Genomic DNA, 72,089 nt, shown 5'->3' with positions numbered 1-72,089 from the left:
GAACATACAACTCATGAAAGATATTTTCAGTGTTGTCAAAATGTGCACCTGTTCTATTGATGTCTCCATTGGTCTCAGCTTAAATCTATAAAAACAAATTCTGAGATGAGGTAATGAAACCTGTGTGTGTGTGTGTGACTTGTAAACTGTCCCTGAAGGCAATCTCCAAATAAGAATGTGATTTTTGAAATAGCATTCTCCTCAGAATCAGTGGATGGTCCCCAAGGTGGCTGAAAACAAGGCAGCTTTCCCTGGTATGGGTATGTTTGATTGTCCATGTCCTTTAAAGTCCAACATATACTGGTTAAATGATAAATGTCATAATTTGTTCATGCTGGCTCATGACATTCATTTCCATGTCCTGATTAGCTTTTTGTCCCTTTATATTAAACTAGAGGCCTGGTGCATGAAATTCGTGCGGGGAGGGGGGGGCTGTCCCTCAGCCTGGCCTGTACCCTCTCCAATCCGGGACATCCCTGCAATCCGGAACTGCTGGCTCCTAACCGCTCACCTCCCTGCCTGCCGGATCGCCCCTAACCACCTCTGCCTGCCTGCCTGATTGCCCCTAACTGCTCCCCTGCTGGCCTGATCGCCCCTAACCACCTCTGCCTCCGCCCTAGCACCTGGGACCCAGACTTTCCTCCTCCAGCTGGCTGCAGGCACCTGGGATCCAGGCTTCCCTCCCTCTGTCCGGCCACAGGCACCTGGGACCTGGGCCGGCCTCAGGCACTTGGGATCCGGGACGGCTTCTCCCAGGCCCAGCTTTGTCAGGAAGGATGTCAGGAAGGATGTCCGGAAGGTCATCCGGAAGACATCCGGTCTAATTAGCATATTACCCTTTTATTAGTATAGATGACAAATTATTATATTATTTAGGAAAAAATACAAAAATTATTGCATAGTTTAGCTATGCTGTAAGTATTGCTGGGGAAACTTTTCCACATGAGTTGTAATCAGGGTCTTCGGTGTCCAAAATGATCACTCATCCTGAGCCCTTTGGTATTACTATGCCCCTCTCAGGAAAGCTTTTTCCATCTTCATACTATCGTTGACTCAGAATATAGGATTTCCTAATTTTTTCTGGATCTTTAGGCTGCACACTCAACATATATATCACTTAAATATGGAATTACTAAAACCTTCATATTCCACTCTTGCCTGTACGTGAAAAGGGGCTGTGTAGAGTACATCTACCACCACAACCACTCCTGAAATCTCTGTCATTTGGCTGCTTATGTTAATAACATATGGATTACTTCCTTCATGGTATATTCTTCACTACTCCACAAAGTTGTAAACCCTGACCCAGAGACCTATAGCATTCAACTTTGGAACATGTACATCAGTAGAAGTTTTGTTGTTACCCTTTAGTTAACTTAGAAGTGGTTTAGAAACTTACTATTCCACTAGGTATGCCATTCCAGCTGTCATGTTCCTAGCCCACTTAGAAACCCAGAGAGCTTTTCCACTCTTTTGTCTTTATTTACAGATAATGTGATCTGTCTCTTTATTTCTCATTCTCTTACTTTCTTTTAGAAAACAGTTTATATTTTCAAATTCAGCTTATATTTATAGAATACTAAAAGAGCCGAATAAAATACAGATATTAGACCTATTCATTGAATTAGACTTTAATGTACTTATATCATGGAAGGGAAATGATCTTATTAAATCTGTATTAAAAGAAAGACTGTATTAGTATGACCCATTACAGACTAAATTTTGTTATATAGAAGAGGAGAAAACTACCCCAATTTTTATGGTTTTAGATATTACTTAAACCAAATTGGTCATTTACTGAGATTGGTGACTTTTTCCTATTATATGGGGATTTTATTTTATTCATTTTTTTAGGAGGGGGGCATTCTTGTAGGACCAAACCCTTACGCTGTGGAACCTGATCCTGTCTTTAGGTAGATAGTGTCAAAATTGAGTTGAATTATAGGACACGGAGCTGGTGTCTGGAGCATTGCTTGGATGTGTGGGGCCATCCCCTCCACAGAAACCCAGAAGATACATTCTCTGGTTTTAACAAGTATACCATATAATGACATATATCTACCATTGCCATATCATATAGAATAGTTTTAACAAATAGTTTTTTTAATCTTCAAATTATTAGTTAAGGAATTACAAATGTGTCATCATCCCCCGCATTAACCCTCATCCTCCCCGCCCCCCCCCCCCCAGTCATGCTCTCATCCCCCTGTTGTCCATGTCCATTGGTTTGGATTATATGCATGCATAGAAGTCCTTTGGTTGATCTCTTTCCCTTACCCCCACCCTCACCTACTTTCCCTCTGGGGATTAATAGTCTGATTGCTATTTCTCTGTCTTTGAATCTGACCCTGTTCATCAGTCTATGTTGTTCTCTATATTCCACAAATGAATGAGATCATGTGGTATTTATCTTTCTCTGACTGGCTTATTTCACTTAGCATAATGCTCTCCAGTTCCATCCAAGCTGTTGGAAAAGGCAAGAGTCCCTTCTTTTTTACCGCAGCATAGTATTCCATTGTGTAGATGTACCACAGTTTTTCAATCCACTCATCTGGGATTTTCCACAGTGATGGTGTTATATTATTCTTGATTCTTTATATATTTTGGTTCAAAGTTTTCAGTCTCAAGAGACTCTTTCACCCTTCTACATTTGAGATATTAGACACAAATAACACATACACATACACATGCAGACACATACACACAGTCACTCTGAAGTAAAGGTGTCTGGGACATGATAGGTTTGAATGACTAATTTTATACCATGGACTTGATTGCCTGAGATAAAGCTATACTTAAAAATAAAGCTATAAACAGACCTTTGGGCCTCAGAGGGAGGGCAGAGGAGGGTGGGAGGGGAGATAGATCAACCAAAGGACTTGTATGCATGCATATGGGCCTGACAGATGAATGCAGAGAGTAAGGGGGTAAAGGCCTGTGATGGGGGGTGGGAGTGGGCGTGGAGAGTTCAATGGGGGAAAAAGGAGACATGTGCAATACTTTCAACAATAAAAAAATTAAAAAAAAATAAAGCTATAGCCTGGCTGGTGTAGTACAGTAGTTGAGCATCGACCCATGAACTAAGAGTACCTCAGTTGGATTTCTGGTCAGGACACATGCCTGGCTTGTGGGCTTGTTCCCGTTAGGAATATGCAGGAAGCAGCCGATGGATGTTTCTCTCTCATCACTGTTTCTATCTCTCTATCCCCCTCCCTTCCTCTCTCTCTAAAATCAATAAAAACATATTTAAAAATAAAAATAAAAAACTATGAATATTTAAAAAATTAAGCCATAACTATTATGTCTGTACATAAACATTAAATGTTAGTGAAGTTATATATTCTTATAAAACAGGGTTAAAAAGAATTATACCTGAGGTGCATTTTACATTTTTCTTCATTAAATCCTAATTCCGAATTTATAACATGCACTCTTTTTTCAGGCTTTGATTTAAAATATCATATTATAAATCACACATCTTGTATTAATATGGAGACCAAACCGATTCTAGAATATCTGCCTTGCTCCAGGAATCTGTAATTTCATTAAAAATCCAGGCCTCTGTCTGTTGGGCAACTCTAACCTAATAGCAAGTGGGATAGGAGGAATTTGGTCTTCGGAGTCAATCTGCAGATTAAAATTTAGCTCTGTCACTCACTAACTACATGAGCTTTAGTTTCTCATCTGTAAATTGAGAAAAATATTACTTAGTAACAGGAGGGGACTGTTATAAATGGTGTGGTTAGTGAAGACCTGTATGATTAGGTGACATTTGAGCAAAGACCTAAATAGAGTGAGTATGTGAGTAGTGCAGATAACTAGAGCAAGTGTGTTCCAGGCAGAAGCAAGAGCAAGTGAGATGGCACTAAAGCAGGAATGTGCTTGGTGTAGAAAAGGTACAGTAAAAGGCCATTGTGATTGAGTACTGTGTGCAAAAGGAAAAGTACTAGGCGGTGATGAGGTCAGAGCAGTAACAGAGGTCCACCTTGTTTATGTCCATTGCAATGACTTTGTGTTTTCCTCTGAGATGGGAGGAAGCCATTGGGGAGTTTGGGGCAGATGAGGGAAGTGGTCCGAACTTAAGTTTCATCAGAAACACTTTGGTTCTTGTGTTAAGGATTGGTTATGGGGAATGGAAGTAGGGAGTCCATTTGCAAAGCTATTGTAATAGTCCAGGCAATAGATGGTAATTGGGTGCATTAGGTAGATGTGGAATTAGCATTTTGTAAGCAAGATACATTTTGCTGATGGAATGGATGAGTGTGATAAAAAGATGATAAGAATCTAAGTTATGATGTTATAACACATACCATGAATCAAATGATGGTTATTATCATCATGGTATTAAACTTATATTTGAAATCTGCCATTATATTTCCCCAATCATTGATTTCCTTGACAGTTTTTCCTTTGGAAAAACTTGTAGTCACTACCCTTTGTTCCTAGCAGTCTGCCCTCCTACTCACCTTACTTCATCCTTCTTCTTACCCCCAAAAAATTTAAAAAAATGGTTTTTTTCTCTTTTTTAATTTTTTTATATTGCTTAAAGTATTACAAAGGGTATTACATATGTGTCCTTTTCTTCCCCCTGCCCTTGACAGTCCCCTAGCATCCCCTATCCCCCAGTGTCTTATGTCCATTGGTTATGCTTATATGCATGCATACAAGTCCTTTGGTTGATCTCTTATCACCTCCCTCCTGCCCCCCAACCCTCCCTGGCTTTCCTGCTGCAGTTTGACAATCTGTTTGAGGCATCTCTGCCTCTGTATCTATTATTGTTCAAAAGTTTATAATGGTCTCTATTATCCATGAATGAATGAGATTTTTCCTTCATTGACTGGCTTATTTCACTTAGCATAATGCTCTCCAGTTCCATCCATGCCGTTGCAAATGGTAAGAGTTCCTTCCTTTTTAGAGCAGCATAGTATTCCATCGTGTAGATGTACCACAGTTTTCTAATCCATTCATCTACTGATGGGCACTTAGGCTGTTTCCAGATCTTAGCTATGGTGAATTGTGCTGCTATGAACATAGGGGTGCATATATCCTTTCTGATTGGTGTTTCTGGTTTCCTGGGATATATTCCTAGAAGTGGGATCACAGGGTCAAATGGGAGTTCCATTTTCAGTTTTTTGAGGAAACTCCATACTGTCTTCCATAGTGGCTGCACCAGTCTGCATTCCCACCAGCAGTGCACAAGTGTTCCTTTTTCTCCACATCCTCTCCAGCACTTGTCGTTTGTTGATTTGTTGATGATAGCCAGTCTGACAGGTGTGAGATGGTACCTCATTGTTGTTTTGATTTGCATCTCTCAGATGATTAGTGACTTTGAGCATGTTTTCATATGTCTCTTGGCTTTCTGAATGTCCTCTTTTGAAAGGTGTCTATTTAGGTCCTTTGCCCGTTTTTTGATTGGATTGTTTATCTTCCTTTTGTTAAGTTGTATGAGTTCCCTATAAATTTTGGAGATTAGGCCCTTATCAGATATGACATTGGCAAATATGTTTTCCCACACAGTGGGTTTTCTCGTTGTTTTGTTGATGGTTTCTTTTGCTGTGCAGAAGCTTTTTATTTTGATGTAGTCCCATTTGTTCATTTTCTCTTTCGTTTCAAGTGCCCTAGGAGCTGTATCAGTGAAGAAATTGCTTCGGCATATGTCTGAGATTTTGTTGCCTTTGGATTCCTCTAGAATTTTTATGGTTTCCTGTAAATGGTGTTGGGAAAATTCGACAGATACATGCAAGAAAATGAAACTAGACCACCAACTTACACCATACACAAAAATAAACTCAAAATGGATAAAAGACTTTTTTCTCTTTTACAATTTTCATAAAAATGAAACTTTAAAAATACACATTTCATCATGGACTTTCTCAGCATTGAGTGTTTAAGAGACTTCAGCATTTTTTTTTATCATAGGTATATGGTTAGTTTGTGATAATTGTGATGAATTTTGCTCTGTTGTCCCTGTGAAATTTATAGCATAATAGGTAAATTACTAATGATGAATCTTGTTTGATTCAGGATAGTGTCAGTCTGGTACAGAGGCTCTTATCCTTCCTAGTGCCTTGTACAGTTGAACAGTTTTCTAATGCATGTTTAATGTGAATGTCTCTGCCAGCAAAAAATGCTGCTTGCCTGGATTCTCAGTAAATGTCATGGAGTGGAGTAAATTTCTTTATTCTTTTTTTTTTGCATGACTGAGATTCATCATACTAATATTTGTGGGATAACTGATAGGTATTTTTAAACTTAGCTTTTGAAAAATCTTAATTTTTCACTGATATTTATCTTTGCTTCATTACATTCTAAGTATCTTGATCTTGCTGCCTTGTTTTATAAGAAGAGCAAATGCCAAAGATTTATAAAAATAGCATGTTGTTGATAATACTTTGAGGTTTCTACCCTTTATTTAATTAGGAGTAGGGTCACTGGAATAATAGTTATATCCACTGTTTTTAGTTGGTGGTCAGTTATAAGGCATTCATTGTCACTGTTACCTTTCTTGAATAATGTAGTTAATTAATAAGTAACTCATTGCCACTATTTCCATCCAAGGGAATGTACACTATCAGAAGACTACTTACTTTGAATTCTTTTAAGTAACAGTGCTATCACATTCTTCTACTAATGAAAGAACTGGTGAGCCATAGCATTTTGCAACTCTTGTTGTAATATTTTATACTTTGCATCACATAATTGTGCATATCTGTCCTACTGAACTATCTGTTCATTGAAATTAGAATTCGTATCAGGTCCATCTTTTAAAAAACTATTCACCTGAGGATATTTTCTTATTGATCTCTAGAGAGAGAAGTAGGGTGGAGGGAGGGAGGGAGGGAGAGAGAGAGAATACTTTGTTTATTGCTTTATTCCTATCACATTAAAAACTCATAACTTAATGTTTGATATTCTATTTATCTGTGTCACCATATTTTAGTTACATGATACAACATTATTAATTCAACTAATATTTATTGGGTACTCACTTGTGTCAAGCTGTTTTCTAGATGTTGAGGATGTAGCAGTGAATAAGTCAGCAAAGGTCTCTATTATAATGCAATTTACATTTTACTGAGGGACACAGAATATAAACAGATAAACACGTGTGGCTGTAATGTCAGGTAATGATAAGTGCTATAAAAAAAGACATAAGAGAATGCGAGGGAATTGGTGCTATTGCAATACTTTTGAGTAAAGACTTTGAGGAAGTAAGGGAGAAAGTCATTGCAGATATCTGGGAAAGAGTGTTACACATTGAATGAAGAGCAAATTTAAGGGCTCCAAGAAGACTATTTGATTTGTGTATTTGAATATGAATAAGCAGTTCAGTGTACCTGGAATACAATGAGCAAAAGGGACAGTGAGAGGACTAAGGTGAATAGGCAGCAAAGAACTAGAATGTAAAGTTGTAAAGGCCACTGTAAGTACTTTGGCTTTTACTCTGAATGACTTTGATAACCAGTAGAAAATGTTTAGCAGAGGAATCACCTGTTCTAATTTATGTTTTATTTTTTTATTTAAATGGTTTTTTTCTACTTTTATTTTTTAATTACAGTTTACATTTACATAGAGTTTAAAATTGTAGTTAACACAATATTATTTTGTGTTAGTTTCAGATGTACAACATAGTGGTTAGACTTTCATATAACTTACAATGTAATCCCCTCCTAAGTCTACTACCCACCTGGCACCACACATAGCTATTACAATACTATTGACTATATTCCTTATGCTGTACTTTATATCCTATGACTATTTTGTAACTGTCAATTTGTACTTATTAATCCATTCACATTTTTCACCCAGTCCACCAAACCCCCTCCCACTGGGAAACTATCAGTTTCTTCTCTTATACATGAATTTGTTTTTCTTTTGATTGATTACTTTGTGTTTTAGATTCCACATTTAAGGGAAATAATCATATGTTATTTGTCTTTGTCTGACTTATTTCACTTAGCATGATACCCTCAGGTCCATCTGTGTTGTTGCAAATGGTAAAATTTCATTTTTTTAAATGGCTGAGTCATATTATATTGTACACTTCTTTTTTTTTTAATTAAATCTTTATTGTTCAGATTATTACATTTGTTCCTCTTTTTTTTCCCCCCATAACTCCCCTCCTCCCAGTTCCCGCCCCACCCTCCGCCCTCACTCCCCACCCACTGTCCTCATCTATAGGTGCACGATTTTTGTCCAGTCTCTTCCCGCATCTCCCACACCCCTTTCCCCCCCAGGAATAGTCAGTCCATTCCCTTTCTATGTCCCTGATTCTATTATAATCACCAGTTCATTCTGTTCATCAGATTATTTATTCACTTGATTCTTAGATTCACTTGTTGATAGATGCATATTTGTTGTTCATAATTTGTATCTTTACCTTTTTCTTCCTCTTCCTCTTCTTAAAGGATACCTTTCAGCATTTCATATAATCCTGGTTTGGTGGTGATGAACTCCTTTAGCTTTTCCTTATCTGTGAAGCTCTTTATCTGACCTTCAATTCTGAATGATAGCTTTGCTGGATAAAGTAATCTTGGTTGTAGGTTCTTGGTATTCATCACTTTGAATATTTCTTGCCACTCCCTTCTGGCCTGCAAAGTTTCTGTTGAGAAATCAGCTGACAGTCGTATGGGTATTCCCTTGTAGGTAACTGAGTTTCTTTCTCTTGCTGTTTTTAAGATTCTCTCTTTATCTTTTGCTCTTGGCATTTTAATGATGATGTGTCTTGGTGTGGTCCTCTTTGGATTCTTTTTGTTTGGGGTTCTCCGCGCTTCTTGGACCTGTAAGTCCATTTCTTTCACCAGGTGGGGGAAGTTTTCTGTCATTATTTCTTCAAATAGGTTTTCAATATCTTGCTCTCTCTCATCTTCTGGCACCCCTATAATTCTGATGTTGGTACGCTTGAAGCTGTCCCAGCGGCTCCTTACACTATCCTCGCATTTTTGGATTCTTTTTTCATTTTGCTTTTCCGGTTGGGTGTTTTTTGCTTCCTCGCATTTCAAATCATTGACTTGATTCTTGCGCTCCTCTGGTCTGCTGTCGGGAGTCTGTATAATATTCGTTATTTTAGTCCGTGTATGCTTAATTTCTAGTTGGTTCCCCAATATAAGATCGAGGGTCTCATTAGTTTTCTTGTAGATCTCATTAAGTTTATCTGCGGCTTCTAAACAGTTCTTGAGAGACCTTAAAAGTATGGTTCTGAACTCTATATCTTCCATTGACAATTTTGTCCTGTTTCTTTGTCTCCGCATTTTGTTATGCTTCCTTGGTGCACCCCCTAGTGGTCTTTGTTTGCAGTCTTATAGTTAAATCTTGATTGTTGTAGCTAATTCCAGGGAGGGTTTGACCTCCAGGCCAAGTGGCTATGAGAATCAGCTGTGTCAGCAGTGAGAGAACTTCTGTCCTCTAGGGAGGTGCTAATCTAGCCTTTGCCTGAGGCTATCCGGCAAATGCCTCTGTGCAGGGCTTGGGCGGGGCGGGTCACACAGGATCAACAGGGTGGGCGGGAGAGAGCAGTTATGGCGGCTCTCAGTCCTGTCCCCAGGGGCTCTGCCTCTCTGAGTCCCAGCACCCGCTGCAAAGCTCAGAGAGAAAGCTGCACTCGCTCTGACCGAAGCCAGACAGTCCCGCTTCTCCCGTTTGAGTCTGGGTCCCTAAAGACTCGCCCGGATCTGGAGCTCAGAGTCTGCGACTCCCTCCCGATTGAAAACGCCAACCGCGCCCTCCGCCGCCAGCCCACTCCGCGCACTCCGAACCTCAGAATTTGACTTCAGCACTGCGCCTCCTCTGAGTGTCCGTATGCGTTTCTCTTTCCTCCTAGTTGTAGGACTTCCACTCAGCCAGCGTTCCTGTGGTTCTGGGTGATGTCCCTTCCGTTTTTTGGTTTCACTTTTGAAGTAGTTGTTCAAAGCAGCAAACTCCGGCGTTAACCTATGCCGCCATCTTGGTTCTCTCTGTACACTTCTTTATCAAATTATCTCTTGACAGACACAAAGGATTCAATATCTTGGCTATTTTATATGAAACTAGTGGCCTGGTGCACAGATGCGTGCACATTAAAGGGAAAATAATTGGAAGAAATATTTTAATATTACTATTTGCCCTTTCTCCCTCAGTGCCTGGGAGCTGGGCGGCAGCCCTGCCTCCCTGCTGCTGCCACTGGTCACCATCTGTGGTCTGCAGGGTGATCGGGGCCCCATCTGGCTTCTTCAGTGCCTGGGAGCTGGGCAGTGGCCCTGCCCCCTGCCACCATAGCTGGTTGCTGTCTGTGCGGCAATCAGTGGGGTGATCAGGCTCTGCTTGCACCCACCTTGGCCTGACACTGTCCACTCACCTGCTCCACCATCCCGCCGCAGTCCAGCACTCATTGGGGCCCATTGGGACTGGCAGCACCTCCGCTGCCACCCACTGCTAGTGCTGTATTGCCAAAGCCCGTCATGTTCAGCGCCACCCCCTGGTGGTCAGCGCATGTCATAGCAAGCAGTCAAACTGCTGGTCAAACTCTCAGTTGAGGGGACAATTTGTGTATTAGGCTTTTATTATATAGGACTAGAGGCCCAGTGCATGCATTCATGCATGGGTGGGTCTCGCAGGCCCGGCCTCAATCAGGGCAGGTTGGGGCCAGGCCTGTTGGGAGGAGGAGAACAGTGGGAGATTGGCTGGCCAGCCTGCCCCTTTTGTGCCCAATCAGGGCTGGGCTGGCTGGGGGAAGGGGCCATGGGTGATTGGTTGGCGGGCCCTGCTCCTGATTGGGGCGGGGTGGACCAATTGGTGGTGGGGCTGGCCATGGGGAGGGGCTGTGGGCCGGCTGGTCCTGCCCCTGAATGGGGTGAGGGGGCAATTGGGAGTCAGTGGTGTAGGGAGGGGCCATCTGAGGTTGCCTGGCCAGCCCCATCCCTGATTGGTATAGGGAGGGCAATGGGGAGCAAAGCTGGGTGGGGGAGGGGCTGTGGGCTGATTGGGGTGGTGGGGGCTGATTAGGGGTGGGTCCAGCCATGGAGAGGGGCTGTGGGCTGGCCCCAGCCCCGAATGGGTTGGGGAGTGTCGATTGAGGGCCAGTGGCCAGGGGGAGGGCTGGCCCTGCCCCTGATTGGAGTGTGGGGGCTAAGTGGGGGCAGAGTTGGCTGGGGGAAGGGGCCATGGGCGGATCAGGGTGGTGGGGGCCCATTGGGAGTGGGGCTGGCCAGGGGCAGGGGCTGCAAGAGGTTGGCCAGCCAGCCCTGTCCCCTCTTAGGGTGGGGGGCAATCAGGGGAGGGGTTGGCTGGGGGGGAGGGTAGGGGGTGTTGGTCGCCGGCCCCACCCCCCAATCAGGTGGTTTGCTGGCTGCAGTCAGTGTCATAGTGACTGGTCATTCTGGCCATTACGGTCACTGGCTTTTTACATATATAGATGTTCTTTGTCTCTTATTATAGACTTTGTTTTAAAATCTATTTGTCTGATAAGAGTATAAGTACTACCCCAGTTTTTTTAATTTCTATTTTCATTAAATATCTTTTTCCATTCCTTTACTTTCAGCCTGGGTGTTTTTTGATCTGAAGTGGGTTTCTTGTAGATGGCATAATGTCTGAGTCTTATTTACTTAACCATTCAGCCAACCTATGTCTTTTTATTGGAGCATTTAATCCATTTAGATTTAAAGTAATTATTGATAGGTATGTAGTTATTGCCATATTTTTTATATTATGTTCTTCTTAAACAAATCCCTTTAACATTTCTTGTAACACTGGCTTGGTGGTGATGACCTCCTTTAGCTTTTTTTTTTTTTTTTTTTTGTCTGAGATGCTCTTTATTTCTCCTTCCATTCTACATGATAATCTTGCTGGATAATCTTGTTTGTAGGTCTTTGCTTTTCATCACTTTGAATATTTCATGCCAATACCTCTCTGGCCTTCAAAATTTCTGTTGAGAAATCAACAGTCTATGGGAGCTTCCTTGTAGGTAACTAACCGCTTTTCTCTTGCTGCTTTTAATATTCTCTCATTGTCTTTAACCATGTCTTGGTATGATCCTCTTTGGATTCATCTTGTTTGGGACTCTCTGCACTTCCTGGATTTGTGTGCCTGTTTCCTTCACCAGATTAGGGAAGTTTTCCATCATTATTTCTTCAAGTAGATTCACAATCCTTTGCTCTCTCTCTTCTCTTTCTGGTACCCCTATAATGCACATGCTGTTATGCTAGAAATTGTCCCAGAGGTCTCTGAAACAATCCTCATTTTCTAAATTTCTTTTTCCTTTTGGTGTTCTGAGTGGGTGTTTTCTGCTACCTTTTCTTACAAATTGCTGATTGAATTATCTGCTTTATCTAATCTGATGTCAATCTAATCCTAATATATTCTTCATTTCACTTATTATACTCTTCATTTATGACTGTTTCTTTTTCATAGTTTCTATCTTTTTGTATAAATTCTCACTGATTTCATCTACTCTTCCCATAAGTTTATTGAACATCCTTATAACCAGTATTTTTAACTCTGTATCTGGTAGATTGCTTGCCTCCACTTTGTTTAGTCCTTTTTCTATAGTTTTATCCTGTTCTTTCATTTGGGACATGTATCTTTGTTTCCTCATTTTGGCTGCCTCCCTGTGTGTGTTTCTATATGTTAGGTAGGTCTGCTACATCTCCAAGTCTCAGTAGCATGACCTTATGCAGTAAATGTCTTGTGGGGCTCAGTGGTACAGTTTTACTGTTCAAGTGCTCCAGGTGCTCCAGGAGTGACACTTGTGTGGGCTGTGTATGATCTTTGTTGTAGTTGAGCCTTGATTGCTGTTGGCATGTCAGTGGGTGGGATTGACCCTTAGTCTGACTCGCTGTGAGGACTGGCTGTGACTACAGTGGATGAGCTATAGTGTGGGAGCTGAACCCACACAATGAAATTCCCTATAGTGAGGATCTGGTGCCTGTGAAGTTCACCCTTTGAGTTGATAATTAGTGTAGCTAATTGGGTAGTGTTCTAGTGTGGTGAGAAGCTGGCTACCAGGTGTGTTGGTTCTGCAGCCTCTTAGGAGGGGTTTGGGAGCTTGGGAGCTGTCCCAGGTCAACCACTGCCCGTGTCTGGTAGGAGCTACAAAATGATCTGTGGTTGGTGGCTGCCTGTGCTGGACATAGAGGCACTGGAGAGAGGCTGTGCTGCAAACAGAGCAGGACTGCCAACATTACCAGGGTCCACTTGGTAATGCTGGGGTTTGTGGCACTTTGAGAGATTTTATGAACAAAGCCAGAATGTGCCAAGACATAAACAGATGGAAGAACATACCATGTTCTTGGATTGGTAGAATCAACATCATTAAAATGTCCATACTGCCCAAAGCAATCTATAAATTCAACGCACTTCTCATTAAAATACCAATGGCATATTTCACAGACCTAGAACGTACTCTCCAAAAATTCATCTGGAATAAAAAATGACCCCGAATAGCCGCAGCGATCCTGAGAAAGAACAAAGTAGGTGGGATCTCAATACCAGATATCAAGCTGTATTACAAAGCCATTGTTCTCAAAACTGCCTGGTACTGGCACAAGAACAGACATATAGATCAATCGAATAGAATAGAGAGCCCAGAAATCAGCCCCAACCAATACGCTCAATTAATATTTGACAAAGGAGGCAAGAATATGCAATGGAGTCAAGATAGTTTCTTCAATAAATGGTGTTGGGAAAATTGGACAGATACATGTAAGAAAATGAAACTAGACCACCAACTTACACCATACACAAAAATAAACTCAAAATGGATAAAGGACTTAAATATACCACGGGAAACCATACAAATACTAGAAGAATCCAAAGGCAACAAAATCTCAGACATATGCCGAAGCAATTTCTTCACTGATACAGCTCCTAGGGCATTGGAAACCAAAGAGAAAATAAACAAATGGGACTACATCAAAATAAAAAGCTTCTGCACAGCAAAAGAAACCATCAAAAAAACAACAAGAAAACCCACTGTGTGGGAAAACATATTTGCCAATGTCATATCTGATAAGGGCCTAATCTCCAAAATTTATAGGGAACTCATACAACTTAACAAAAGGAAGATAAGCAATCCAATAAAAAAACGGGCAAAGGACCTAAATAGACACCTTTCAAAAGAGGATATTCAGAAAGCCAAGAGACATATGAAAACATGCTCAAAGTCACTAATCATCTGAGAGATGCAAATCAAAACAACAATGAGGTACCATCTCACACCTGTCAGACTGGCTATCATCAACAAATCAACAAACGACAAGTGCTGGAGAGGATGTGGAGAAAAAGGAACACTTGTGCACTGCTGGTGGGAATGCAGACTGGTGCAGCCACTATGGAAGACAGTATGGAGTTTCCTCAAAAAACTGAAAATGGAACTCCCATTTGACCCTGTGATCCCACTTCTAGGAATATATCCCAGGAAACCAGAAACACCAATCAGAAAGGATATATTCACCCCTATGTCCATAGCAGCACAATTCACCATAGCTAAGATCTGGAAACAGCCTAAGTGCCCATCAGTAGATGAATGGATTAGAAAACTGTGGTACATCTACACGATGGAATACTATGCTGCTCTAAAAAGGAAGGAACTCTTACCATTTGCAACGGCATGGATGGAACTGGAGAGCATTATGCTAAGTGAAATAAGCCAGTCAATGAAGGAAAAATACCACATGATGTCACTCATTTCTGGATAATGAAGACCATTATAAACTTATGAGCAAAAATAGATACAGAGGCAGAGCTGCCTGGAACAGACTGTCAAACTACAGCAGGAAGGCCGGGGAGGGTGGGAGGGCAGGAGGGGGGCGGGTAAGAGATCAACCAAAGGACTTGTATGCATGCATATAAGCATAACCAATGGACATAAGACACTGGGGGGTAAGGGAGGCCAGGGGATTGTCAAGGGCGGGGGAAAAAAAGGAGACATATGTAATACTCTTGGTAATACTTTAAGCAATAAAAAAAATAAAAATAAAACAAAAAAAATAAAAAAAAAAGTGCCATGGTTAGGATAAAAATCTGATTAGTGTGGTTTCAAGGGAAAGTGAGAAGTGAAAAAATGAGAGACCACAAGTATAGTTCCTTTCAAGGATTTTTGTTCTAAAGTGGACCAGAGAAATAGAGCTGGAGAAGAGGATGTAGTATCACGGAAGGTTTTGGATTTTTGGATTTTGTGTTGTTTTTGAGGTAACAGATATTATTATAGCATCTCTGATATAGCATTTGCATACCATGGGAAAGACCTAATAGAGAGAAATAGTGTGATGATGTGGGGGTGAGGGAAATTTTCTATAATGATATCCTTGAAAAGTCAAGAGAGGATGAGAGGCAGTCCACTAAACTTAAGTAAATCTTATTCATTGACATGGGAGAAAAAGTAGGTCTCTGGTCACAGGAACAGATACATTGATACATTTTCTCTGGGCACAGGAAGAGATAAATTGATACATTTAGTGGCAGGGCGATATTAGCATTGCCTTCCCCCTTTGTTTTTCATTGAAATAAGAAATGAGATCCCCAGCTGAATCTGCAGAGGGTGAGTGGTTGGAGGTTTGAAAAGGGAGGAAAAGGCAAGAAATAATTAGTTTGGAGAGTCAGAGAGTGAATTGTAGGCAAGAAATTGTAGGCAAGAAGATTAGGAGAGTGAATTGTCTAAGAAAATGTAAAATAATTTCTAGACACAGCTAAGTGCTTATTTACAAATGATACGCAGCATGTTTGTGGGTTTTTCTCTGTAAACATTCACTTGCTTTGGTGAAGGTACAGAGGAGATGAAGAGCTGTAATTAACCAGAGTTGGGATTTTTGCAGGTAAATATGTCAGAGAGAAAGAGCACATGGGAGGGATTATAGTGATTGACTATGAAATCTGAGCTGAGTAGGGAGGGATGTGACAACTTGAAGGAGATAATGCGCAGTGAAAATGTGATAGGAATGGACTCGCGTTTTTCAGTTGATGGCATAGTTGTTGGAGAGGTGTGGTACTTGCATGAGTGCACTAGAAAGGTAAGAGGGGATAGTCACAGAGAGGGGTAATGTGAATTGGGACTTTAAGAAGTACAATAGGTATGACTATAAAATGGCTGAGGTGGGCAGATGATAAGCTTACTGAAGGTAAGGAGATAGAGAAAGTGAACAGTAGTAGCACATATAACAAAATTTATTGTCTCTCTTTCCTTCTTAAGGATGAAATTGTGGGTAAAAAATTCCTAAACCTTCTGCCTGACGAAGAGAAAAGAGATGTCTTCCAAAAGATTTGTCTTAAATTTCCTGTGTCAAACACAGGTATAGATTTTTTCTCAAATGGTAAATTCTTAGATTTTAAGAAACAGGTAACACTCTAGAGTAGTAAAAATAAAGACATTTGGAACCAATATAGCTGCTGATTATATATTAGTTTGACTTAATATAATTTTACAAACTATATTTCTAGTGTTAAAAATCTCTTCTACATTAAATATTGTCCTTTATTATTAACCCCAATTATTCAGTTTCTGTATATAATTGCATTCGTGTTATAGAAATAATGTTCTAGCTGGTAACCCACTCTACAGATACAACATAGATAGTTATGAAAGTGCTGATGTTCATGGAAAGAAAATATTTTTTTAAAAATCTAGTCTAAGACAGTAGTAATATGAAATAATCCCAAAGAACATGGTAAAGTATAAATGTAGCCTTGTTTTGTATTTTTTCTAAGTTGGGAGACGTACCGAGTTTTGCTGTCATTTGAAAAGAGGAGATCTTCACGATGATGATAAAATTATTTATGAATATGCAAAATTCTTCCTGTGTCTAAAAGATGTTACTGATGGTAAGCAGTTCAGTTTTTAATTTTATCTAGATAAAGTTCATGAGTTATGCAGCCCTTTGTTGCTAACATAAATGTCCTTCTGCTGTCAGTACTCAAACTCTGATAGCCATATGATCACAGGCTTTGGTTACAGACATGAATTAGACTTAAAAAATTAATAGTGAAGTTTACAAGGTGGGGGTCATATGGCAAAATGGTGGACTGAGATGTTAAGGATGGTTCTTTCCTTATACAAAAACAGGAAATGATTGTTTAAAAAATAACAAAAGAAGTTTAATGCATAGCCACACTTAAAAGAAAGGGAAGTCTATACATGCCAGAAATTAATGGATGAAGTACAGAACCACAGTGATAAGAGGTAGCTGATTATGTAGTTGCTTAGGTGATTTTTAAATAATACATAGGCTCCATTGTTTGGGGTCAGAAGTTTTTACACTCATTCAAGGACCTACACATAAAACCTAGAGACTTAATAAGTAAGTTAATTCTTTCTGTTGGCCTAGAGCAGTGATGGCGAACCTATGACAAGCGTGTCAGAGGTGACACACGAACTCATTTTTTGGTTGATTTTTCTTTGTTAAATGGCATTTAAATATATAAAATAAATATCAAAAATATAAGTCTTTGTTTTACTATGGTTGCAAATATCAAAAAATTTCTATATGTGACACAGCACCAAAGTTAGGGTTTTTCAAAATGCTGACACGCCGAGCTCAAAAGGTTCGCCATCACTGGCCTAGAGGAAGAGTAAGGTTGCCATTTCTCAGAATTTGAATGGGAAAAAAAAGTGTCATTTATAGGAAATCAAAACCCAGATCTGTGTCCTATGAATATGGGGTCCTAATTTATAGTTTTTAAGTTTAACTTCTAACAGGAGTTAGAAGCTGAGAAATTAACATAGACATGGATTTGGGGCCGTTAAAACACCTAGGGCTTGAATCAGAGATAAATAGTTCAACAAATATGTGAAAAGATGCTTGAACTCACTAGTAAGCAAAGAATTAAATATTTAAAAATATTTTTTTATTTTATTGATTTCAGAGATGAAGGGAGAGGAAGAAAGAGATAGAAACATCAATGATGAGAGAGAATACTCAATCAGCACCTCCTGCATGCCCCCTACTGGGGATCGAGTCCTCTACATGGGCATGTGTCCTGATTGGGCAATCAAACTGTGACAACCTGGTTGAAAGGTAGATGCTCAACCACTGAGCCAAACCAGCAGGGCAAAGAATGAAAAATTTAAAAACCAATGAGAGCCTTAGCTGGTTTGGCTCAGTGGATAGAGCATCAGCCTGCGGACTGAAGTGTTCTGGGTTCAATTCTGGTCAAGGGCACATGCCCGGATTGCGGTCTTGATCCCCAGTAAGGGGTGTGCAGGAGGCAGCTGATCAATGATTCTCTCTCATTATTGGTGTTTCTATATCTCTCTCCCCTCTCCCTTCTTCTCTGAAATCAATATAAATATATTTTAAAAATATTAAAAAACAAAAGCAAACTAAAAACAATGAGAGAGTTCTATACACCTATCAGAATAACAATTAGAAATGTGAATGTTTCCAAACATTGATGAGAATGTGAGTACTGAAAAAACTAATATACTTGACAGAAATGTAAGCTCATAAGCCATCTTGAAAAGCAGAGTGAATTTGTTATGTTGATTATCCTAAGACTTAGCAATCACATCATTGGGTTTAAATAATTCAGAGACAAACTTTCAGAGAGATCTGTGTCTAAGGGTACATGTACTATGTATGCCATAGTATAGTTTGTGGTAGGAGAGAGTTGGAAACAGCCTCAGTGGGCATCATTAGGGAAATGGACAAGTAAAATTTTAGAAATATACAACAAGGAAAACTTTGTAATAGTTTAAAGCAATGAACTCAAGATATACATACTACAACATAGATCTTAAAACCGTATTGTTGAATGAAAAAAGTAAGAAATAGAATGAGATCTATAGCCCAATGCCACTTTTGAAAATTGTAAACATATATAAATAAAACCAAACTGCATATTTTACAAGGATGTATATTAAAGATGGCAGATGACAGTGGGTATTTGAGTGGGGGAGAGGCAGCGAGGAAAAATAAAAAGGGCAGAGACTTTATCTGTGTTCATAACATGCCATGAAATAAGAGTATAATTAACTCAGTTTTTGCCACTGAGGTCTTAACATAATAAACAAATAAAATGAATGAATGAATGAGTAAACAAAAATTAGCTCACACAATGTTTGTCTGATATGTTTTTGTGTGTCTTGGAAACTAAAATTCAGATACCTTTCTTTAAAAGGAAACTTGCTTGACTACATATGCACACAAATTACATGTGCACACTTAATACTCAAGTAGTCTTTATAAAAGAAGGGAGCGAAATTTATTTTGGAAACTAAAACATCATGGAAAGGGTAAGAACACAGGACTGAGAATTGCCCTGAACTTACAATAATTATTTCTCAGTAATGACTTCTTCATGTTTTAGTGGACACCATGGTGGGGAAGGTGACTGGAATGGAAGGAAGATAGGAAAAATCCATTGCTCAGAATTCTGAAAGTTGTTGATGGCCTAGCAAACACACACTAATGTGGCAGATGTCCATCTTTTTGTGTAACTTGCCTGTCTTTCTATTAGATTGTCACATGTGTCTCTATGTCTCCCTTAGAGCCTTTGGAGTTTTTGACTCGCTTCTTCCCCAGCCCAAAGTACGTTGAAGCATCTACTACTGAGCTTCCTTTGGAGGATCGCTTTTATATGGTGGGGACTGTTTGCGTCATCAAGACTCAGGCCCTGTGGGTGAGTATGTTGTATATTTCCCTCCCCCATTGTGGCAATGTGAGCTTCCTTTGAAGGGCCACATCTCCTTTGGTGCTTCAGCCACTGGACAAGATTGCTAAAGCACCTGATGTATGCAGAGGGTTATGGTAGGATATGTGAATGAGGAAAGATCAGCACCTGCATTTCAGAAGATAAAAACCTGAGTGGAGATATGAGCACATCTGAAAGAGTTATTTACAAGTGGTTTTGATATAATATAAAAAGGTATAAGAGACTGGTAGCTGGGCCATAGTAAGAGAAGGTACCATTTTGGCAGGTGAATAAAGGAAGGCTTCTGTTACAGGTGAGATTTGAGGCAGCCCTCTCACTGTTCACTTATTAGTCTCCTAATATAGCACTCACAGATTTTCTCTCTGAAAAATAGTTATTAGAATTAATCTGACAGGTTTAGACTCAATGAATTTATCAACTAAGTAACATTTAATAAGCACCTACTATGTGCCAGGTGCTGGGAAAACATTAGGGGAAATAGTAGAAAAGTGTCATGGTGATGATAAAACTGACACTATGCTAATGGCTGATGGGGGCAGGAAGTTTAGAGTGGTCAGGGAACCCTCCGAGAAGTTGTGTTTTGAAAGAGACCTGCAATGATGATAAGGTGCCAACACAGAGAAGACACAGTAGCTATAAGCAACTGAGGTAGTAACTGCCTTAGAGAGTTTAAGGGAGCAATGATCATTATGTGACTACAATAAGGTGAAAAGGGAAGTAGTAGTAGAAAATAAGGCACAATAAGTAGGCAGGCGGGAGATAATGTAGAACTTTGAGAACCATGATAATGAGTTTGGGTTTTATTCCAAGTGCAGTGGAAAGCAGAAGGATGACATGATCTGATTTTTTAAAATGTTTTAAATTTTCAATTACAGATGACATTTAATGTTATATTAGTTTGAGGTATATAGCATAGTTGGTAGACATTAATATAACTAATGAAGTGACGTGCCATAAGTCTTGCACCCACCTGACACCATGCATAGTTATCACAACATTATTGACTATATTTCCTAAGCTGTACTTTACATATTCATGACTATTTTGTAGCTGCCAATTGTGCTTCTTAATCCCTTTACCCTTTTCACCCAGTCCCCTAACCCCCCCTCATCTGTCAACTATCAGATTGTTTTACCTATCTATGAGTTTACTTATCTTTTATTTGTTCATTTATTTTGTTTTTTAGATACCACATTGAAGTGAAATCATTTGTCTTTCTGTCTGACTTATTTCATTAAGCACATTACCCTAGGTCCATCTATGTTGTCATAAATAGTAAGATTTCATTCTTTTTTATGGTTGAGTAATATTCCACCAAATATATGTACCATCTCTTCTTTATCCATTCATCTTTTAATTGGAGTATTTAATTCATTTGAATTTAATTTTAAATATTCATAGTTATGAAGTTATTGCCATTTTATTAATTGGTTTTTTGTTTATTTTTATAATTCTTCTCTGTCCCTTTCCTATTCTTTTGTTCTGTTGTTTATTAATGATTTTCTGTAGTGTTGTGTTTGGACTCCTTTCTCTTTATTTCTTGTATATCTCTTGTAAATTTTTGTTTTTTACCATGTGCTTTATATATACCAAATTATGTGTATAGTAGTCTGTTTTAAGTTGATAGTTGCTTAAGTCTGAACACTTTCTAAAATCATTACCATTTTTATTCATCCCTAACATGTCTATATTTTTTCATTATTTTTTACTTGTGTGTGTTTGTATCCCTTAATTTACCATTGTAATTACACATGATCTTTCAACTTTTTCCTTTTATCCTTTGTACAAGCTTTAGTGTTTGTTGATCCACTGTTTATATTGTTTACCTTTCTTAGTGAGAATATATTCTTTGTAATATTTTCTTCAGATTTTTTATTGTCTTCTTTTTAAATAAGTCCCTCTAACATTTATTGTAATACTTGTTTGGGGGTGATGAACTCTTTCAGCTTTTTCTTGTCTGGAAAGCCCTTTATCTATCCATTGATTCTCAATGATAGCCTGGCTGGGTAGAGTATTCTTGGTTGTAGGTCTTTGATTTTCATCAATTTGGACATTTTATGCCAGTCCCTTCTGACTTGTAAAGTTTTGTCGAGAAGTCATCTGATAGTCTTACAGGAGCTCTCTTGTAGGTAACTAACTACTTTCCAATTACTACTCTTAAGATTCTCTCTTTTGTCTTTAACTTGAACTTCAATTTTAATTTATCTTGGTGTAGGTCTCTCTGGGTTCATCTTATTTATGACTCTATGCTTCCTGGACTTGTGTGTCTTTTTTCTTCACCAAGTTGGGGAATTTTTCATTATTTCTTCAAATCTTGTTTGATCCCTTATTCTCCTTTCTCTGATATCCCTATTATGCAAATGTTGTTACACTTGATGTCCCAGAGAGTCCGTGAATTATCTCATATTTTTATTTTTTTCTTTATGCTGTTTATATAGTTTTATTTTTAAAATATATATTTTTTATTGTTTTCAGAGAGGAAGGGAGCGGGAGAGAGAGATAGAAACATCAGTGATGAGAGAATCATTGATTGGCTTCCTCCTGCATGCCCCCTACTGGAGATGGACCCCATAACCAAGATGTGCCCTTGACTGGGATCAAACCCAGGACCCTTCAGTCTGCAGGCCAACACTCTATCCACTGAATCAAATCGGCCAGGGCTCTTTATGTTGGGTATTTTCTGCTAACTTGTCTTCCAAATTACTGATTTGATCCTCTGCTTCATCTAATCTGCTGTCAATTCCATCTAATCTTCATTTCAGTATTATACACTTCATTTCTGTTTGGTTCAGGCATGCCACATGAAATGAGGCGGGCAGTGTCTCAGAGAATCAACAGGGTGGTGCTAGAACTGTGTTAGCCAGGTTAAAGGAGACTCAGATTTGGTGCTCACTTTGGCCTGCAGCCTGTGTGTATGGGAGAGCTCAACAAAGGAACAATGGCATTTGCAGGCACACTTTAGTCCTGGAGAGATGCCCCTCCAGCCCTAGCCCTGATGCCAGACGATTTGGCTCCTACCCAGATGCCACTGATGATTTTTGAGCTGTTATTTCTTCTCTGGAGCTTAGGGTGAGTGTGAGTGAGTGAGTCTGTGTCCTTAGGACCTTTTAAAAGGATGCCTGGGTCTATAGCAGCCTTTTGTTTCATTCAGACTGAGTCCTGGCTGATTTTCACAGCCAGATGTTGTGGGGTCTCTTCTTCCTGGCACTGGTGTTTTCTGAGCTGGGGAGTCCAGTGTTGGGCTGGGAACCTCACTCCTCAAGGGGGATCTCCACAGCTGAGGTATTCCTCCTGATTTTTAACCACCACATGTGGGTGTGGGACCACCCTTTTCACATGTCTGCCTCTCCTGATAGTCTTTTTTATTTTTTTAATTGATTTCATAGAGAAAAGGAAAAGGAGAGAGAGATAGAAACAACAATAATGAGAGGGAATCATTGATCAGCTGCCTCCTGCACACCCCACACTGGGGATTGAGCCCACAACCCAGGTATGTGTCCTGACTGGTAATCAAACCGTGACTTCCTGATTCGTAGGTCAATACTCAATCACTGAGCCATGCTGGAAGGGCCTAATAGTCTTTATTTTTTTTATTATTTTTTTTATTGTTTCCCCTTTATTGAATAAGATATTACAAATGTGTCCTTATCCCCCCAATGTCCCCTTATCCCCCCAATCCTGCCCTCACCCTCACCCCCTGTTGTTCACATCCATCACTTATGCTTATATGCATGCATCCAAGTCCTTTGGTTGATCTTTACCCCTCACCCCCACTCTCCCCTGCTTTCCCTCTGAGTTTTGAGCATCTGATCGATGCTTCTCTGTCTCTACATCTATTTTTGTTCATCGGTTTACGTTGTTCATTATAATCCACAAATGAGTGAGAGCATGTGATATTTATCTTTCTCTGACTGACTTATTTCACTTAGCATAATACTCTCCAGCTCCATCCATGTTGTTGCAAATGGTAGGAGTTCCTTCCTTTTTATAGCTGCATAGTATTCCACTGTGTAGATGTGCCAAAGTTTTTTAATCCATTCATCTGCTGATGGACACTTAGCCTGTTTCCAAATCTTAGCTATTGTAAATTGTGCTGCTATGAACATAGGGATGCATATATCTTTTCTGATTGGTGTTTCTGGTTTCTTGGGATATATTCCTAGAAGTAGGATCACTGGGTCAAATGGAAGTTCCATTTTTAGTTTTTTGAGGAAACTCCATACTGTTCTCCACAGTGGCTGCACCAGTCCTAATAGTCTTTAAGTGGCTTCTTCTTTATATTCGTAGTTATAGGAATTCTGTTCATCTAGTCTTCAGGTGATTCTTAAAGGTAGTTGTTCTATAATTTAATTGTAATTTTGATGTGGTCTTGAGATGAGACAAGCACAGCCTTTACGTACTTCACAATTTTGACCAGTAGTCTTTGACATGATCCGATTTTATTTTTAAAAGATCAGGCTGACTTCTGGGTTGGAAATGGAGTATAGGGGAAGAAGAATGGAAGTCATAAGAGTGATACAAAATATGATAAGGCTTGGATTAGGATTGTAGTATGGAGATATAAATACAAAAAATTGGAGGTAGAGCCTAAATTCCTTGCTGATGGATTGGAAATGTGTGGGATAAAAGAGGGAAACTCAAGAAAAATGCTATCTTTTAGGTCTGAGCAGCTCAAATGTCACTAACCAACTTGAGCAAACCTAGGACAGTGTGGGTTGGTGAGTGTGTGTGTGAGCACAGGTGGAGGGCTAAATCAAGAGCTCTGTTTAGGCCATGTTAATATTGTGATGACATTGTAACATACATCTGATTACCTTACAAGAGAGTCCTCTGCCAGACCACTTGTTTTCAAATCATTTCCTTACCAGGTGGCTTCAAATCCTTTTTAGTACTGACTGGGTTCAAATCCCCCAGAACCTTTTTAAAGTCATTTACAGCTTTTAGGCTCATTTTTTTCTATAAATAGTGATAATAGTACCTCCTTTTAGGATTGTTGCAAAGAGAAATTAAAACAGCTCCTCATGTATGGTAAGCACTTAGTAAATGTGAGAGCTATTACATTTATCATGATCATCATTATTATCATCATAATTATTGTTATTAGGATCCAAAGAGTGCAAAAGACTTGCTTTACTTTTTCTGTCTGATTTAAAATGTGTGCTTTAGCTGATCACATTTCAGAAATGGTGAAGGACCCCTTTACCTTCATTCTTAGAGCAGTAATATATGTCACCATTTTTCCAAATTTAAGATGGTGAGAAAAGTGGTAGAGACAAAACAAGCAAAGGAAGTGGCTTGGTCTGATTGCCCCATTCATCATTTCTCTCTGGCAGTTCTCTGGAAACTGAGCTCTCACATATGAATACAGTCACCCCCAGATATTACTTCTTCTTCTGAGAAGAAGCAAAATCTCATTTGGCACACCACCCTCATCCTAGTCTCCCTCATGTAACAAGGGTCTCTGTTTGTGACCTACTGCAGTTCTTCTCTGGGTTTCTAGGGTATTTGTTCCATATTAGTGGTCATTTTGGAGAACAGAGGGCTTTTTGGAGGAAGGTTTTTTTCATAGTGTGGCTGTGTGGAAGTGATAATAGCAGTAAACTCAGACTTTAACTTTGAAATGGATCTCCTTTGACCCTGGATCTACTAGTTGTGCGTCTTAGGCCAAAGCATTATTTCTCTGTAACTTTCAGTTTCCCATCTATAAGATCCAGTGCCTTTCTACATTGCTAAGCAGATTAATTGTGACATTGAATATGAGGTTGCTTTTGAATTTACTACATGCTATACAAATGTGTCAGGTATTTTTATTCTATAAGTACATTTTAAGTATCTAAAATGTCTTTTTTTTTTCTGTAGGATCGTTTAACTATAGAGAATACCGGTCAAGACACTCAGAAAGTAGAACCCTCAGATGAGGAAAATTCAATGACGTAAGTAATGGAGACCTGGAACACACTTATATTAAACCAAACTAAAACAAGAGAAATAACATCATCAAATATTTTTCATCAAAATTAAAACAAACCATTCAATACAGAAGAGCAATCTACTAATCTGAATATTTTCCCAGGTAATAGAATTAATATTTTCCCAACTGAATATAAATACAAATGATTGGATTGTTATTTTTTATTTTTTGTGACATTCAATGTTATATTAATTTCAGGTTTACAGCCTAGTGGTTAGATAATCATATACTTTACAAAGCGATTCCCCCAATATTTCAAGTACCCACTTGGCACCATACATAGTTATTCCAATAATATTTACTATATTCCTTATGCACACTTTATATCCCTGTGACTATTTTGTAACTGTGAATTTGTACTTATTAATTCCTTCACCTTTTTCACCCAGCCCCATAAACCCCCTCCCTTTGGAAGCCATTAGTTTATCCTCTGTATCCATGAGTCTGTTTTGTTTGTTCCTTTATTTTGTTTTATAGATTCTACATATCAGTGAGATCATATAATATTTGTCTTTCTCTGTCTGACTTATGTTACTTAGCATAATACCCTTTAGGTATATCCACGTTGGTTCCAATGGTAAGATTTCATTTTTTTATAGCCAAGTAATATTTCTTGTATATATGTACCACTGCTTTTTTGTCCACTCATCTATTGATGGGCACTTGGGTTGTTTCCATAGCTTGGCTATTTTATTTTATTATTTATTTATTTAATATTTTTATTGATTTTAGAGAGAGAAGAAGGGAGAGTGATAGAGAGATAGATACATCGATGACGAGAGAGAAACATCCATCAGCTGCCTCATGCACACCCCCTACTGGGGATTGAGCTGGCAACCTGGGCATGTGCCCTGACTTGGAATCAAACCTGGTGACCTTTTGGTTCATAGGTCAATGCCTAACCACTGAGCAACACCGGCTGGGCATGGCTTGACTATTTTAAATAACACTGTGATGAACATAGGGATGCATGTATTCTTTTTGAATTAGTGATTTAGGTTTCTTTAGATAAATACCCAGAAATGAAATTGCTGGTCATAAAGCAGTTCTATTTGTAATTGTTTGGTGAACCTTTCATAGTTGCTGCATCAATCTTCATTTCTAGTAACAGTGCACGAGGGTTCCTTTTTCTCTACATTCTCACCGATACTTGTTTGTTGATTTATTGGTGACAACCATTCTGACAAGTGTGAGGCAATATCTCATTTTGGTTTTAATTTGCATTTCTCTGATGATTAGTGTGACATTGACCGTCTTTTCATATTTCTGCTGATTATCTGTATGTCCTCTTTGAAAAGTGTCTATTCAGGTCCTCTGCCCATTTTTTAAAATTTATTTATTTAGTAGTTAGTTAATCCTCACTTGAGGATATTTTTCCACTGCTTTTTAGAGAAAGTTGATGGGATGGAGGAAGGGAGGAGGAGGAGAAGGAGAGAAAGAGAGAGAAAGAGAGAGAGAGAGAGAGAGAGAGAGAGAGAGAGAGAGAGAGAGAGAGAAACAACAATCAACAATGTGAGAGAGACATTTACTGGTGCCTCCTGCATGCACCCTGACCAGAGGTGGGGAGCGAACCCATAACCCAGGTATGTGTCCTTGACTGGGAATTGAACCCAAGATGCTTTGGTGCAAGGGCTGATGCTCTAATCACTGAGCTACACCAGTCAGGGCCTCTGCCCATTTTAAAATTGGATTGTATGCTTTATTTGATGTTGAGTTGTATGAGTACTTTATAAATTTTGGATATTAACCCCTTATCACATGCATTATTGCCAAATATCTTCTCCCATTCAGTGGGTTGTCTTTTAGTTTTGTTGATGGTTTCCTTTGCTGTGCAGAAACTTTTGCCCTGGCTTGCATGCTCAGTGGTTAGCACATTGGTTTGATAACTGAAGGGTCCCTGAGTTCAATTCTGTTCAAGGGCACGTACCTGGGTTTCGGTTCCTTGCCCTGGTTTGGGTGGGTGCGGGAAGCAACTCATTGATGTGGCTTCCTCACATCTGCCTCTCTCTCTCTTCTCTCTTCCTTCCCTCTCCCTTCCACTCTCTCTAATGTCACTGGAGGATTTTTCTGGAGAAATAACAAAAACCAAAAAATCCCAAACTTTTAGTTTGATATAATCCTTTTATTTTTAATTTTGTTTTCCTTGCCTGGTTAATACATCAGAAAAAAATATATTTCTAAGCGAAATCTCAGAGATTTTACTACCTATCTTCTAGGAGTTTTATGGTTCCAAGTTTTATATTTAAGTCTTTAATCTATTTTGTGTTTATTGTTGTATATGGTGTAAGAAGGTGGTTTAGTTTCACTTTTTTGCTTATTTGTCCAGTTTTCCCAATACCGTTTGTTGACTAGACTGTCTTTACCCCATTGTGTATTTTTGCCTCATATATAATTGTTCATATTAGTGTGGGTTTATTTCTAGGCTCTATTCTGTTCCATTGATCTATGTGTCTTTTTATATTCCAGTATCATATTGGTTTTTTAAAAACTATTTTTATTTATTTCAGAGAGGAAGGGAGAGGGAGAGAGAGATAGAAACATCAATGATGAGAGAGAATCATTGATCGGCTGCCTCCCACCCGCTGCACACCAAGACGGATCCTGAAACCCAGGCATGATCCCTGACCTGGAATTGAACCATGACCTCCTGGTTCATAGATTGACGCTCAACTACTGAGCCTCGCTTGCTGAGTAGTATCATACTGTTTTGATTTGATTATGATAGCCTTGTAGTATAATTTGATATCAGGTAGTGTGATATCTCCAACTTTATTTTTCTTAAGTTTTCTGTGGCTATTTGGGGTCTTTTATAGTTCCATATAAATTTTTGGATTATTCTAGTTCTGTGACATACGTCTTTTGTATTTTGATAAGAATTGCATTGAATCTATAGATTGCTTTGGGTTGTATGGACATTTTAACTATGTTAGTTCTTCCTGTCCTTGAGTACAGTATATCCTTCCATTTATTTGTACCTTCTCTTTCTTTCTTTGGTATCTTATACTTTTTTTGAGTATGGGTCTTTTACCTCCTTAGTCAAATTAATTCCTAGGTATTTTATTTTTCTTGATGCAATTGTAAATGGGATAGTTTTCTTAGTTTCTCTTACTGATCATTTTTAGTGTATAAAAATGCAACAGATTTCTGAATATTTATTTTTGTATCCTGCTACTTTACTGAATTCATTTATGAGTTCCAGAGGTGTTTTGTTTTATTTTGTTTTTATTAATCCTCACCCAAGGATATTTTTCCATTGATTTTTAGGGAGAGTGGAGAGAGAGAGGAAAGACAGAGAGAAACATTGATGTGAGAGAAACACATCAATTGGTTGCCTCCTGCACAAGCCCGGCCAGGGCCCAGGCCAGAGAGGAGCCTGCAACTAAGGTACATGCCCTTGACCAGAATCGAACCCGGGACCCATTGATCCACAGACCAATGCTCTATCCACTAAGCCAAACCGGCCAGGGCAGACAGAGAAAGAATAAGACAGAAGGATGGATAGCAGTCTCAGAATTCTGCCTTTTATATTTTATTCTTACTTTCTGGTGCTGTATGATGTTTCAGCTTCATTTTGTACTTTCTCTGCCCCAGCCATGAAATTATTTGATTCTCTAAGCCTTAATCAAAGGAACCCTGGCTTCTTTAAGTGGAGATATTTAGAAACTAAGATTTGGGCACTACTTGTGCTCATTGTTACTGGTTTGTTATTGCTTCTAGGTGTTTTCAGAACTAGGAAACAAATACACATGCATGGACATGGGCATAAAGATCTATATCTATATTTATTTCCATATCTACTCATTTATATGTATATGTACCTTTGTGTATTTATGTATATAAAATAATATAAAGCATAAGTTCATATTGAGACCTCCTACTCTAAACCAGCGCCATAGGGTTCATTCTAGTCTTCCCATTTCCACTTTTGCAACACTCATCAATAATCAGACCCATTGTCTTCAATATATTTACTCATTTGTTCAAATCTAGAATGCACAGAGAGTAGTTTTAAGGTTGCTAATTCAAGATCATGGTGTAAAGCAAGCTTCTTCAAGTGAGTTCATATTGTTTATATATTAAGGTAAATTTTACATATAATGAAATGTACAGATCTTAAGTGTATCATTCCGTGTGAGCTTTGATGAATGCACGAACCCATGCAACCCACATTCCTATTAAGACATATAATATTTTCAAAGGCAACAAAATCTCAGACATATGCCGAAGCAATTTCTTCACTGATACAGCTCCTAGGGCACTTGAAACGAAAGAGAAAATGAACAAATGGGACTACATCAAAATAAAAAGCTTCTGCACAGCAAAAGAAACCATCAACAAAACAACGAGAAAACCCACTGTGTAGGAAAACATATTTGCCAATGTCATATCTGATAAGGGCCTAATCTCCAAAATTTATAGGGAACTCATACAACTTAACAAAAAGAAGATAAACAATCCAATCAAAAAATGGGCAAAGGATCTAAATAGACACCTTTCAAAAGAGGACATTCAGAAAGCCAAGAGACATATGAAAACATGCTCAAAGTCACTAATCATCCGAGAGATGCAAATCAAAACAACAATGAGGTACCATCTCACACCTGTCAGACTGGCTATCATCAACAAATCAACAAACGACAAGTGCTGGAGAGGATGTGGAGAAAAAGGAACACTTGTGCACTGCTGGTGGGAATGCAGACTGGTGCAGCCACTATGGAAGACAGTATGGAGTTTCCTTAAAAAACTGAAAATGGAACTCCCATTTGACCCTGTGATCCCACTTCTAGGAATATATCCCAAGAAACCAGAAACACCAATCAGAAAGGATATATGCACCCCTATGTTCATAGCAGCACAATTCACCATAGCTAAGATCTGGAAACAGCCTAAGTGCCCATCAGTAGATGAATGGATTAGAAAACTGTGGTACATCTACACGATGGAATACTATGCTGCTCTAAAAAGGAAGGAACTCTTACCATTTGCAACGTCATGGATGGAACTGGAGAGCATTATGCTAAGTGAAATAAGCCAGTCAATGAAGGAAAAATACCACATGATCTCACTCATTCATGGATAATAGAGACCATTATAAACTTTTGAACAATAATAGATACAGAGGCAGAGCTGCCTCAAACAGATTGTCAAACTGCAGCAGGACGGCCGGGGAGGGTTGGGGGACAGGAGGTAGGGGGGTAAGAGATCAACTAAAGGACTTGTATGCATGCATATAAGCATAACCAGTGGACATAAGACATTGGGGGATAGGGGAGGCTAGGGGACTGTCTAGGGCGGGGGGATAAAATGGACACATATGTAATACCCTTTGTAATACTTTAAGCAATAAAAAAAAAAATAAAAAAAAATAAAAAAAAAGACATATAATATTTTCAACATATTGGAAAGTATTTTGTGCCCCCTTTCCTGTTATCCTCCCACCTAGAGGCAACCTCTGTTCTGATAGTTTTCAGTATAGATTAAATTTTCCTTTACTAGAATGCCATAAAAGTAGAACCATGTAATATATACTCCGTTGAGTCTGCCCTCTTTAATTCAGCATAATGTTTCTGAGATTCATCACATCATATGTATCAGTTGTTCATTCCTTTTTTGTTGTTGAGGAGCATTCTACTCTAGATATACCACAATTTGTTAGGCTTTCTTTGTTGTTGTTAATCTCTTCCCACCCACCCCCACCTCCCTACTGAGATCTGACAGTCTGTTTCATGCTTCTTTTAATGGACATTTCTTACTAGTTTTTGGTTACTGCAAATAGAGCTGTAATATTCTTTTACAAGTCTTTTTATGGACACATACTTTCATTTTTTAATTATACATTAAAATTGACTTATTTTCTCGAGACATACATATGTACGATTTTTTTTTTTTAATCCTAACCCTGGGGATGTATTTATTGATTTTAGAGAGAGAGAGAAAAGGAGAGAGAGAGAAAAAACATTGATGTGAGAGAAACATCAATCGATTGCCTCTCACACATGCCAGGACTGGGGATTGAACCTGAAACCCTTTGGGTGTACAGCATAACACTCTCTCTAAGTAACTGAGCCACCTGGTTGAGGCCATCTCTGTGTGTTTAAAAAAATTCAGAGAATAAGGAAGAGGGATAGAGAGATAGAAACATCGATGATGAGAGAGCATCATTTTTCAGCTGCCTCCTGTACACCCCCTGCTGGGGATAGAGCCCGAAATCCAGTCATATGCCCTGACCAGTAATCAAACCATGACCTCCTGGGCTCTGTGGTTTTTAACACATGCATAGATTTGTGTAACCATGACCATAGTCAAGATAAAGAAAAGTTCCATCACCCATCCCCCAAAAAACTTCCTTCTGCTGTTCCTTTAGAGTCACCCCTATTACTATCAACCACTAATTTTATTTTTCATTTCTATAGTTTTATATTTTTGAGAATATCGTATCATTAGAATCCTACAGTATATAATCTTTAGAGATTAGCTTCTTTCCGTCAACATTAGTCTTTTGAGGTTAACTTGAGTTGTTGTATGCATCAATAATTTTTTATTGCCTAGTTGCATTTCATTGTATGGATGTTCCACGGTTTATTTATTTACCTATTGAGGGCTAGATATCAGGGTTTTTTCTGGGTTTTGGCAGGTTTTAATAAAACTTCTGTATAAACATTTGTGTACAAGTTTTTGGTGGACATAAGATTTCTTTTCACTTCTCTAGAGTATTGAATTATGGTTGCAATTTGCGTTCCCCTAATGACTAAAAATATTGAGCATATCTTCATCATTAAAATATGCAAATGTTTTTCCTATTTTGAAAATAATGCTGTTTGTTTTCTTATTATTGAGTTTTGAGAATTCTTTGAATATCTGGATATAAGTCTTTTGTCAGAGTACTTTCTCTGTTTTTTAGCTTCTTTTTTCATTCTCTTAGCAGTGTCTTTTGTAGAACAAAAGTTTTTAATTTTGAAAAAAGGATAATTTTACCATTTTTTTTCTTTGATGGATTATGCTTTTGGTGCCATGTCTAAGAACTCATTGCCAAACTGAAAGTCACATAGATTTTTCTTCTATTTTTTTCTAAATTTTTTATAGTTCTGGGTTTACATTTGTATCCGTGGCCCATTTGAACTCATACTTATATAAAATGTGATGTTGAAGTTCATATTTTTTGACACATGAAACCATTTGTTGAAATATAATCATGCCCTTCTCCTGCTCAAAAGCTTTCAGTGGTTTCCACTTGCTTTTAGAATAAAATCCAAAATCCTTTTGTATGATCTGTAAAGCACACTGCTCTCATACCTACCTATTCCTCAAACCTCCCTTTTGTGCCACACTCCCTTTTATCTATTCTCTTCTGTGAATTTTCAAAACTGTTTTCCAACACGGAAGCATTGCACGTGCTTAGGTTTTGAACTTGAAATACTCTTCTACTAGTGTTGTCACATGGTTGGCTTATAACACTCCCCTAGGTCCATTTTTGGTTTTCTTCCTATGACACCTTGCCCTTTTCCCCTTCATCATACTTTTTACAATTTGTAAATGTAAGTTATCTTTTTTATTTTTTTAAATTTCTTTATTGATTAAGGTATTACATATGTGTCCTTATCACCCCATTGCCTCCCCAACCCCCCTACTCATGCCTTCACCCCCCTGGTGTCTGTGTCCATTGGTTAGGCTTATATGCATGCATACAAGTTCTTTGGTTGATCTCTCCCCCTTACCCCCACCCTCCCCTACCTTCCCTCTGAGGTTTGACAGTCTGATCAATGCTTCTCTGTCTCTGGATTTAAGTTATCTTTGGACTCTTTGTTCATTTTTTGGATTCTCCACAAAACTGTAAACTTTATGAGGCTGTGTTCTCTGTCCAGCACTGTGCCTACCCTAATAAAACTTACTGCCTAATGTGATGTGCACAAGAAACCATAATGAAGTCACCATTCTGTAAATTCCATCTAAGCTCTTTTACTGTATCTTTGTTCCTGTTTTCTGCACTAAGATGTCCTTTCCACCTGTATTGTGTATGCTCAAATCCTCCTTGCCATCCAGAAACCAGTTTATTCCTTCTCTTTGCAGAAGTTCTTCCTGCCACGTGGCTTGAAAGAGCTCTCTCTTCACTGTCTCCTTTCCTATTGACACTGTTCACTTTTCCTAGAGATCACAGAGACAGACTTGGCACTTCTAGATAACCCAAAGCTCTAAGAGGGAAATACCCAAATTGCATTCAGCTTGCGTCCCCCTCAGTACAGAGAGTAGCTCATGTTATTCAATTAACTCATTTTAGCCATGTGTCCACCTTGCCACTCTAAACTAAGGGGGCTGATTTGCAGAATGAAAAATAAAAATAAACTAAATTTAAAGTCATATATCATATTTACACAGCCAACATTTAGGCTATCAGTGTTTTAATGTTCAGCAAAGAAACATAAAAAGTTGTTTTTTCTTTTAACATATACTAGGACTAGACTGATTTCTGTTGTTTCATTTCCCCAGTTGGCTCAGAAATTGTCCAATGAAAGTGACAGTAAAAGCACATAGAATGTCATCTTCAAGAAATGGTTGAGAGAGTGGATTATAAATTAGGAAGATTGAGATGCTAAATAAAGCATGGGCTGTTTGGCAAAACCTTACCATGAATATATGTTCCCAGGCCAGGCCCTGTAAACCACTGGCTGTATTTAAAAGAAATTGGTCCCGCTCTCTTTTGCAATGTGAAAATGTTATATGTGTTTCCTTCCTTTGAAGTGCCATGTTGTTGAACAATGATGAACTTCATAAAAAATTTTCAGACCTTTCACACTGGAGGAAATATTTGATAATAGAGGTAGATATGAAAATAATAATGTATGCAAATAAATATGGTACCAGATAAGTTATAAAAACGCATCTGAATTGGCAGTTCTAGGTCTACAAAGACTTCTCTTGGAGCAGGAAATGCATCCCCATACATAGAACATCTTATCCTCTGCTAGAAAGCTTGGCTTACAAAGCTTTCTAGTTAGTGGGAACAGAGTGAACTCTTTTTATACCTTACCACACAGTGTTGGTCTTAGTATAGTTTCTTGTCTGATTTATGAATCTCTCCTGGAATGAATTTTCCACAAATATATGATGGGGAACTGTGTAGCCTTGATATTCATTCTGCCTATGAATGTCTTTAGTGTTAGCGGCTGGCATCCAGGCTAGGATCCAGGTAGGTATGTTCCAGTGACTCACCAACCAACACTATATGCTGCCTTCTTTACTTTTGAAAAAGGGGGAGACCACAGAACACTAATCAGATTCAAAAGGTGATTTTTTTGTGTTTAATATTTCTGTACTGTTCAGAAGAGGACAATAATAGCAATATCCTTTTCAACTTGATAAAACCTTGAAGACATTTTTTTGGTTATTGATGGCCTGCCATATTTTCATATCAAAGGGGTTTTGTTTACTTGTTGTTTGTCTACTTTGTTTTTATTCTTTGATATCAGGGCACTGCTTATCATAGTTACTTGCCCTTCAAGACACAGGACATCAGACTAGGATTTTTACCATGTTGATAATTTGTATGTACTTTCTAAGTTTTATGAATATTAGACATTTCATATTTTTCCTAGTGAGGAAATACCACTGAGTAATGTTAGATGTTTTCGTTTTTTGATGTGTTTATGGAAAATTGGTGTGACCAAAAAAAGCATATTAGAGTAGTTCAAACAGGCCCTTTAGAGACAGGGATGTTTTCTATGAAATGGATTGAGTAAGCCTTTGGTGGATATTTTCCCATTTGGACTCTGTCTTTTGTAAAACACCGAAATATATGAGGATTGGAGCATTTGAGTTTCATTCCTTTTTAATTGCGTATTAGTAATGGTTGGATGCAAGTCTGTTAACACATAACTAATACAGGGATTGAGTTTCTTAGCTATGGGATTAAAGTAATAACCAATCAGGTAATTTTTTAAAGGGATCCCCTATTTTAAATAGTTGAAGCTCAATGTTTTTTAAATTTTCATATTAAAATTCTAAAATTATCTGAACTATTCTGTATGATACAGTTTAGTTATATATAAGCTTAGATGTATAAGCTTCAGATATATCAGTTATATATCAACTATATATCAGCCCACACAAAGAATATGATTTTAAGTGCCAGAAGAATCTATTTCCCTTCACCTTTAAAAAAATAGTCATGGGGATGTAAAGTACAGCATAGGAAATATAGTCAGTAATATTGTAATACCTATGTACAATGCCAGGTTGGTACTAGACTTATCAGGAGTATCACTTCATATGTTATATAATTGTCTAACCACTATGCTGTACACCTAAAAGTAACATAATATTGACTGTCAACTGTAATGGAAAGAAAATCTATGTCTATGGCTTAAACAGAAGAAGGGAAGATGCCATTGGTATATTTGGCTTACAGACCCTAAGTCATCCTCTTATGGACATCAGTCCTTTTGGCCAGGGAGCAGTAGTGCTCAGAGTAGGGAATCTGTGAGCAAAGAGCCAAGTATTTCCCAAGTCATTTTATTTCATTTCCTGCCCACCTCACGGCCCTTGTGTGCACATGCACACACATACGCATGCCTCAAACATTTCACTGTATCCTTTTGGCCCTGGAGTAATGGGTCAGAAAATGTATACTCTTTCTGCCAGAATTTGCACTTAAAATTGGCCAAGACCTTCACAATAGGATAGTCAGTGGTATAAATTCCTCTATTGGAGAAGACTGGTAGATTCAAATACCATACTCCTCTCATTCAGAATATCTGAATGAAATATCATACTGTGTCCCTCCCATCAAAAAAAGAAAAAAAAACCTTTTGAGACTAAAAATGATCCTTTAAGACAAAAATATTTCTGGAAATAGTCACTCAGTTTCCATATTCATGTGCTAAATATTTTTTAAGGTGAGGGCTGTGGTCTATTATTAACAGGAAAATATGATCTTGAACAATTTCAGGTTCATTAAGATCTTTCCCAGATGAAAATAGACTGGGCTTCTTGGGTGGGATTCTGAGTTTTCCATTGACTTTTATAGTCACTGGGAGAAAACAAATATTTTATCTGCTTGTATTTTTTTTCAAATGTTGATATGTATCTTTATTCATAGTCTTTCATTTGAGAAAGGTGATTCTGAATTCAGGTAAATTCACTAAAAACAAATTATTGAGAAGCTTTCTGCCAAATGATCAATTTGTCCAGTGGCCAAATTGCCAAAAATCAATTTATCCAAGACAAATCCATTGAAATGATGAATTTATAACATTTACCCAAATTTATTAATTCATCAAAAGTCATGTCTTGCCCTAGCCGATTTGGCTCAGTGAATAGAGTGTTGGCCTGCAGACTGAAGGGTCCTGGATATGATTCCAGTCAAGGGCACATACCTCAGTTGCAGGCTCCTCCATGGGTCAGGCCCTGATCAGGGTGCATGCAGTAGTCAACCAATCGATGTGTTTCTCTCACATCGATATTTCTCTCTGTCTTTCCCTCTCTCTCTTCCACTCTCTGCAAAAATTAATGGAAAAATAAAAATCATGTCTTAAGAAATACTCTTCTTGAATATACATAATCATTATTATGAAAGGGACCAGGTAGTAAACATTTTAGACATTATAGGCTACATAAGGTCTCTATAACATATTATTTGTTTGACAACCTTTTAAAAAATTAAAAATTTTTACTTCATATCATAAACAGGCTGCTGCTAATTTTGGCTCACAGGCTGTATTTTGGACCTCTTATATATTCATATAATTTTTATCTTTTCATATGAATATAGTATTCTTAATTGTATATAAGGACTAATTCTTAAATATAGTCAATGAATATATCCTTGCTATCAGCATTTTAAGGAATGTTTAATTTGTTAAAAGTTAAACATCACAGAATGGTTTAATATTCTTTTTTTGTATTTTTTCTTTAGTGATTAAGGTATTACATATGTATCCTTACTGCCCCATTGCTCCCCCACCCCACACTCATGCCCTCACCCCCCTGTTGTCTGTGTCCATTGGTTAGACTTATATTCATGCATACAGGTCCTTTGGTTGATCTCTCCCCCTTGCCCTCACCCTCCACTATCTTCCCTCTGAGGTTTGATGGTCTGATCAATGCTTCTCTGTCTCTGGATCTGTCTTTGTTCATCAGTTTATGTTGTTCCTTATATTCCATTAATGAGGGAGATCATGTGATATTTATCTTTCTCTGAATGGCTTATTTTAGTTAGCATACTGCTCTCCAGTTCCATCCATGCTGTTGCAAATGGTAAGAATTCCTTTTTTACCACAGCGTAGTATTCCATTGTGTAGATGTACAAGTTTTTTAATCCACTCATCTGCTGATGGGCACTTAGGCTGTTTCCAAATCTTAGCTATGGTAAATTGTGCTGCTATGAACATAGGGGTGTATATATCCTTTCTGATTGGTGTTTCTAGTTTCTTGGGATATATTCCTAGAAGTGGGATCACTAGGTTAAATGATATTCTTTTTAAAAAAATTTTTGTTAATCCTCACCTGAGGATATTTTTTCCATTGATTTTTAGGGAAAGTGGAAGAGGGAGGGAAAGACAGAGAGAAACATTGATGTGATAGAAACACATCCATTTGTTGCCTCCTGCATGAGCCCTGACCAGAGCCAGGGCTGGGGAGGAGCCCTCAACCAAGGTATGTGCCCTTGACTAGAATCGAACCCAGAACCCTTTGGTCTGCTGGCTGACACTCTATCCACTGATCCAAACTGGCTAGGGCTGGTTTAACATGAATAGCAAGAATATTCTAGGATTTCATATATATTTTTTTTAGTTTATGATAATGTAATATTAATTCTTTTAAGAATTCATTTTCTATTTTTTTGATGATCTAGCTTTATTTTATATTTTATCATATAGACTCATTTGCCAAGTTTACCAGTTTTCCCAAAAATTTGTATCTTTTAATTGGTAAAATTTAGTGATTTATAGTAGATTGAAAGATTTTAGCAGTTTTGAAGATACCTGGAATACTTTCTTGGCCAGGTTTCCTATTAGCATTTTAAGAAAGACTCCATGTAGGGAACTCCCTGGTCCCTAGTGCTGCAGCTGGATGGAACAGGGACAGAAGAGAATAATCTGTACTAGAGAAAAGAAATAGAGGAGAGCCAGCATCCAGGCCAGCCTGATTTGGGTTGAGAGGGAACCTGGTGTCCATAAGAGGAGATCAGGTGCCAAGTTGGTGCTTGAAGGTTCCAGAACCCTGAAATCTTTTTTTTCTATTGCAATTTTAAGCTCTGCCAAGCCAGTGTACTTTAAATTTTTGAATAGAGTAAGCAGGTTTTTAAATACTATTTCTTTTTAAATTAAGTTTATTAGGGTGACATTGATAAATAACATTCTATAAGTTTCAAGTGTACAATTCTAACATCCAAAATATATAAAGAACTCATACAACTCAACAACAAAACACAAGAATCCTATTAAAAATGGACATATGGCCCTAATCTGTTTGGCTCAGTGGAGCATCGGCCTGCGGACTGAAAGGTCCCAGGTTCGATTCCGGTCAAGGGCATGTACCTTGGTTTCGGGCACATCCCCAGTAGGGAGTGTGCAAGAGGCAGCTGATCAATGTTTCTCATTGATGTTTCTAACTCTCTATCCCTCTCCCTTCCTCTCTGTAAAAAGTGAATAAAATATATATTTTTTTAAACAATGGACATAGGACCTGAAAAGATACTTTTCCCAAGAAGACATACAAATGGCAATACATATGCAATACACATCATCAGTATATTGCATTGTTTGCTCGCCACCCCAAGTCTTAGTCTACCTCTTCACCATAAATTTGACCCCCTTTACCCTCTTCATCCTTCTACCCCCTTTACCCACTTCCATTCTGGTAACCACCCTTCTGTTTGTCTGTGTCTATGTGTTTGTTTGTTCCATTTGTTGTTTTTTGTTTTATAGTCCACATATGAGTGAAATTATATGGTTCTTGTCCTTTTCTTATAGAAGTTATATGCTTTGGGTGTGTCTGCTCACCATGACCTTCCAAGTTAGGAATTTATGATCAAATCATCTTGTCAGGTTACTTTCTATAGAACCACTTTTCATCCATAATTGTTTGTTTCATTGGCCATTCAGCCAAATGGTCTACTGGCAAGTTTGCTTTTAGCAAATTTGATGTTAATAAATTGACTTAGTGAATTGGCCTGCTTCCATTCTAAAAGACTAAGGCTTTTCAAAAATTAAGCTAAGAAGGATCCAGTAATGGGACAAGTTTACATTCTTCCTGTAAAGAATGGAGAGCATAGTAATGTGTAACATAGTACTTCACGGGATTGGTAATAGCTCATATTTATTTGCAGTTCATTCTGTGTAAGATGTTCATAGGTTAGCTTGTGGTATGACTTTAAAGGAATGATTTTAACATGTTAAAAAAACAAAATTCAGCCCAGTAAAATTTTAAGATATGTTTTATTGATTTCAGAGAGAAAGGAAGTAGGAGAGAGAGATAGAAACATCAATGAGAGAGTAATATCAATTGGCTGTCCCCTGTATACCTCATACAAGGGATTGAACCCGCATTCGGGGCATGTGCCCTGACCTGGAATGGAACTGGTGACCTTCTGGTGCATGGAACAATGCTTAACCAACTAAGCCACATTGGCCGGGCCAACCCAGTAAAATTGAAAATCGGAATGGCTTTAATTAAATGATTCATGAATCTAGCAGCCTCCCATTTAGCAACTACAAGGGCACTAGGAAGGGTTGATTAAATAGACAGTTTTTATAGAAAGAAGGGTATATAGTAAGGAGATATGCACAAAAGAAAATAAAGCAATATTTTTGGGCCAGAACACTTTTTCTTTGGAGGAAGAGAATGGGAAGTGTTTTTTATCATGCAGATTGCCTCTTCCTTCTATGGGGGTTGGAGAGAGGGCTTGTGTGACACCATACTAGTGATTGAGCAGAAATTTCCATACTGGTTGACTAAGATTATATTTCTGAGAGAGGTTGAAATTGCAATTAGATCAGGTATTAAATTTAGGTGCTGTGTCATGGGCTTTTAGCTTAGTGAAACTATTTGGGGCCTGTAGTTTTCCATAAATAGGAGGGATCAGTTTGTAGATTTATTTATGGGGTATTTACTAACATTAGCCATACAACACTCATCTTCCCACCCCCAACCCTGCCCAAAGGAAAATATTGGTGTCTAGGTGATCTTTAACTATAGTAATTCTTGATCCCCAGTCTGCTTATCTCTATACCAGAGAGTCTACTGCTTGGCTTTGAAGGAACAGGGAAATGATAGTGCATTCAGAATTCATCTTTGAGGAACACATTTTATAAGAGAGATAATTAAAATCACAAAAGAACCATTTAAAAGAAAATTACAGTATTATATATCCCTAATCATATATTTAAGTGGAGAAGATACTTAGAGGAATGGAGCTATCAAAGGGAGAGTGGTTAATGAGGGCATTTGCAATGATCACCTTGGACTTTACAGATTACAAAGCACTTTTTCCAAATACTATTTTATCTTTACAATAACCTTGCAAGGTTCTTGTATTATGAATCATATATTATGAGTCTCACTTTAAACACTAGGAAATTTGGGCTCAGGGAAGCTAACAGACTTGTTTATATCTCACAGCTAGGAAGTGTCAGAACTGAGGTTTGAACCCAAGTCTGTGTGACCTCAAATCCAGTCCACTTTTCATGGCAGATCTGTGATGCTGAACTCCATGGTGGAGGATGGGGAAAATAGAGACTATTTTAGGTGTGATCCCTAGGGAACCACTTAAGAGCATAGTGATTCTTGGGGAAATGTATGCTCTGGAGATAATAGTACCAATCTTGTCAGATATGGCTGAGATGCAGTTGGTCCTGGAAAAAAGAAGATGCCCAAGATTATGTTTTGGATGGGGTGGTAGTGAGTTTCCTCTGTGAGTTTGTAGACTAGCTTTGATTAGAGTAATCTTAAAAATTAGGTCCTTCACTGGGGGGAGGGGAGGCCAGGGGATTGTCAAGGGTGGGGGGGAAAAAAGGAGACATATGTAATACCCTTTGTAATACTTTAAGCAATAAAACTAAAAAAAAACCAAACAACTAAAAACAAACAAACAAACAAAAAAATTAGGTCCTTGCCCAGCCAGTGTGGCTCAGTGGTTGAGCGTCAATCCATGAACCAAGAGTTCACTGGTTCAATTCCTGGTCAGGGCACATGCCTGGGTTGATGGCTTGATCCCCAGTAGGGGGGCAGTGCAGGAGGCAGCCACTCAATGTTGTTTTTCTCTCTCATCGATGTTTCTAGCTCTCTATTCCCCCCGTTCCTATCTCTCTCTCTAAAGATCAATAAAAACATTTTTTAAAATTGTCTGCATTTATAAAAAAATTAGCTCCTTAACTTTTGCAACTATGAAGGGTTATCTGCTTTTCCTTTTTCCCATTACTTCAGATTAAATCATCTCAGTTGTAAGCTAAATAAGGGGAGTTATTTAGGATTATTTTTTACTGTCATCAGTTTTCTGACTCTCTGTCACAAATGTTTAAATTTTTTAAGTCTTATTCATATTTACAGTTTCAGTTATGTAGCAAGTAGAAGTAGATGCTGTTTTCAGCCAAGAACAACCTTCCACTAAAGTAATTCAGCAGCACTGAATACTTTACCAATGCATATCAAATCTTAGGGAAAGATTTAAAATGGAGAGAATAAAAAACACTAAGAGTCTAATTGAAAAACAACATTTTGAGCTTTTACATAATGAAATAGAGGCACTTTCCTTTGTAAAATTAGAAGGTGTTCTTTTCATGTAAATACAACTAGCACAAAGTTCTTTGATTATTTTCTTTCTTTTTGAAAATTAACTGATACAATTTGGAAAAAGAAAGTTTTGTTTGTATCTGTTCCTAACCAAAGGCCAGCAATGAATTTGACTGCAAATCCTGTTATACTTCATATCTTTGGCCTGAATTTAAAGTACACAGGCACAGACTAGTAAGATGCAAAATACTCATTAAGATTTTCATTAACAATGTATGTGTTTATCTGTTATTTGTATATTCTGACTATAAGTCAAATATTTTTTCATCTATATTGACTTATAGAGAAGCATGACATGCAAATTTACAGAGGAATTTAGAAAATTTTGCTTTCCTTTATTTTACGTTCTTGATATCCAAGCCAGTGGACTTAAGCATAACCTAATTGTCAAAAAGTGTTCGTTATCAAAGCCAGTGTCTTGTCCAGTACAACACACTGCATCTTTGATATAGCACTGTCAAATAGAACCTTCTGAGATGACATAAATCCTTTTAATCTACTCTAATACAGTAAACACTAGCCACAAGTAGCTGTATAAAACTTGGAATGTGGCTAAAGAACTAAATTTTATAATTTTATTTAATTTTGATTTTAATTTAGCTACATGTTGTTGGTGGCTACCATGTTGGACCTTCAATCACTTGCTACCTATCTCAGGTATAGATAGTTACTATTTAGAAGCCCAAGTAGAGTCATTTAATTGTTTTTAAGGAACAGGTAGAAGCCTCATCTTTCCTTGAAAATAATTGTGTCAAGCCAAAAAGAGCTGGGACGAGGGATGTGCAAATATTTTGACTGAATGGACTGGGCAGTTTATTTATTCCTTTATTCACTCAGCAAATATTCATGAAGCACCTAGTAAGTTCTTTTCATTGTGTGAGGTGCTGGGAATACAAAGAGTTCAAAGCATGTGCACTGCCTTTAGGAAACTCACCAGGTAGAAAAGGTGGACAAAAAGTAATAATAAAATTTCATACATAAGAAAGGAAAGTTGAAAAAGAGGGAAAAGTCAAAGAGCAGGTTTCAGTCTTGAGTGACTGGGTAGAAGGTCTGTTATTACCTTCTTGATGTTTACCAAGATAAGAGACATTGGAGGAATAGTTAATTGGGCTATGTTGAATTGAGATATCTTTTAGACATCCAGACTGCATGTTCTAAAGCAGCGGTTCTCAACCTGTGGGTCGAGACCCTTTGGCAGTCGAACAACCCTTTCACAAGGGGTCGCTTAAGACCATCCTGCATATCAGATATTTACATTATGATTCATAATGGTAGCAACATTACAGTTATGAAGTAGCAACGAAAATAACTTTATGATTGGGTCACAACATGAGGAACTGTATTTAAAGGGCCAGAAGGTTGAAAACCACTGTAAAGGCAGTTGGATATATGGGCCTAGCTCAGGGAGAGATCTTGAGCTAGAGATATGAGTCATCCCTAGTTGAAGCCAAGGGATAAAGTATGGTGTAAACCTAAGAATGTCCAAACTTGTAGACAATTTTTATGAGTTTATTTGAGCCAAGCAGAGAATACATCTGGACAAAAGATCTCAACAGTCTGAGAAAAATACTTCTGAGAATGACAGTTTGCAGTTTCTTTTAATTTGGAATTAAGGAGGGAACATAAGGAAGATTGCATGATGGCGAGAGAAAGAAAGGTGGAATTTGTATTATAGAATAGTTAGCAAGATTATGTGCTCTCCCCAGGGTGGTTATAGTTCAAGGTGTCTAAAAAAGAAGCACTTGAAAAGTGTGTTAACCCACATGCAGGGAAACAATGAGCAGGGCCTACTTAAGACAAAGATAATCTTTTTACTAAAGAAGTTATATGCCTGGAGCATGACTACTCACCATGACCTGCCCAATTAGTAATGTATGATTAGATCACCATGTGAGGTTACTGTGGGTTAGATTTATTATACCACCCTTTTTTGTCCACAATGGTCTGCAAGGGAGATACTATAAAGAACAGAAAGTGAGAAACAACCTTGAAGAAGTATCAACACTTACTAAGTAACACTAAATGTTCTGTTAAACTAAGCAGGTTTATAAATTAAGTCAAAGACTGAAAAAATTTTAAATATAGATGATAATCTTTTAGTAATTTCATTTTTCAAAAATATATTTTTATTGATAGCAGAGAAGAAGTGAGAGAGAGAGAAACATTAATGAAGAGAGAGAATCATTGATTGACTGCCTCCTGCAGGTCCCCTACTGAGGACCAATCCCACAACCTGGGAGTGTGCCCAGACATGGAATTGAATGGTGAACTTGATAGGTAGACGTTCAACCACTGAGCCACACTAGCTGGGCAGAAATTTTATTTTTAAACTAGAGGCCCGGTGCACAAAAATTTGTGCACTGGCGGGGGGGGGGGTGTCCCTCAGCCCCACTTGTGCCATCTCTCAGTCTGGGACCCCTCAGGAGATAATGACCTGCTGGCTTAGGCCCACTCCTGGGTGGCAGAGGGCAGGCCCAATCCCTAGATGCAGCCCCTGGTCGAGCTCAGACCAGGGCGCCACCCCCTGTCATGCACAGAGCAGGGCAGACCTGGAGGTTGCGATGCCACCCCCAGTCATGCTCAGGGTAGGGCCGATTGGGGGCTTGGGGCACCAACCCCTGTTACACTCAAGGCAGGGTCGATGGGGAGGTTACGGTGCCACCCCCTGTCACACACAGAGCAGGGCCGATCAGGGAGTTGGGGCGCTGCCCCCTGTCACGCACAGAGCAGGGCCCATCAGGGGGGTTGGGGCTCCGTACCCTGTCACACACAGAGCAGGGCCGATCAGGGGGTTGGGGAGCTCCCCCTTATCAGGCACAGAGCAGGGCCGATCAGGGGGTTGGGGTGCCTTCCCTTATCATGAACAGAGCAGGGCGGATAGGGAGTTTGTGGCCCCGCCCCCTGTCACACACAGAGCTGCAGGGTGATCAGGGGGTTTGGGCGCTGTCCCCTGTCATGCTGCTCCAGGGGCCAGGAGGCCTCGCGGCTCCACTGATCCCAGTGCTGGGAGGCCTCGCAGCTCCACTTGACACAGGGGCAGTGAGGCCTCGCTGCTCCACTGATCCCGGTGCTAGGAGGCCTCGCAGCTCCGCTGATTCCTGTGCTGGGAGGCCTCGCTGCTCCGCTGATCCCGGTGCTGGGAGGCTCCGCTGATCCCAGTGCCAGGAGGCCTCGCGGCTCCACTGAACCCAGGTTCGGGAGGCCTCGCGGCTCCATTGATCCCGGTGCTGGGAGGCATATTACCCTTTTACTATTTAGGATAGAGGCCTGGTGCACGGGTTGGGGCTGGCTGGTTTGCCCTGAAGGGTGTCCCGTATCAGGGTGGGGGTCCCGCTTGGGTGCCTGGCCAGCCTGGATGAGGGGATGATGGCTGTTTGCAGCTGGTCACACCCCATTCAGGGTGGGGGTCCCCACTGGGGTGCCTGGCCAGTCTGGGTGAGGGGCTGAGGGCCGTTTTCAGGCTGGTGGGTGACTGAAGCTCCCAGCCTCTCCTTTTTTCCTTTTTTTTTTTTTCTGGGATTTATTTACCTTCTATGGCTGTCACTGGAACTGAGAGCCGGCTTTAGCTCTGAGGCTTGGCTCCAGCTCTGAGACCTCAGCTGCTGAAAGCAGGTATCTGGGTTTGTTTGTTTGGCTTCTATAATTGAAACACTGTTGCAACACCAGCTCAGCCGGCTGGCTGAAAGCATGGGGTTTGTTTAGCTTCTATAATTGCAACATTGTTTCTTAGAGTGCAAGCCCAGAGCCGGCAGCGGCAGGCGGGGGACCTTGGCTTCCTCCTTCACTGGATCAAGCAAGCCTCCTGTTTGCTTCAGCTGCCTGGCTGCCGGCTGCCATCTTGGTTGGCAGTTAATTTGCATATTGCCCTAATTAGCCAATGGGAAGCGTGTCAGAGGTATGGTTAATTACCATGTTTGTCTATTATTAGATAGGACTAGAGGCCTAGTGCACAAAAATTTGTGCACTCGGGGGGTAGGGGGGGTCCCTCAGCCCGGCCTGTGCCCTCAGGGGATGACCACCTGCTGGCTTAGGCCCACTCCTGGGGGATTGGGCCTAAGATGGCAATCAGACATCCCTCTGGCATCCCGGCAGCCCTCAGGGGGTGTCCACTTGCCAGTGGGGAGCAGGCCTAAACTGCAGTTGGACATCCTTAGTGCTGCTGAGGAGGCAGGAGAGGCTCCCACCACCACCGCTGTACTGGCAGCCATCAGCCCGGCTTGTGGCTGAGCAGAGCTCCTCCCATGTGAGAGTGACCTGACCACCAGAAGGCAGCTCCTGCATTGAGCGTCTGCCCCCTGGTGGTCAGTGTGTGTCATAGTGACCAGTCATACCCAGTCATTCTGCTGTTAGGGTCAGTTTGCATATTACCCTTTTACTATATAGGATAGAGTCCTGGTACATGGGTTGGGGCCGGCTGGTTTGCCCTGAAGAGCGTCCCGGATCAGGGTGGGGGTCTCGCTTTGGTGCCTGGCCAGCCTGGATGAGGGGATGATGGCTGTTTGCAGCTGGTCACATGCCCTTCAGGGTGGGGGTCCCCACTGGGGTGCCTGGCCAGTCTGGGTGAGTGGCTGAGGGCCGTTTTCAGGCTGGTGGGTGACTGAAGCTCCCAGCCTCTGCTTTTTTCCTTTTTTTTTAAATTATGGGATTTATTTACCTTCTATGGCTGTCACTGGAGCTGAGAGCTGGCTTTAGCTCTGAGGCTTGGCTCCAGCTCTGAGACCTCGGCTGCTGAAAGCAGGTATCTGGGTTTGTTTGGGTCCTATAATTGTAACACTGTTGTGGTCCTGCTCTCTCCAGCTCTGATGGCTGAAAGCAGGTTTCTGGGGTTTATTTAGCTTCTATAATTGCAACATTGTTTCTTAGACTGCAGCTCAGAGGGCGGCAGTGGCAGGCGGGGAACCTTGGCTTCCTCCATCATTGGAGCAAGCAAGCCTCCTGTTCGCTTCAGCTGCCTGGCTGCCGGCTGCCATCTTGGTTGGCAGTTAATTTGCATATCATGCTGATTATCCAATGGGAAGGGTAGGGAAGTTATGGTTAATTACCATGTTTCTCTATTATTAGATAGGATGATGTAGGGACAAATTTATAAGTAACTCTTTTTATGTCTAAGTTACTTGGTGTTGAATGTCAAACTAGAAATAAATACATATTAGACATTTTATAGTACCAACATACACACAAATGAATGAATTAACTTATTAACTACTGTTTTATGATATTTAAGTCAATACTTCCTAAATGTTGTATATTTTATTATATCCTATATATATTTTTGAAGCTTAATTTCTTACCATTATAAATAAATGATATAAGTAAAACATTTCTCTCCATTGGATCAATATTCACTTTTGAAATCATGCAGAATGACCCAGTTGTTTTGTTACTTTTGTATGTTCTGAATGAATTTGGAAGGTTTCACAGATACCAATTTGTCACTGTGTTACTATTCTGTCTTGTTTTTATTATATCTGTTATCAGACTCCAGTTTCTTATTTTGTGCAGTGATGGGAGTATGGGGGAAGAGAAATTTTCCCTTTTCCCATCTTAGTTCTTCTGTCTGGTTAAATAAATGAACTTACATAACACAGATTAAAAGGAGAAAATGACCAAATTAAATACATATGTAAGTATGGGAGGGGAGGGGAGTCTATAAGAATATGGGGCCTGAATACAAGTCAAGTAGTTGAGGCTCATATGCCATCTTAAGCTAAGGAAAAAGGGGGGAGTGGTTTGGTACTTTCAAGGGGAGGAAAGCAATTCACAGGGCGATTAAACATTAAAAGCAAATTTTTGGTAAACAAATGTTTGTTGGGCCATCATTAACAATGGGACACAGAGAGGGCTTTGATCAAAGGGGTTTTGCTGGGTTCTTCCCTGTCTGTCTACTTAGTTCATATTAAACTATGGTTACCTATGCTGGTAGTCCCCTTCCTGGAGCAGGTCCTAAATCTGAATTTTTTGAGGAAGTTAAGGGGAAGGTCAAAGTTTTTCCCAAGTCTTTTGTTTCTTAAAAAATAATTTAATTTTCTTAGTTTTTACACAAAATTAATAGGATCATCCTGTATGGTTTGAAAAAGTGAATATTGATACAATGGACAGAAATGTTCCATTCTATTTTTCAGAGGACCCAGGAAAAATTCATTTTACGTATATCATTTATTTATAATGGGAAAAAATTAAGAGGAGTTTCAAAAATATATTTTGGATATCAAAATATGCATTAAGGAAGTACTGATATAAATAATATCCCAAAGAGGGATATTTTTGGGTGGCAAATCCTGTTTCCTTTCAGGGGCTTTTCACTCTTTGACCTGCCAAAGAAAAACTCTTGAACATAAAATATACATTTTCATAATTGTCAGTTATAAAATTTTTAAGGCTTATAAAGTAATTTCAATATTAAAAACAAGATTATCATTCATTCCTATTCTCTCTCCTCTCTCTCTCTCTCTTGCTTTCTTGTCCTTTACCTATTTGGTGAAAAGTAAGCTAGTATTTATAAAGGAAGATTTCATAAAGCTGCATTCTCACCTTGAGCATCAAAATTATAATATTGATAGAAATAAATTGTTAATGAGCCAGAGAATGGAGAGTTTTTCTAATTACAGGGAACAAAATTAAATTTGGCCTGAAGCATTTTTTTGAAATTTCAGTTGGTTTAAAAATTAAGAAAATTCACTGATACACCTTGGCTTTTTTTTTTAAAGCTTGCTTTGCTCACCACTGTCAAAAAGAGGCATTGAGGCCTATACTAAACTTCATTCTAAAGAAGGTCCAGATGGTTTATCAGTATCGTAAAGGACAACTTTCTCTGTGGGAAAAGCAACACCTCAAAGATTGATGATGTTATGTATTAAGAAAAATAATCATTTAAGCAAAAATATTTGAACCTTATTGTAATTACAGAAAATTTTTATTTAAATGGCAAGTGAGGGGCAGGGTGGGCTGGAGGGGGTTAATGGGGAAAAAGGGGGGACATATGTAATACTTTCAACAATAAAGAATTATAAAAATAAAAAAATAAATGGCAAGTGAGATGTGCTTACTATCTCTCTTTTTACCTATTTATAGAAAAGTCCAAATGGAACCCATGCAATCTGCACCTGCTTTTACCTCATGCGTACGTATATTGACAGCCAGAGACTAAAAGGTTGGACTTTTATTCCTATAATGTTGATTCTTTAGTTAATGTGTATGCCAATATGGGGGAGAAAAAATAATTTTTCCTCTACTCTTCTAGGTTCTTGGATGAAGTGTTCTTATATTAAAAGACAGATTAAGCCCTAGCTGGTTTTTCTCAGTGGATAGAGCGTAGGCCTGTGGACTGAAGGGTCCCAGGTTCATTTCCGATCAAGGGCACATGCTCCGGTTGTGGGCTTGATTCCCATTTGGGGGTATGCAGGAGGCAGCCGATCAATGATTCCCTCTCATCATTGATGTTTCTATCTCTTTCTCTCCCTTCCTCTCTGAAATCAATAAAAATATATATTTTTTAAAAAGACCCATTAACAGGAGCAAAACCAGCACAAATTTCATAACATGAATGACTCCTGTATAAATGGGAGATACCCAGGAAAACCTAGTAACTTCTTGAAATGGCCCAAGCAACCACCTTAAATATCATCTTCAGCTAAAGACAAAAGATATTGAAGGTGGTTGGGAGGAGGCTAATTATGGGAGTTTACCTGAAAAAGCACAGAGAACAAAGGTAAAATTGTTATTCATATTTAATTCCTTGACTTCTGCATGGATAAGAGTTTCTAGATATTTGGTTATCCTCTTCCTGTTACAGAGCAGGAGACACCCTTACAAATGGAGATTTCCCTTGTAAATGTTTCTTACAAAAGGGTAAACTTACACTCAGTTTTCAGAGCTTCATCTGTGTCTGCTGTTTCTTAAAAATAACCACCTTAAAATAATCTGCCAAGAGGGCGTATTTTGAGGTGACAAATTCTGCTTCCCTTCAACAATATATAAAGGTTGTAATTTCAAGAAATATCCCATATGAGCATAGCATGAGAGAGATGTTACACAGCTGCCATTTTGTAGTCATTTCTTATTGGGAGCCAGAATGGCATGCTTGGAATGGTCCCTATAGTAGCCTTAAAAAGGATTAAAATAAGCTTTATGCCAGACATTATTGTTCAAGGTCTTTTTGACTTGTGAGTGCAAAAATTACTGACCTGCCTGATGCATTAGACTATGTTAATAGACTCATGATACTATGTAATCCCGTAAGGGGCAGAATCCAGTCTTAATTAACCTAGATCAGTGATGGCAAACCTTTTGAGCTCGGCATGACAGCATTTTGAAAAACCCTAACTTAACTCTGGTGCCGTGTCACATATAGAAATTTTTTGATATTTTCAACCATAGTAAAACAAAGATTTATATTTTTGATATTTATTTTATATATTTAAATGCCATTTAACAAAGAAAAATCAACCAAAAAAATGAGTTTGCATGTCACCTCTGACACGTGTGTCATAGGTTCGCCATCACTGCCCTAGATTGTGCCCCATCCTCTTAGGCCATTGAGTTTATCGTTCATTTATCCATTCACCAGACATTACTGGAGAATCCTATAGGGATACACATAGGTGTCCCCTTAATAATCTGAATCTAGATAAAATCAAACTGCAAGGGAATAAAAAGGTACAGAAGAACAGAAAAAGCATCCTAAAAAGCCTTCCTAATGGATGGTCTTTCACCTTACTTGCCACACTGTAAAGTGCATATAACATAGCTGCTAGGCTGGATCCTTGAAATGGTGACAGTAATCTAGAGGGAAAAGATGGCCTAGACATCAGAAGGTAAGATTTTGATTCTTGATTTTGCTTCTTACCAATTATGTGACCTGGGAAAAGTTATTTTATCATGGAGAGTCTCAGTTTTGTGATCTGTAAAATGGAAGTTGTAATAATCTCTACCTCATATGGATGCAATCATGCTCAAAGGAACCTCATTTATTAGTATGTTGCCTGTATACATGAAATAAAATGAAGCTTCTGTGAGAGCAGGGGCTGTTTGTTCATCAGCATATCTCCAAGTATCTTGAACAAGGCTTACCACACACAGTTGGCACTCATAAATTTATGTGCATAAATGAATATTAACTTTCAGCCCCAAACAGCCAAAAATAAAACAGACAAAATAAATGAAATAACAATTTTCAAAATAATGGATATCAGGCAACAAAGGATAGGGACTCTTAAGAGATGGGAAAGAATGAGGTGAGCCAATTGCCACAGCTTACTCCCTAGCAAGTTTCTAGGCCATATGACTAAGAGGAAGAACACACAGGGATCCCAGTGGACTGCCTGAGATGAGATTGAGGTGAGAATAGAGGGAGTCTAAGGTTGTTAGCAGGGTACCAGAGAGGAGAGAGTTTCATGGAAAGAGGATGCCAGGGACATGTGAAAGGAAAGAACCATCCAAGAGGATTCCAGGCAACAGTACCAACATTCATACAAGGCTGGTAACAGTTCTTGTTTCTATCAGCCACACTGGAAAGCCTCATAATACATAGGAATTGAAGTGTAAGAATATACAGAATGGTTTTGCCTTAGTTGTAGGGGGAAATTAGTCCTAGGCTAACTAGTGCTCTGGTTCAGACTATGAAATCATTAAGGTGTAAGACAAAGGATCAAACTGGGTTCAAGTAATTTACATTCCAGAACAAAGATGAGGCATGTTTATAGGAATGCAAAAATATCCAGTCTCCTACAAGGTAAAGTGAACAATATTTGGCCTTCAGACAAAGATTACCAGGCATTCAAAGAAGCAGAGATATGTGACCCTTATTGAAGAGAAAAACCAATCAGTAGAAACCTACTTCAAACAAACACAGACTTTAGAATTAGTACAGGAGGATATTAAAAACAATTATAACTGTATTATGTACTTCCTTGCCCCACCCTCCATCTGCCTATAAAACCCTTCCATTTTGTACTACTCCTCAGAGCAACTCTCTATTTGCCAGATGGGATACTGCTTGATTCAAGAAAGGCTCAATCAAACCAATTGGATCTTCAAATTTACTGGATTGAATTTTTGTTCTTTAACACCCTAACACTTAGGCACACTTTCACTCTTCCCACCTTTCTGTACCAGCTGGTCAGCATCCTACTAACATCTCTGACAGGAATATTTTCTTTGTGATTGGCACACATTTTTATTATGATTGCTCTTTTAGCACATCTATAATATGCTTCTCTTCTAGGTTTTTTGTAATATATAGCACATGGCACTCATAATCTCTGCTTGTTATCTTCCAGCAGTATTTTTCATGGACATGTTTCAGTTGATTGAAGCATTGTAAGAAATTATGGGAAATGCATCAAAGTTTGTGCTCTGCTGTGTTTCATCTTATTTATATATCTCTTTGTCTCCAAATTGAAATGTCATTTTCTCTTTTGGAAATTCCTAGGATGGATCACAAGAATCTGCTCTTACATCTGCTAACATCAGCCTTACTTCTCCGGAAGCCACACAATCATCAAGTATGTACATTTGGGCATTTGCATAGTGACTACCAGAAGAAAAATAGTGGCCTACAGAGTAGTTACAGTTTTTCAAATGAAGATAATGGTTTATTTATAATGGTGTGAAATCAAAAGAGTAAATTCTAACTTTCTTCATCTTCTGTAATTTTTTGAAATGATGCTTTGATAGCAGTGAAAATGAATATGTCATCAATGGAAGTGCTTGGGGGTTGGTATTACTCCCTCCCATTTAATTTTAAACTTCTAAAGATTGGTGCTATATCTCAGTCTTTGGAAGAACAGCACCTTATCTTTTAATATTCATGCAGTCTTTTCTGCTTATGGCATAGTAGTTGCATTCCAAAGAAATCTCTTGTTTTTAAAAACTGTACTATATATAATAAGAATTTCTAGTAATGGGCAAGAGGGATAGTCTCTCAAAAACAATAATATCTATATTAGTAAAAGGATAATATGCTAATTAGACCAGACATTTTTCTGGACAAAGCCACAGTGGTGGGGGCCAAGGCAGAGGCAGTTAAGGGTGATCAGGCCGGCAGGGGAGGGCAGTTAGGGGCAATCAGGCCAGCAGGGGAGGGCATTTAGGAGTCATCAGGCCCGCAGGAGAGGGCAGTTATGAGGCGATCACAGTTGAGGGCCATCAGGCTGGCAGGAGAGGGCAGTTAGGGGCCATCAGGCCAGCGGGGGAGGGCAGTTAGGGGCCACCAGACTGGCAGGAGAGCAGTTAGGAGGCAATCAGGCTGGCAGGCAGAGGCCGTTAGGGGCAATCAGGTGAGCAGGCAGGAAAGCAGTTAAGAGCTAGCAGTCCCGGATTGTGAGAGGGTGCAGGCCAGGCTGAGGGACCCCGCCCGCCCGACCAGGGCACAAACTTCGTGCACCGGGCCTCTAGTTATTATATAAGTTTCAACATTAAATACATTTCATGAACATCATTGTATAAAATACAACATTTAAAGCAGTGAAGGATGCATAATGCAGACCATATTCTTTAATTAGCTAATCTTATCATAGATAATTTGTAATTGTAATTTATTTGTTAGATCAATTCTTTCAAAATATAAGGCCCCACATTCTTTACAGTATATGTGTTATCTGTATGATATATATTATCCACACTTTTTTGCTCATTTGCATAATTGGATGATTCAGCTTTAATTTATCCCCACTATTTTTCCACAAATATTCATATTAGAAAAAAGATAATTTATATTATATATTCTTCATATATAGAACTGATACCTCTTTTTAAAAAAATACTCTAGTTAACAACCCTTTCATTATTATTGTCAATCTCAAAGCTTTATTTTTAAAAATCCTTCAAAACAATTGATTTTTGAGGGGAGAGGGCAAAGTCCATGGACCCATGATTGTGATTTCTAAAATATATAAGAGTAATTTAGTTTTAAATTTGCACACAGAATTCACTCCTTGGGGTATATAGTTCTGTAGGTTTCACAAAAACAGTGTCAGGTGGCTACCACTACAATACCAAGCACAACAGTTCTGTCACCCCCAAATTCCTTTGTGCTTTCTGTTTGAACTCAAACTCTGTTCTCCATCCTCTGGCAACTATTGATCTGTATTGCATCTCTGTTTTTCTTTTTCTAGAATGTCATATAAATGGATTAATACAGTACCTAGCCTTTTTGGTTTGGCTTTATTAACAAAATGCATTTAAGATTTATACATATTGTATGAATCAGTGGTCCATTTCTTTTTGTTTGCTGAGTAGTACTGTATCTTATGATGTTGTTTTTTAGAATCCATTCATCTGTAGAAGGACATCTGAGTTGTTTCCAAGTTTTTAGTGGCTATAAACAGAACTACTATAATCATTTGCATAAAGTTTTTATGTATGAATATGCTATTATTTCATTTGGATATATTCCTAGGATTGGGACTACTGGATCATATGGAAGTGGGTATGAAAAATAAAAAACAAAAACCTGCCAAACTATTTTCCAAAATGACTCTACCATTTTGCATTATTCAAATAACATTCTTCACTTTGCTTTTCGGGGCTGTTGAAGGAGCATCATGTTGCAACACCACCAAGATCACTTCGAGAACTCCTGAGAGCCCATAGCCTGGGGAACCTAGTTTTTCAGAAGTGATTTATGACCAGGTTTAATTTGGTTCCAATCAGTTGGAAAGTACCAAAAGAGCTGTATAATGAAAAGACACTTAACACTAATGGGTTTGGGTACCCCTTCTACTTGGTTGGGTGGAGGTAAAGTCAGACACTCCCTCCCTTTTCTTCATTTGCAGATATGAACAGATTTTAAAGTAATTTCTGAATTACTCCTGGTACCTGGCATGTCTAATCTTTAACATGAAATAAAACTGGACTCTCTTGTTTTTACAACATAAAAGGAAATAAACAAAGATAAATCTATATCATCTCTTGTATAGAGTTGGTATTTTTTCTTTTGAGGTCATGAATTTCATTGTGCTTGCTTCCTCAGCTAGAGCATCTTTTCAGAACATTGAAAGTGAACCTGCGGTGGAAGCGGCGTATACTACAGTTGAAATGGAACACGTGCCGGGGATGGAAGTGATGGAGGAAGAGGTGAAGCAGGGGGACAAGGTGGAGCAGGAAAATCTTGCTCCACATATTTATCTGGACCACTAACTCTGGAAAGCTCCAAATTTCCACTTTTGTGCACAGTTTCACTTTGAAGAAAGCATGCTGTTTATTTGTTTTAACTATCACTATTTCTGTTGTACTGGATTTTCAGCTGTAGCTAAAAATTCAGTGGGTCCTAGCAAACAGGAGGTTGAAGGTTCTCTAAGACCAAATCCTTGTTCTCTTAATATGAAATATGCAAAGACACTTTGTGCTTGAGAGAAAATTTGAGTTAAATAGGAAACTTAACCCCAAGAAAAGGCAGTACAGTATTTTTAAGAGCCATGTTCTTCATCACCTGTGAGGGGATGCTGACCGTCTCAAAGGAAGATGACATTACTGCCTACCCATATGAATACCTACACAACAGAACTAGGTTTTCTCAATGGAATTTTTATTGATTAGAAGCATGACTTTCAGAATGTTAGATATACTAGTATACAACCTTCAATAATAAGCACCAATGTATATGGTCTGAGGCCAAATCAGGATAGTTGGATGAACTAATCTGTTGCTGTCCTACCTCCAAATTTGTGTATATAATCACATATTTGGATTAATATAATCTTTTATATTAGACAGGATTATTAAAATCAGGATTCTTACCTGGAGAAGGGTGGTGGATGTGATGACCTGTATGGTTTATTTCAGTAAGGTTTATGGCAGCCAAGATAATGAACTTACAATCTGTTATGTGGAATTGTGTGCATTAATTACCAAGCCTAAGGTGAGTCACTCCATTCCTGATGCCAAGCCATCCTCTTCTAATGAGAAGAACTGAGGGCTAGAAGACAGTTATTTGAGTTTGGCCCCAGCAGTGTGATTCCTGAGTCTCAGTTTCTCCATCTTGAAATGGTCTGCTTGCCTTGCAGGGATTTGCAGACTGTTATGAAAATTCTTTGAATTATTTGAAAGAAAATTTCTGTAGAATTCCATTTTATCTTTGTCATTATGCTAAAAACTTGATCTCCTTTCACTGTTGACAGGCTTCTCTTCTCCTTTGAATTAATTTAAAATTAAACTTTAAATATAACTTTTATTTACATTAATCAAAATAACCAGCAGTGAGTGCATGTAGTCTGACTCTGTATGTGATGGTATATTAGGCTTATTTCTGAGTGCCATGGATTGACAGATTGGAATGTATCTGGAAGATGGAGACCAGGATGGAGAGGCCCAGGAAAGCGTAATTGGGTCAGTAGTGGAAGACACTGGGGAAGGGAGACTGGAGGAAGACAGAACAGCTTGATCCAAATAACTGCAAGGTTATTATGCTACTGAAGTAGAAGACGTGTCTCCAGTGGATCAAATTAGGGTAGAGAGTGAACAGCTCAGGGCAGGCCAGTATTCCACTCCCTTCAAGGAAACCTTTCTGGGATGAGTTAGCCTCCTTCTTCAAGGGGGGGAGCCCCTCTTTTTCCATGGAAAATTTTGAGCCAAGGTTTGGTAGTTCATCTGCCAGGGACAGCAGAGAAAAGATTCCTGCCTGGAGAAGGGTGGTAGATTTGATGACCTGCAAGGTTTATTTTAGTTCTGAGTTGAGATGATTTTTTGATCTAATGAAATCCTGCTTTCCTATAAAAAGATATATGCACACACATACACTATATAAAGGAAGAGGGCAGTTGGACAATTTTCGTTGAATTAAAAATACACATTTATTTTTTTATTCCAAGTGTGCAATTTGGAACTATGTGCTTCCATTAACCAAAAGGGGTAGAAGGATCACAGTCTGACATAATAGACTGTCTTTCTTTGTTCTCTAGCCATTGCATGTATATGTACATTTTTTACTTTAAGTAATCTTTTATTTTTATTTTCTTTTATTTTTTAAATTTATTGATTTGAGAGAGAGAGAAGGGGAAGAAAGAAACATTGATTTGTTGTTCCACTTATTTATTCATTCATTGGTTGATTCTTGTATGTTCCTCATTCAGGGATCGAACCCATAACCTTGGCATATGGGGATGATGCTCTAATCAAATGAGCTACCTGGCCAGGGCTAATTTTTTATTTTTCAATTGAAGTTGATATACAGTATTATGTTAGTTTCAGGTGTACAACCCTGTGATTAGACTTAAAAAGTGATAACTCTCATAAATCTAGTACCCATCTGACACCATACATTGTTATTACAATATTATGGACTATATTACTTATGCTGTACTTTACATCCCCAACACTAAAATCTGTACTTCTTAATTCGTTCACCTTTTTCACCTGCCCCCACTGGCAAACCATCAAAGTGTTCTTGGTATCAGTGAGCCTGTTTCTATTCTGCTTGTTACTTTATTTTGGTTTTTTTTTTAGAGTCCACATATGAGTAAAATCATATGACATTTCTCTTCCTCTGTCTGAATTATATCACTCAGCACAATACCCTCCAGGTCTATCCTTGTTATTGCAGATGGCAAGGTTTTATTATTTTTTTTATGACTGAGTCATATTTCATTGCATATATGCACTACTTTTTTTAAAAAAAATTGATTTTAGAAAGAGGAAGGGAGAGGGATAGAGAGATAGAAACAATGATGAGAGAGAAACATTGATTGCTGTCTCCTGCATGCCTCCTACCGGGGATTGAGACTGCAACCCGGGGATATTCCCTGACCAGGAATCAAACTGGTTCATGGTTCATGGGTTGACACTCAATCACTGAGACACACTGGCTGGGCTATGCATCATTTCTTTATTCATTCATCTATTGATGGACACTTAGTTTGCTTCCATGTCTTGGCTATTATAAATAATGCTGCAATTAATACATGGATGTATACATCTTTCCCATGTATTGTTTTTGAGTTTCTCCAGATAAACACCTAGAAGTAGAACTGTTGGGTCTTTGTCTCTTGTTATATAGCTTTTGTTTTAAAGTCTATTTTATGTGGTATAAGTATTGCCACCCCTGCTTTTTATTTGTTTGTTTCTATTTTCATGAAATATTTTCCCCACCCCTTTACTTTCAGTCTGTATGTATCTTTTGATCTGAAGTGAGTATTTTGTAGACAGCATATGTGTCTTATTTTCTTATCCATTTAGCCTTCATATGTTTTTTGATTAGAGCAGGGGTCCTCAAACTTTTTAAACAGGAGGCCAGTTCACTGTCCCTCAGACCGTTGGAGGGCCGGACTATAGTTTAAACAAAAAACTATGAACAAATTCCTATGCACACTGCACATATCTTATTTTGAAGTAAAAAAACAAAACGGGAACAAATACAATATTTGTATTTGCATGTGGCCTTTGGGCCGTAGTTTGAGGACCCATGGATTAGAGCATTTAATCCATTTGCATTTAAAGTAACTATTGATTGATCTTTATTTCCTTTTATTATTCATATTTTTATCTTTTTGTTCTTCTTTTTAAAGAAGACCCTTTAACATTTCTTATAATACTGGTTTGGAGTGATGGATTCTTTCAGCTTTTTTTGAGGGGGGCGGTCTGGGAGCTCTTTATATGTCCTTTGCTTCTAGATCATAGCTTTGCTGGGTAGAGTAATCTTGGTTGTAGGTCCTTGCTTTTCAACACTTTAAATATTTCATGATAATCTCTCCTGGCCTGCAGTTTCTGTTGAGAAATCAGCTTTCTGCCCTTCCTCCTAGTCTTGATGTGGCTTCTTTTTATATCTTTAGTTGTAGGACTTCTGTTCATATAGATTTCAGATGTTTCTGAATGATTGTTGTTCTCTACTTTAGTTGTAATTTTGATGTTGTTATAGGAGGATTCAGGTACCATATTTACCTATGCTGCCATCTTGGGTTTTTTTTTTTCTCATCATTAATACTGGGACTGTCGATTGGGGCTGTGATTCTCTTATCTTGTTTATACCCACAGTGTGTATAGTACAGATTAAGGCAAACAACAGTTGTTCCCAGGTACTACTTATGGCTTTGACAGTTCTTTTTCAAGAATCTCACCTTTTTTTTTTTTTTGCCCTCCTCAGCCAATAAGTTGAGAAGCCCTGTCCACTTCCTTAATTTTTCTCAAATGTGTCCATTCTTTTCTATGTTCCCAGCCTCTCGTCTGTTTCAGGCCCCTCTTACATCCACCTAGAATTACCTCCACAGTCCTCTAACTGGTTTCTTTGACTCCAAGCTTACTCTTTCCCCCTCAGTTCACCTTCTGAAGTGCTATCAGAAGGCAAGTTCTACAACATAGGTCTGAGCATATCACTTCCTCAATCAGATCTGTGTTTTAAATTGCTGCTTCTGGCAGCAGCACAAGGTAGCTGATGAATAAAATTCAGGTTCCTTAGCCTCCTAAACTTATATGGTCTGCAGAAAGCTCTTTTTCCACTTCCATTACACATATGACTTGTCTCATACCCTCTATTCCAGTCAACCTGAAGCATTGCTTTGTCTCCCAGCACCCTCTCTACTTTTATAAACCTGTCCATTTGTTCATTTTCAGATCTGAGGCTATTACTCAAGTTAAAGTTAGATTCCAAGGGGAGAGTATTCCTCCAAGTACTAAAACTGTGTACTGTGTCTATTAAGTACCTACTTTGGGGTTGTGAAGTTCAGATCTGTGAATTTCTATACAGTGCTTAGAAGAATGCCTGCAGCAAAGGAAGTTACAGTTGAGCATTCATCTTCTTCTTACTAAGAGGCATCCAATGGATGTTCCCCACATGCTTCCCTTGTGATCTGACCTGCTACACTTTGACCTTTCCCCTAAAGACTCAGGGCATATTGCTTCACTTCTCTGGGCCAAGTCCATAGCTTTATAGTTAAGGGGGAAAAGAGACTAAATGATCCCCATGAGTCCCGCCCTTGTAACATAGTGGTTGAGTGCTGATCTATGAACCAGGAGGTCAAGGTTCGATCCCCGGTCAGGGCACATGCCCGGGTTGTGGGCTCGATCCCCAGTAGGGGACATGCAGGAGGCACCTGAGCAATGATTCTCTCTCATCGTTGTTTCTATATCTCTCTCCCTCTCCCTCTCCCTCTCCCTTCCTCTCTCTGAATTCAATATGTGTGTGTGTGTGTGTGTGTGTGTGTGTGTGTATATACACAGTGGGGCCTTGACTTACGAGTTTAATTCGTTCCGTGATGGAGCTCGTAACTCAAATTACTCGTATGTCAAATCAATTGTGAACGAGTGAGACACGTGATGCTGGGCTGATGTTGTGGCGTTCACTGTGACGTTTGCTGCGCCAACTAGTGGTGGGGTATCTGAAGCTGGCTCGTAACCCGAATTTTAGCTCTCAACTCAAAGCAAAAATTGGTGGAGAGACGGCTCGTATCTAAAAAAACTCGTTAGTCGGGGACGCTCATAAGTCAAGGCCCCAGTGTATATAAAAGAAATGATCCAGTTCTGATCTAGAATTCCTGGATTCGTTAACCAGTTTTTTAAAACTTCCTAGTAATAAATGAAATCAGTATTGGAGTGCCATTGGTCTCATTCTCAATCTTTCAAAACTTAAAAATAAAACAATATGGTAGGATTTGGTGGAACCTAGTATCCCTATTTATGAACCATAACTGATTTCTCCCCACAGCCATGCAGAATACCATCGCCAGTTATAGAGTACATCAACAAACGTGAGAAGGAACTAATAATGCGTTTTAAGAGGCAGCTGGAAGAGAAGACTCAAATGCTGCAGGCTGACCTCAGAAAGCAGAAAAATGAACTGAACCAGATGAAGGAGCAGCTTAACACACTGTGGGATTCCAAATCTCAGGTCAGAGACCAGTTCTATGTAAGTGGTAGAAGGGACAAGAGAAGGGGACATTCTTCAAGGAGTTAGCCAATAGGGTCTGCTAGGAGTGACAGCTGCTGCCCCAGGGCAGCACATGTCATCTGGAGTAATCTTCAGCAGGGACTTAAGGCTTTGCCCTTTTTATCTTGCCTGTAGCACCCTAGATGGGTCTTGCCAGGCTCTAGGAGTGGCAGATGTGGCTCATATACAGCCAAGGATTCTTTGTGGGTTTGCCTGTGGGTAGTCTTGCTCCTTACCCAGCATGTCTTGTGCCCTAAGTAAAGGTGTGGACCCTGAATACATTGATACTGTGTTATTACAGATGCAGCCAACCATGCCATGTCATGTTGGCAGTTCTGAGTCCCAGGCTTTGGATCCAGTTCCCAAGAAACAACGCACTGAGCAAACGGAAAAGTCCTTTGCAGATACCAGTGAGACCCAAAGCTTTCGTCCTTTACGTCTACCTTGTTCAATAAGATTCTCTGAATTGTTTAAAGAGCCTGGGAATTTTCATACCTCCACCCAGGTATGGAAAGTCTGTTTTCACTGGATAGCTTAAAGGGGATTTCATTTTCATGAAAATTTATGTTTACGTGGTTCTGCTGAGGGGTAATGACTACTCAGTTGGCTGCAATTGCTAAATTCAAACTTCTTGCAGCCATGAACATGACTGTAGGTAGTGCCCTGCCAAACAGGGTGACAGACACCCAAATCCCTGTTCCCAGAGAGGCAGGACTACTGCTGCATTGGGAAAATGGAAAGTGGTCAATCGATTTCTGGGAGGTTTTTCCAGACACTGAGATGTTTTCATCTTTTTTCATTTAATGTAGCAGTACCTGCAGAAGCAGGAACAATACCTACAACTGCTCCAGGAACCCCAGCCCCATCAATGTAACATCACTGTAGAAAACCAGATACTGCAAATATTTTTGCCAAACATTTCTGGGCCCCTCTATGATGACTCCTTTTTTTTCATGCAGATCCAGTCCACTGATACTCCTGTCAAATTAGCAGCTAAGGAACAAGATAAAAACATTGAGAGCCAGGGGGAAAAAAGTCAAAGGTAAGAAGTGCATGGGATGGTGATAAGGGATAATAAGGTTACTGCAATCCGCTCATGGCTGGACACCATGCCTGAGACCATTGGTGACTTGCCCACAGGGCAAGAGAAGTCTTCCCCATCAAAAGCATCTCCTATACATCTTACTCTGTGGCCACAGGCCCCCCTGCCTCTACATGCATGTTGCATAGCCAAACATACATTGATGGGACAGGAGTCTCTATGACACAGGAAGATTAGATAAGGAAGCCTCCCATCTAGGGCATTAGCATGCAAATATTGAATTTGCTTGGCTTCATATACCCAAGCCCAGTCTCATGTCACAGGGTATCTAAGAGAAGTCATGAGTGCCCACAGCTAAATAACTCCTGGGCTCCCAGTTTCCTTCTTCAATTTCAATGGGATCTGGTGGTCACAGTAGATTAGTTGAAGGAGATCTCCCGGGTGTGGGTGTGATAGTTGCTAGATTGCCATTGGTTACCTAAAGAGCCAAGAACACAGGACTAAGTGCTGGAAAACAGTATGAGAACATGAACACATTTTCAGCTCAGTGATAAAGTCTTTGGTCTCAAATGCCAAAAAGAGAAGGTTCTGCTGAGCAATGAAGGTGTTTGCACAGTATATACTTGATGCCCAATAAAAATTTTTGAATGAATGCCAACTCTCTGAGCAGGCCTCCCAAAACTCTCCGGATTTCCTTCTGAGCCCTCCTTTAGGATCATTGTGGTGGGTTAGTGCTGTGTTTCCCTGTGGCCTGATCATCAGAATCAACCTTAGGACGTTGTTGAAAGTGAAGATTTAGAGTCTGAGATGGGACTCATAAATATATTTATTGTAAGACCCTCAGGCTTAGGGCTATGGAGAGAGCACTGGACTTTGTAGTGAGGACATTAGTCTTGCAGCCTGTCTCAGCTGTTACCTTCTTTAGTGACAAAGGGCAGGTCACTGACTGGAATAGATGAAGTGATTTGCAGAAAGCCACAGAGATCATGATTGTGGCAGAACCAGGATTGTCCAAGTAATAAATGAAACCACTTGAGACAAATGATGCCGGGGTCCAGCCCCAGCAGGTCCAGGGGTCCCCAAAGGTGTGGACGGAGTCGGCGAAGAAGGAATGACACGAAGACAGTGTTCAGTTGATCAGCAGCCTAGCCAGGATCTCCAGCCAGGATCTCCAGCCAAGTTCTGGTCTGGATCTCCAGAGAGGTTCTGCTTAGGATCTCCTGCCAGGGTCTGTGTCCATGTTCTCTTGCTAGGTTCTCCAGGTTCTCCAGCCAGGTTCTGTAGCCATTTTCCCTCGCTAGGTTCTCCAGCCAGGTTCTGTCCAGGTTCTCCAGCCAGGTTCAGTCACCAGGTTCTAGTCAGGTTCTCTTGCCAATTTCTGTAGTCAGGTTCAGTCCAGGATCTTTTGCCATGTTCTCTCGCTAGGTTCTGTCTCTAGGTTCTGAGGCCAGTTTCTGTCCGGGAACTTTTGCCATGTTCTCTCCAGCGAAGTTCTTCTGTCTCTAGAGAACGTTCTGTGTAGGTTCTGTGCCTAGGTTCTGTCTCTCTTGGTTCCGTATACTAAGTTCTGTGTCTTGCTGTCTTATTACATCTGTATTTATACCAGTTGATTCAATCCTATCAATCTCTAATACAAAGGTTAGGGCGTTTCTTATCTCCATTCCAGGGAGTAAAGATTATGTAGCTTAAGCATGATTGTTCGTAGTTAAAGTGATTAATTACCCACCTGGCACTTAGTTAAGAGGTTTTATTCCCTCCCTAACTTCAGGGGAAAATCCCTACCTGGGGAAACAACCTTTCTCAGAGACCTTGGTTAAAACACATAGTGCCAAGAAGGTGAGCAAACATATTAAGAACAGTATGCCATATATGCCAGGTCCCTTGAAACAGCAAGCATGGACCGGCTCCTGGCAAAATGACTATAATTTATCTTAATGTTTATATTTGCTTTACTTTGGCAAATGAGTGTTATTCAGGCCAAAGTGAAAGTACGCAAAAGGGAATCCTTATTTAGCCACCAAAAACAAATATGCCTTATGCACCTACTGATGAGCAAAACAATGTTTCCTGGGCCATCTTTTCTAGATCCATGTCACTGCAACATGTATCCTATCCTCTCTTACAGTGTTGTTCCTGAGGACCAGCAGAAACAAGATGTGCCACCACAAACATATAGCACAGATGATTATGTTCTTCCTGCCAGCACTTCTGAATTGGAGTCAGACTCCCTGGAGACCACACAAGATTACCTCCAACTTTGGCCTAAGACATCAGGCCCAAATAATAAGAGCAAATATGAAGTGAAAAGTTGGCCTTACATTAGCCAGGACCCAGAAGACAGTTCTGAGGTATACCAGCCCCTTCTCCTCTTCCCTCTAACCCAGGCCAGGGGTTCTGCACAGAGGCTTGGCCCCTTTCTTATAAGGCACACATCATGGGTTTATGCTCTGTGTATGAAATCCAAACTTCAAATCTCAGTGTGAGTGAAGTTACTCACATGATGGCAGTACTCACTGCTGAGTAAAAAGATTCTCTTTAGGCTTCCTTGATAAAGTCAGCAATCCTCATGGATATTAAATGCAATTAGACTGAAAAACTTCTTTAAAAGCCATAGCTGGTGTGGCTCAATTGGTTGGAGCATCTTCCTGTAAACTGAAAGGTGGTGGGTTTGATGCTCAGTCAAGGCACATACCCAGGTTGTGGGTTCAATTCCTGGTCGGGACATGTATGGGAGGCAATTGATCTATGTTTTTTGCTTACATCAATGTTTCTCTCTCTCTCTCTCTCTCTCTCTCTCTCTCTCTCTCTCTCTCTCTCTCTCTCTCCCTCTCTTTCTCCTTCTCATTCCCTTCTTCCCTCTCTCTCCAATTAACAACAAAAAAAAACATGCCCTCAGGTGAGGCTTAAAATTTTTTTCAAAGATATGTTACATGGCCAGAGTAGGTCACGCCATATACCCATTGCCCCAGCCCAAACCCCTTTAAAAACTTGTGGATTTTTAATTCTGCTACAAAACCCAGAACCTAGAATGGGTGTTTCCTCATAGTGAAAATAAACCAAGGGTCCTTCTGTTGAGTGTGCTTGTATATGTCAGTGGGGTGCCCAGTACTTGACAGGGCAAACCCCACCTCAGGGCATCTGCATGCCATGTTTCCAGGGAAGTGGTGGGAGTTGGTCCAGATGGTAGTCACACAGCAGGCTTTGCTCCCAAGTATAGTCTCAGAAGCCCCTTGGGGACCACAGACTCTCAATATAATGATCAGCACTTACAAAGGTGTTTTGATTCTGGGTTTAGAAATCTTAATAGAGCTTAACCTTTTAAAAAATCTAACAACAACAACAAAACACTAAGCTAAGGCAAAATGAAAGAGTTTGGATATTTTAAATGGCTAAAGGTGTGTTAATTTCATATGCACACCCTGAGCAAATGAGCTGTCACGTGTCTAGAAAGTTGATCAGTTAGAGGTACTGCTCACACAAAGAGATCAGATGGTCAATGGACTCTGATTTGGTTACCAAGCCAGGCTCTGGTTAGACCTTTCTTCATGCCCACTCTCAAGGTACTTCCCTTCTGGATGGACCCTGAGAGGCAGAGCTAAGAGAAAGTGAGCACGTAATCCAGGGAAATGGAGAAGGGAGGACCCTGGAAGGGTGTGCGGATAGGAGAGTACAGTGGAACTGCCAAGGGCTGGACTGGGTAGGATCCTCCCTGTTTATAAGACTTAAGGATTCTCCACACCCTGCCCTGGCTCATCTCTACTGCCCTCTGGGCCCTCCCTCTCACCGGGTTCCCAGATACCTCCGGCTCTCTGCCCATTTTCAGCTATTCTCCTTCTGTTTCCTCTGTCTTCTTCTCTACCTTGTTGCATTCCACTTGTTGAAATCTTGCATTACTTTTAAAGCCCAGCCCAAGTCTCTTTCTTCAACAGAAAAGACTCCTACAGTCCACTCATTGTAATACTATTTTTGTGTTTGTTCCTCCTTTACCCTTTCTCTACAGCCCAGAGTGACTCATTACTATTCGTGTCACCCCGTGGAAGTAGGCCAGGTAACCGCCAATAAGTCTAACCAAGTCCAAACCAAGTAGTGGGAAGGTCCAAGGGTAGGGGCAGGGAGAGACCATTTAAGGTTTTCACTAGCCATGGCTGGCAGAGGAACTGGGCCGGGGAGGGCCTATATGGGACTCAGTAGTATTAGGCATTAAGACAAGTTTGGGAGAGCCCAAGCCTGCTTCTGCTGGTCTTTAAGTCAAAATGCTGTTGGGAAAGGGGAGTGGGAAGGAACTCCATTTCTCCAGCTCTACCTTCTACCAGCACCTTGCAGGCTTGTATTCCAAAGTGGTACTTTTCTGTACCTTGCTGACTTAAACCAAGGGGTCCTCCCACTGTTATAAATTGGGCACAGGAACTTTTAGCAAAGGACTTCACATTGTTCCCCTTTTTTCCCCAGCAGGAACTAACTCCTGGGGAAGAAAAACAGGAAACTTCAAATCCACAGGCTTCCCAGGACACTGCTGAAGATCCATCAGAAAAAATCATCTCTTACTTATCTTCAGACCAGTCTGAAGCACATGAGTAGTTGAACCAGCAGTATTCTCATGAGAAGCCTTGAGAAGGGCTCCTAGAGTCCCTTGGGCTTATACTTACTTTTCTTTCCCATAAAGCTGTTTTTGTAATTGTTAGTTGAACACAACCTATTTCTTTTAAGTTATGCTGCAGTATTATCCTTAGTGTGCTAGTATGTGACAGCAGCTAGGCCATGGCAGGAGACCACTGTCCCAATATATCCTGTCCAACTTTGCACACAGCTCTTCTACTGGGCAGGCTGTAGTGTGCTCATGTTAGAATGCCTTTTTTTCTGTCAAGAAGTATTTCTAGAATAGATTGCAATCTAGTAAGAAGCTTGTTTTGTCTTTAAGCTGCAGTAATTCTGAGACCCTGGCAAGCCCCGAATGCTCCCTATAGTGTTACTGGGACCAGGAAACCCACAGGGAATAGCATTCCAATTGTGAGGGGCTCTGACCTAAAATAATCAGTTTCACAGTTTAATAAAGTTTGTTTTTGCATTTATGACTGATTTTGTTTTTTATTTTTCTATGATTGGTTTATGGAACTTAGAAATTATATTGACTTAGCTGACTGGTGCTAAGTTCCTGAGTAAGGGGCTCTTCTTGGAGTTGTGTTCCTTGTATGTGACCAAGCTCCCCTCAGCTTCTCGTTCACACCTGAGTTCCCTACTACACTTGTAGAGGCCATTGGTTCCTACTTTCCCAAGTGGCTGTGTGCTCAGGCCCCCTGTGTGGCTGTCAGAAGCCTGTTTGATTCATTCATTGACACAAGGGCAGCCACAGGCTCACTAGGCCCACAATAGTTGGCCTAGGGGCTAGCCAGTGTGTAGATTGTATTCATGCCTTACTAAGCACCTCAGAGACTATATAAAGGGCAAGGTGCCCATTCACTTTGCATGCAGGTTCCTTTTCACCTGGGATAGCCCTTTCTGGGGGAGGGTGTACTCCCTGGAAAAAAAGTGATTAAGTGATGTGCTCCCTGGTCAAGCACCAAAGAGAGCATTTTTCCAGCTGTCCACATGGTGGGGAGGGCTTGGATAACTTTACCAGAGTCATTGTGTGTCTTTAATATCAGTAGTAAGGTAATGACCCATTGCTGGATGAAGGCAAAGGAAACTTCCAGTCTCTAGTGACAAGTTAAAGGTGGCACATGAGTTCTCACACCCACAGGAGGAGCTTGACTTTCCTCAGCCAGCCTGATTTCTACCAGGGTGCTATGGACTGAATTCTCCTCTCCCCCCTAATTCATGTCAAAGCCCTACCCACAATATGATGGTATTTGGAGGTGGGGTCTTTGGGAGGTGCTTAGGCTTAGATGAGAGTGAGGTCCTCATGAAGGGGTTAGAAGAGACACAGAACTTGCTCCCTCTCTCACATTGTGTGCACAAAGAGGAGGTCCATGTGAACACCCTATAATATGGTGGCCATTTACAAGCCAAAATAATAGGTCTCAATAAAACCTACCTTGCTGCCACCTTGATCTTGGACTCCCAGCTTCCAGAATTGTGACAAAGTCTGGTATTTTGTTAGGGCAACTGGAGCTGACCGCTGTTTACTTTCAGGGTTGTCTCTTTGTAGCCATTGGGAAGGAGCAGCTGAAGGCCCCATCACTTGTCAAAATCACAATTTGGCACTTACAGGTATATCTCCAATTGTGTTCAGCAGATGCAGAACATTTCCAAGATTCGGGTTTCTTGGAGTGCCCAGCAGAGGTAGGAGCAGAGGTCAGGGGCATTCTTGATACCCTCTTAGACTTTGGATAGGAAGAGTTGGAAGTGACTGGCATTCTAGGCCATTGGCAGGGACTCTGTTGCCTCCTGTATTGGCAGCTGCCTTTCTTGAGAGACCAGTTGGGAGATAGGCTGATGAGTTGCCTGCCACCTTCTCTTGGGAGTACATGGGACTATTGTACATTCCTGCCAGAGAGTACAAGAGGGACTACATATGTATGAGAGTGAGAAGAAATTGTAAGGGAGCAAAAGGTACTGCTACACTGGTATGCAGAGTGGCCCAGGCTTAGGTCAAGGGCTGCCTCATAGATGGGGCATTAGGGTGTACAAGCTCCTTATAGCTACTCAGTTGACCAGTACATTCCAACCATGGGGGCAGCCGAGATCAGAGGTTTACTGAGCAGCATCAGTAGTTCCCAGAGCCAGACCTGGTGTTTTGAACAGGAAAAAGATTTTTCCCTGTCCTGTTTCTCCTTTTACATGGCAAGGGAGAGATGGTCAGTCAGACCTTAGAGTGGTTCACTCTTAGAAGAGAGGCAGCTGAAGCCATGTTTTCCCTTAAGTTCTTTGGGCCTCAGTTTCTCCATAATAAAAAAGGAAGGGAGGAGATAATGTCTTTTTTACCCAGCTCTCAGAGCAGATGCAGCTAAATGGATTGATAATGCTGAAAGAATCTTCAAGAAAGGCACTGTAAAATCTGACTAGACTGGAGCCATTCCATTATGGCAATTGTTTGAATTCAATATTTAGAGTACACCCAGGCCAGGATTTGTCTAATATGGCCCAATTCATGCTGGCTTTAGTACTGCCTAGATTTCAGACAAGGTGCTTGCACTGGGAAGTCACCTCGACCTCTGCCTCAATCCACTGCTCAGGTCAGCCCTAGTCAGGTTGCCAGGAGGTCAAAAGGGCCACCTCCCTGGACCTTTTTCTTCACAGGGATCCCACAGGAGTAACTGCAAGGACACCCCATCTTATAATAGGGGGAAGTTGGGAGTGTAGGGACCAATGGCCAGGAGCAGCGCTCACACACAGGATTATCCAGTTATGAGTTTGTTTTGTGTATAACTGATGTCAAACCATGGTGAGTGTGTTCTCTGAAGCCTCTCAGGCAGTTCTGGGTTCAATCCTTGCTGGGAGAAAACTGAGTTGGACAAGCTTCCAGGACACAGCTCAACCTAGAAATGGCTATGGCTGTCCTCGTGATCTGTGGGAAACTGCTCCAGGAGGCTCTGGGTACATTGAAGTCCATACCAAAATGTTTCACCAGGGTACACTTCAAAAGGACCCCACTGGAACTACTCATGGAAAGTATATTCTATCATCCTCCTTCCTGGCCCTACATACTGCACACACACAGTGTACAACTCACACAAGCAACCTTTACCTCTGGGCTCTCCTTGGGGTGGGAGAGAGTAGAGAGATGAGCTACTCCTCCAGCAGTCTGTGAGCAGGAAGATACTGGGGAAGGGGTTTGGAGAGAGAATCCAAAGGCAAAGCTTTCCTTGCTCCCAGGACACCACCTCCAATGCCCCAGCCTCAGTGCTTACCTCTCCTTCCTGGGTAACCTGGAAGAGGCAGGGGCATTCCACCCCAGACCCTGAGCACAGTGGCCCACATGCTACTCAATGACTGGCCACCTGGCTTGGGACACAAGTGCTGCCTGTTCAAGAGTTGCCTGGCCTTGCTGTGAGCCCTTTCTGGGACAGCTGTGACCTTCTCCCTCACCGCTGATGTTTGGCCTACACCAGCTTCCCCCTTGAGGGTGAAGGTAGAGGCACAGAGGGGTCAGGGCTTGGCAATCTTGTAGACACAGGGTTCCTATACCAGGAGTGGGCCCATACAGTAGATCCAAGAGCCACAGTTCTTTGCTTTTCTTCCCTCAACACAGCCACCAGGAGTCCAATATTCAAAGCAGGCAGCTCCCAGTAATGAGATCAGGGAGGTGGCCCCTGGCTGAGGCCATAATCCTGTTACCATTACCCCACAAGATGTGATGGTGGTTCAGTGTAGACTTGTCTACCCCTCTAGCATGAAGCCCAATTCACTTTCCCTGACTGGGAAAGCATAGGAGTTGCATTTCTCTGTTGATGGGGTGGAGGAAGTTGGAAAAACATGATAGAGGTTTCTTGGCTGCCACACACGGCAGAGCTTCCAGACACAGCCCTGTGACCCACATCAACTCGTTCCCAGGTGGCAGCAGCACAGCCTTGTCACTGAGCAAGACTCAGTCTGGATGCAATAGAATATTTCTTGCACAGACTTAATAGCTGAATAGTCATGTGTTTTCTATGGCCTCAAAAATTTATGTTACTATTCCCAAATGCCTTTGAAAATAAAGAAGGAAGAGTGTTATTAAAACTGTCAGCCCCAGTCTATGTTCTTCCTTGACTACATTTGCAGGACACCATAAAGCGAATGCCCGCTACGGTATCTTGAATGTCTCAAGTATTCTGAAGACAATGAAAGTAAAGGACTTGGAATATTTTGGGGTGTGAATGTTCTCCTCTGCCACAATCACTGGGAAGGAAATGTTGAGGGAGAAAGGTTAGGCAGAGGTGAAGGGAGTAAGGTGGACACAGCTCAGAACTGATGCTTCTGTTATTGGGGTGAGAGGAGGATGTTGTTCCTCCAGGATGGGAACATATCTCCAGCCTTAGGAAAAGCCACAGCAAAGTCCATCCCCATCTCTCAAAATGGACTACAACAACCTTAATGAAAACTCTGGTTTATAGCAAAGACCCAATTAAATGTTCCATAGGGGATATTAAATAATTGGGATGTGTTTTTGTTTTCATGGGTAAACAAGATGATGTTGAATGGTTTTCCACTGGTTTCAAATAAAATCCAAATTCTCAGCCTGGCTTGCTCTAGCCTTTCCTTTCCTCCACAGTTGCATGTCTCCCTTCCTTTCATATACTCTGCTCCCAGCTTCACTGAACCACTGGGTTTGAACCAATCTCTGGCCTTTCTGCCCTCATGGATTTATCACTATTCCATACAACTGAAATGTCCTTCCCTCCTATCTCTGCAGTTCCAATCCTTGCCCATGACGTAAAGCCCAGCTGGGAAGCTCCCTCGGTTCCCCCTTCCTCCTCATGCCTCACTTGGAGCACCTATGTCTCTGTTAAGCTTTTGCTATACATGTAGCATTGCTGCTTCCAGACTGAGCTACAGTGGGCAGAGACTGGGGCCATTCTTAGAGGCCCCATGTCACACAATGCCTTGCAGACTGAACTGAGTCCTGTAGCAGACACCAGGAAAGTGTTTCACAAAGAAAAACAGCTTCTTGGGACAGGATCATCCTACAGAAAGTAAAGCTAGTGAGGCCCTCGAGTCTTCTTGGGCAACTTCCCAGCACCTAAGATGGGCCAGGCCATCCCTGGGGCTGAAAGGTAGCCTACACATCCAGCCCTGGGCCTCAGGAAAAACTTTCCTCTTCACTCACCCTCTTTTTAGCTCAGGTATAAGTGTTCTTAGCTTCTTGACATTAGCCAGTAACCTAGCAGCCCTTTTTCAGGCTT

General features: G+C 40.0%; 1 protein-coding gene across 1 annotated transcript; it reads left to right on the top strand.

Annotated features, from left to right (window-relative positions):
• Positions 1 to 61,539: 61,539 nt before the first annotated feature.
• LOC118653694 lies at positions 61,540 to 67,156 on the top strand. Its single transcript, XM_036304374.1, has 5 exons — positions 61,540 to 61,731; positions 62,186 to 62,268; positions 64,394 to 64,616; positions 66,269 to 66,316; positions 66,718 to 67,156. Exons 1-5 carry the CDS (start codon positions 61,540 to 61,542, stop codon positions 66,844 to 66,846), a joined length of 675 nt encoding a protein of 224 aa, XP_036160267.1. The 3' UTR covers positions 66,847 to 67,156.
• Positions 67,157 to 72,089: the final 4,933 nt, after the last annotated feature.

This window comes from Myotis myotis, unplaced genomic scaffold (genome assembly GCF_014108235.1).
Source record: "Myotis myotis isolate mMyoMyo1 unplaced genomic scaffold, mMyoMyo1.p scaffold_m19_p_4, whole genome shotgun sequence".
NCBI lineage: Eukaryota > Metazoa > Chordata > Mammalia > Chiroptera > Vespertilionidae > Myotis > Myotis myotis.
The sequence above is the reverse complement of the archived record's forward strand: the minus strand, read 5'-3'. Positions and strand labels throughout refer to the sequence as shown.

Coding starts and splice junctions, on each gene's coding strand:
- LOC118653694 (XM_036304374.1), top strand. CDS start 61,540: ATGCCATGTCATGTTGGCAGTTCTGAGTCCCAGGCTTTGGATCCAGTT. Junction 62,269..64,393: donor CAGGGGGAAAAAAGTCAAAG/GTAAGAAGTGCA, acceptor CCTCTCTTACAG/TGTTGTTCCTGAGGACCAGC. Junction 66,317..66,717: donor ACCCCGTGGAAGTAGGCCAG/GTAACCGCCAAT, acceptor TTTTTTCCCCAG/CAGGAACTAACTCCTGGGGA.